Genomic DNA, 72,089 nt, shown 5'->3' with positions numbered 1-72,089 from the left:
ATTGGACACTTTGTAAGTAATGGTAAACTTATATTGAACGTAGAGTGGATTGTGTAGAAAAATTAAATTCATGTGTTTCATACTCGCTCAATGTTAAAAGAAAAAGTTTTAAAGGTTTTTGACACCTCATAAAACTAGAATATTTTTGTTTTCGTAAGTATTGGATATGAAAGTGGAGATACAATTTTAAAAACCGGTTCCTAGGTGAATGTCACCATTGAGCAAAGCAATATGCTCTGTCAACGATAAGGCCATGGACAGCGGAGGCAAGGGGGCAATGGCTTTACCTGCATTTTCGAAAGTTGTTTGGTTGTTTCGAAACGTTTTTATCCAGAAACACACGTAAAGGCATATTATATTTGGTTACACCCATTAGAATATTTAATATAGGCCTATTTAATGTAGTCCACAAAGTTATGCAATTATCCTCAATAATAATTGTTTTGCATTAAGCGTTATGCGTATCAATGCATGTCTGGCTTTTGCCCCTTCCTCTCCCTTGGAAAAATCCTGCAGATGTTTCTGGATATAAGTGTTCTTATTTGGTACTGTTATAATCTTCAGGTATACATAGTATGAAGTATGAACCAGTACTGAAAGGTAGTGTGAAACTGTTTTGAATATATGTCACTATAAACAAGAATTAAAGAATTCATAGTTGAGCTTGTTATTGTCGAAGATAATGTGATATATGATGTACAGCAATCAAGGTGCAAAAGCAAGTACTTGCAAAACATTTGGAGAAATGAAGTAGTTAAATATACTAGTAGATTTTAATAAAATGAGCTCTAAATAGCTCGGTAGGTAGATCACCTCTGGCGCACGAGATCGCTGGTTCGATCCCACTTCTCGCCAGGAGGACTTTATGTAGGACCCATATTGTGCGTGGATTTTTTCGGTGTTTTCCCACATCCTTCAGTTCACCATTTCGATAATCATCATCACTGCACCTTTTAGATTCGGACTATAATCGTGGAATATTAAACTAGAAAATTTCAGATAGCGTCTTCGGCACCCTAATACCCGTGCTAATCGCGTAGCTTTACTCACTGCGAGTACTTATTCAGAGTCATTTTGACGCGTAATTACTAAAGATTTCGACTAACGTAAGTTTCCTGCAGTAGTCAGGCCTTTAGTATGATGCTAATTATACGTCAAAACGACTCTGCAAAAGGACCTATCTCAGATTCCGCATTCCACCTGGATTGTGGAACGAATCTCTGTGTAAGTAAGCAACCTAGTGAAAGTTGTTATAGTTTTCATTTAACGCAGCCGTGTTTGGTCCAAAAAACGCTGGAATTTTAGCCATAATGATTACGCCATCTAAAGTAAAGTTGCACTAAGACATTCAGCTTACAAAATACATGCACTGGGGGAACATAACTTACAAAATATCTGCAAGGGAATACAACTTACTCAATACCACGCTTGAAGAAACTAAGTCTGTCTTGTTGAAAAAATCTGATTTGTGTAATAGTTTTGTATTTGTATACTTATTCTTAATTTGCACCTTTGAGATATCTAGCTATAGATAAACGTATAAAATCTCTGTCATTTGCTGAGAAAATTTTACAATAAAAGTACTTTTAGTTACTCCTAAATGCAGTTTGAGTTGAATTTTGTCCAGAAAACGCTGGAATGTTAGCCATGATATTTCAGCCCTTAAAGTAAAGCTGCTCCGAGGATTGTAACTTCGCTTATAAAATAACATTTTTGAACGTAATAAGGATCTGTTTTGTCTTATCTACCTAGGTAATAATTTTGTATTTGTACACGTACTCTTAATCTGCACTGTAGAGGCGTCTAATTATAAATAAATGTATAACATTTCACTGCCGTTTTCTGAGAAACTATTACCATAAAAATGATATAATTTTTCCCTAAACGCAAATTGAGTTGCACTTTGACCAGAAAACGCTGGAATGTTAGCCATGATAATCAAGCCTCTAAAGTAGAACTACACCAAGGATTGCAACTACGCTTATAAAATACCGTTTTTGAGCGTACTTAGAGTCTGCTTTGTCCAAAAGATGAAATTTATGTAATGATTTTGTATTAGTATACGTATTCTTAATCTGCACCGTGAAGACATCTAGCTTGAGAGAAATATACGCATAATGTTTCGTGAGTTGAAAAATCACTTATGATGAGAGAATATAATTAATACATATTTTAAAGCAGGTAGTATCGAGTAAAATGGAAATAAAAACTCACTTCACTTCGTAGTAAATCATGTATAAAATGTGATCGTCTCTAAGCACTTTTCTATTCGTAACTCATGAGGCAACATCGCATGTGTCGCAATGTACTCTGCCATCTAGTGAGAAAGTTTTACCCTAAATGTGACTAGCGATCCAGCTTAATTGCAATTGACAATTGAAACTTGTAATTGTTAATTGCAATTGAAATCAGCAATTAAAACTGAAGATAAGAAGATATGTGTATATTGTGTTGTCCTCTTGTTACTGTTTTACATATTTCAAAAAAGGTACTTATAAGAAATGCTGGATAACTACCATCCCTTCGCCCCCCTGGGAAGAAAGCCGTGAAACTAAGCATTTTTAAAATATATTATGTTTATGATTCTATCCCCCTCGAAAGTACTCTATATGCCCGTCATGCATACAATAGGGATGGGCACGAGCGAGTTCGAGTGAGTTTTCTTTAAAACTCGACTCGACTCGAAGCAGACATCTTTGAGCTCGACTCGAGAACTCGACTCGAAAAATTTCCCCCAACTCGACTCAATTCGGATCGAGTTTCCAGTCGAGTCGAGCCAAAACGAGCCAATTCGAGCTAAATCCTTTGTGTAGTTCCAAGTATCCTACATAGACAATATAAATATCCATGATAGCCTACTACTACTACTACTACTACTATAACTAATTATTATTATAACACTGTGTATAAACATTGAATATAGGCGGTTTGTATCTGAATACTAAAAAGTAGTTGACTGTCGATCTCGGTCGTTAAGAAATCTTCAGGAGGCAAGGACATTGGTCACGAGGTTCTAGGTTTGAGTTGAGAAGGAGCAAGTATTCGGGCTCGAGCCAGAAATTGTTAAAAGTTATAGGACTCCAGCCAAACATGTTCAAAACTGCTCGACCCGGGTTTAGGGTTGTTAACGACTCGAACGGCTCTCTCACAGCTCATTAACTTATCGAGCCGAACAGAGAAGTGAGCCGAGCCAACAGCTCATCCAACCGAGCCAGCTCGAACCGGTGGCTCATACAAGCTGAACCGAACCGGGCTGATTGCTTACCCCAACCGAGCCGGTCTAAGCCACCGGCTCAGTTGAGCTGACTCAAACCCAGCATGGACTCGTTTCAACGGAGCTGGTTCGAGACATTGGCTCCAATCGAGGCGAGTCGATGGGTCATCCCAACCAAGCCAGCTCAAGCTGTTCGCTCAGTTGAACCGAGCCGAGCCGTTTGACATCACTATCCCGGTTGGGCTTCTACTTTGGCTTAAAAAAAAAAGACCGTGCAGTTCTCAGCCTTGAAGGTAGGAACTACTGTATACACTTATATTGGTGCTCACGGGGTCATTAACTTGTTCCGCCACTAACGAATTTCGAGGTACTTTGTTTTGCATTTTTTGTGCGTGTTTTGTGTCGCTTTGTGAGTCTATTCCCACATTTTGTGCGTCACCGGAAGTGGGTCAAAATAGGCCTACCAATATGGCGGAACAAGTTATTGCTGTTCCGCCACCAATGAATTACGAGGTCGTTGCCTTCACATCGTTTTGTGCCGTTTTGTGCGTCATGGGAAGTGGGTTAAAATGAGTCCCCAAGGTGGGACGAAAATGAATCACTGTTCCGTCACCAACGAATTTCGAGGTCGCTTCTTTCGCATCGTTTAGTGCCACTTTCTTGCCTTTTTGAGCACGCATTTTCTTGTTTTGTGCGTCACCGGAAGTGGGTCAAAATGGGCTTCCAAGATGGGACAAAAATGACCCATTGTTCCGCCACTATCGAATTTCTAGGTCGTTTCTTTCGCATCGTTTAGTGACTACATTTTAAAAAGTTTTCTGTGATTATTTCCTCGTCTTGTGAGTCACCGGAAGTGAGTTAAACGGGCCTTCAAAGTAGGAGTTAAATAACTCACTGCTCCACCACTATCGAATTTCGTCCTCGTTCATTGTCCATATTGTCCTCGTTCATAAGTGTTAATGTGGGTTGTGATTTTGTTTCCACAATCGATTAGAACTAAATTGCAAGATTAATATATGAAAATCCAGGGGAGAGAAAAAGGCAGCAGGATTGTACCCAAAGCCTTAGCAATATAATTGGTTACTTGTTTCCTTACAGGTTTAATGTTCCTAAAATTGAATGTTCCGGTTTATTATTCTTATTTTTAAATAAGGTCAATTCCGAGATAAATATTTCGGGCGTGTGATGAAATTAATTTTTCTAAAAAGTAAAAAAGTTAGAGTTGTTTGAAATGTTTGGCTTTGTTTGCGCTGTTTAAGTTTGATAAGTTTGCTCTATAAAGATATTTTTTTTACTCTTGGATAAATGATTACTTAACGAATTTAAATTTTTTCGTAAATTTTTTGCTTCTGCTATTTCTTTATTTGCTAATTTATCCGAAGTTTTTTTTGGGAGGTAAGACCTCTTATTTGTCGGAAAGCAAAGGAATTTTTCAAATTTTACTAGAAGAGTTCATGTGTAAATCGCATTTGATGCTTGACTTAAAATATAATTTTTTTTGCAAAAAGATATAATATTAGTGGTGTAGTGGTAAGGTCCTTGATTGGCCATTGAAATTTAAACTACGATTGCCTATTTGGAATAAAGCTTTGAACTATTTTTTTTATGTTCGCCTGAGGATTGACCAAATCTTTAACTAACTTCAATCTGGGAGTTGTTATGATCGACTGATGGGATCTAGTCCTGAAATTTGCAGAGCAGAGAACTTCATAATTTGTAATATTATTGTAATAAAGTTTTTGAATTGAAAGTGTTGTTTGTTAGTTATTTGAAATATTTAACTGATTTGTGTGTAAATTTATCTCTGGATTTTCGAAAAACTGAAACAAAACAGCAGCGCATATTTGATGTGTCTGGTGTAAAGCTCCTTCTGCGGCCTTTATTGGATTTTTTTTAATGTTTCGCTTTCTCCAATACGCTGCAGATGGGGGCGTTACAAGGTCCTTCTTTCGCATTGACTAATGCCTGTTTTGTGCCGTTTTGTGCCCCATTTCCACGTTTTGTGCGTCACCAGAAGTGTGTCAAGATTAGCCTCCAAGGTGTGACGAAAATGACCTACTGTTCCTTCCGACACTATCGAATTTCTAAATAGTTTCTTTCGCATCGCTTAGTGCCTTAAAAAAAAAGTTTTCTGCATCTATTTCTCGTCTTCTGCATCACTCGAGGTGAGTTAAACGGGCCTTTAAAGTGGGAGTTAAATGGCACACTGTTCCACCACTATCGAATTTCCGGGTCGTTCCTTGCGCATCGTTTAGTGCCTGTTTTGTACGTGTTGTGCGTCAGCGGAAGTGGGTCAAAATGGACCTATGAATATAACGAAACAAGTTAATGCTGTTCCGCCACCAACGAATTTGGAGGACGATTCCTTCACATCATTTAGTGTGTATTTTGTACCGTTCTGTTCACCTACTTCCACGTTTTGAGCATCACCAGAAATGCGTCAAAATGGTCCATCAAAGTGTGAGGAAAAAGAGCCATTGTTCCGCCACTATCAAATTTGGAGGTCGTTTCTTTCGCATTTTTTATGCATGATTTGTGTCCTTTGTTCATCAGTGGAAGTGGGACAAAATGGTCCTTGAATGTGGGATGAATATGTCTTTTTCTGTCATATTTCTAGGTCCTCTTTGACCCACTTTCGGTGGCGCACAAAACGTGAAAATATGCGCAGAAACGGTACAAAACATGCACTAAACAATGCGAAAAAAGCGACCTCGAAATTCGATACTGGTGGGAGAGTGCGTCATTTTTCTTCCCACATTGAATGTCCATTTTGACCCACTACCATTGATTCACAAAACATGGAAATGGGCTTAGAAAACGGTAGAAAACACGACAAGACGATGTAAAGGAAACGACCTCGAAATCGTTCCTGACGGAACAGCATTAACTTGTTCCGCCATATTTTGAAATGAAATGAAATTTTTGAGTTTTATGTCCCACGCTTATGCCGGTTAGGCTAAAGGAGACGGTGATGATGAGTAATGAATGAAATGGTGGAATGAAGAAAGTGGGAGGAAACGGGAGAACCCCGAGAAAACCCACGAACACGGTGTTTGTCCACCACATAAGCAAAAAAGTAGGATAGCATTGACCCATTTCCGGTGACGCACAAAACGTGGAAATAAGCTCACAAAACGACACAAAAATGGAAATTTAGCTTAATTGCATGTATATTTTAAGTTTGTACAGTTAGCTGAATTTTGCATCACCCTGTATATTTTTTTCCAAACTTCAACCACATATGCTACCTAAACGTTCTACACATCATCAGGGGAAAATAAATGCACAAAGTACTACAAACATCATTAAAAATTGTACTTAGTACCTTTTGTTTTAGAAAAATAGTTAACCCTCTCATGGCTGATGGGACCACGTCACACTTCTCGTAACTGGAAAATGTGTGGCTTCTAACAAAAATTTCTTCATTTTTTTTGAAAACTATTCGATTTGGTATAAATGTGTTGTTAGGCAACTATTCAACAATATATCATATGCCATTCAACATATATATTATAATGTTATCCAAAGTTTCTAAATACTACATACTATACGCTTTATCTCCGAAACTTATTTTTCATATTTTGACGAAATAAAGCTCAAATTGAAGAGCAAAACCCTCTTTCTGGTCCGGATGCCAAGAAGGTCTCTTACCCTTAAAGAAAAGTTAACCTTTCTATTAAAATTTTTGGTTCTTTCTTTATAGCAACAGCCTTTCATGGTCTTCACGTTATTATTGGTTCCACATTCCTAGCCACTTGTTTATTTTATTTGTTTTTACAAAATATAACAGATTCGAGTCCATTATAGGCTCTGACACATCATACTATTGTTAGCGAATAATACCAGAGGAATATGTAGCAGAGTTGGCGTGGGTCAATGAAAACTTGACCCACGACCCAGTGACCCACCACCCATCATGACCAACTCTGACCCACGACCCACTCTGACCCTCACCCACCATGACCCACGACGCACGGTGACCCACCATCCACGATGACTCACTCTGACCACCACCCACCATGAACCACTCTCATCCACTTTGACCTACTCTGATCACCAAAATCCATCGTCATCAACTCTGAACACAATCCACGGCCTCTTCTGAACTGACTAAAAAGTTTACACTTGTAATAAAACAAGACTGTGAAATTGTCACTAATCGGAGTTTGAATTTCTAGTCAATCGCTCAAGCACCACTCTGTTACAATAACGGTGGATCTGAGCTTTACGATATAAAATCGTAAAGTGTTTGTCAGTAAGGAAATTGAAACAGTTCGAGGTGGGGGGAAATTAGTGTGTGCCTAAAATATACTTGTACTAAGAGAGCATTCTTGCAAGTGTTAATTTCTGAACGAATTCCACAAGAAACTTCTATTCGCAGGAAAATACCCCTGTACAATATGGAAAAGGTTATGGTTTCTCAGTTCACAGTATTTTTCTCACAAAAGACTTGAAAAATCAGTTGTTCATAGGGTGTAAAGGTGCTCGGGTACCCTATGTGAGAGCATCTTCATAAATTATGCTCATAATTGTAATTTGTGTAATCACTAAAACACCACGTTAAATTTAAGTTACCAATATGCATAATTGCAATTATTATGAATATTTATTCAAAAGTAGTTTACCTAAAGCAAAGAAGAGAGTTAATAAAAAGTAGGTACAAAGTTGAATAACACAAATAAGCCATTAGTAATACAAGTATACATTTTCCGTAACTCGTAATTTTCCACCTTAAAACAAATCTGAAATCGGATTTATTTCCTGTTGGTAACTTTTTGGCGGTAAATCATCCGCAGTGGAATGATGTCCATCCTTCACCCAAGAAATAACTAGCTCGTCTACTTTGAGCTTGTCTAGCGGTGGGTCATTAACATTGATGAGCAACAAGTTAGACAATTTTTGAGCACTTAATCTATTTCTAACATCAGTCATCTGTAAATTCATAAGGGGAAATCCCCATTCGCACTCTGTCGTGGAAATTGATAATACTTCTACCCGATTTCTACAACTTCTCATCGACAATCTACTTGTTAGACTTAAGTCTGATAACGATTTTTCTCGGTCAGTTTTGAAATACTCAGCAAGAAGTATCATCTCTCTACCACCATACAACATCTTTTCCATATCGACCATGTCAGTTGGCAATGTCGACCCGTGTAGAACAGAAACTTCATCTACCACGCCTTTGATAGGGAATCTTGTGAATAAATTATCAATTAAAGCCTGATAAACTGATGATTTCTTATTTGTTTATAAATTTAATTTTTGAAATTACACATGAAGGTTTGATACCATTACCAAGTTCCCTCCCCGTCTAGAAAGCGAAAGGGAACGAGGTTTCTGGAAAGTATTCAGAGGTGAATGGGAATTTCCCTCCTTCTTCAACTTCAATTACCACACTTCTTTTGCCATGTGCCAAATTACGATGAATTTCAATTAAATTATCATAGTCAGGGCCGGCGGAAGGGGAAAATATCACCCGGGCAAAGAATCCATATGGCGCCCCCTACAACCCATTGGTATTACTGAGTTTAAATTTGCTATGCTACCTTACAGATAGCTGCTTTTAAAGGATAACTCCTTGAACTCTATAACTATAACTATAAGAATCAATTATCAAACTGAGTAAGATCTTAACTTTTGTCAGTTAAATACACAGAGTAAGTTTTGGTAAACGATATACGAAACAATTATTTACACAAGAGCATGCAAAATATTCTACGTCACTGATTAGAAATTTACAGAACGATTCAAGAAACAACGATTTATATAAAATTAAGATTGATGATGCGATACAGCATTTATTTACACATATATACATAAACAACATTGTTAACTGCCAAAGAGAAGGCCAAGTGACCGTCATATCTGTATTTATGTGACTCTCCAGTTTTCCTGCCGTTGAAAAGCGGCAAGTCCGGGGATTGAACCCAGGAGCACGTAGACATCAGTCCAACGCTTTAACCTCTAGACTATTGAGGCCCTCTACTTAATTAATAGATGAATGCTGGAAATACAGCTAAAGCTGGTTAATACACATCTAACGAGTAAAAGTCTTATCGCTTTGGTACATGTATCAAGCATCAGTGTTGGTATAGAATGTAATTATTGCTACTTATATCAATGGGGAAAGAACTTTCTTTGAGCCTGAAGTTCGCTGCCTATCTGAGAGGCCGCCACCCTACCCACCCCAGCCTGCTAAGACGCTACGTGTGTAAACACCTCTTCTCTATTAAACATAATAAAACGAAAATACGTTACGTAATGTAGGCCTACTTACCTGTACTGTGTTGTTATCTTCTGGAATATTTGTCGATTTCTTGCTGGTTTCCTCATTCTCTGGTTCTACGTTTTCACTTCCATTATTGTCTGTTTCGGGAGTACGAAACAATTTCTTTAATGCTGCTGCCTGTTTCTCATTTTCAGCCGCTAATTGTGCTCTTCTTTTTCTGTATACATTTCCAGAAGGCTTTTTTTTTCGACATGTTGATAAAGAACACATTAACGCCATGATTCTTCTACTAAGAGTCGAAATTCAGGAGACAAAAGAAGAACACGCACAGCATGAAGCCTGCACTACATGTACATGACTTCTGATTTATAATTTTCTTTCACGAGATATTTGACAGTACAAACAGGACTAATTTCTTTTTGGTTGCCGATAACTCAATATTGTTTGTGTGTATTGTTAGAGCGGCCGACATAGCTTTGTCGCAAGGAGTGCAATTGTCGGCACCGCGGCGGTTGTAAGTGTCAGAGTGTGTTATTGTTGCTCAAAACTTCCAACTCTCAACAATAGCCTTTAGCTTTGTCAGCGGAGATTTTTTTTTTTTTATAGACAAATAAGGTGAAGGGATGAAGGTATTTCCTTTATAGGAGATTCAAGAAGAAACCGGGGCTGTTATAAAGAGTGAGGCCTATGGCATGAGGTAGTAACCAATGTTGCTACGAAATTTATGAAAAAGTTAATTTTTAGTTCACCGTTTACAATAATATAAATTTAGCAATGATTTTGGCGCCCCCCAAACTCTCCTAAAATTTGGCGCCCCGGGCGGTTGCCCGGCTCGCCCGGCCCTTCCGCCGGTACTGATCATAGTATAATTATTTCCTTGTTGAATTATCAATACTTTTCAGTGGAAAAAAGGATGAAATTTCAAAGTTCCAAATCAAAGTAAGTAGACCAACGTAAAAGGAAAAAAGTAAAATTTTCCATACAATTATGCGTACAATCCAAACTTCAAATTTCAGTGTAATTAAGCTTACAGTACAAATTTTATGCCTATTTTTATCACAACTTTATGGATTGATTGCCCTGTGCTGTGAGCGCTCCATATAATAAACATAAGCTTCAGCAATTATTATAACAGAAAGCAATGGATATATGAAGCCAAGCACTATATTTTTTGTTTCTGATTTTTTTTTTCTGAAATAACATCGATCGTTTTCGATCATTTTTACAAACCAATTCACTACCAATTTTCCATATATAGAAAGTGCCAATCCCCCACACATAAAGGAGAATTTTAAAAAATGCTAGGACACGTTCTGTTTATTTTCAATAAAGAGTTAATACACTGAATTCAGCTCCGTAAGTTTAACGGCTTGCGAGATACTCATTATTTTTTTTGCAAAAATTCGGATCCTCACTACCTCCTTAGGATATTATGCATTATAATAAAAGCAATGTAACATCCCAGTTTGGATTGAGGCCTAACTATATACCAAAAGTAATTTCATTTGACTGCAATTTGACCGTGATGATCAGGCACACATAGTTACATTCAATTTTTTATAAATAATTTATATATTACAGTGATTCAAAAATGTATTTTTTCCAGTAGTTAGCTCTAAAAACTCACAGGTCTCGAAAGCCAAATTGTAGTGTAAGTCCTATTGCTATTATTACTATTAAAAATATCAATATCCAAAAGTGCCCGGAGTTCTTTTTTCACTTGGTTAGATATACTCACCTCAGGTAAGTTCACAGAAACAAGTGGAAAAGAAAGGGAGGTAAGGTGATTGTAGTTTAGCGTCCCTTTCAGCAGCGAGGCTATATGAGACGTGGACCTACTGATTAACGTGGAATCCGAACCACATGAGGAAAAGAAAAAAAATGAAGGTCTTAAAAGTAAAACGGAGACAAATTTACCAGTCTTCAGAAGATACTGTCTACAATGCAGTGAGCAGAGAGGGTCGGTAGATCATACTGAGTCGGTGGATCGCAGTGGGTCACGGTGGGTGGTGGGTCGCAGTGGGTCACGGTGGGTGGTGGGTCGCAGTGGATCACTGTGGGTGGTGGGTCACAGTGGGTCATGGTGGGTGGTGGGTCGCAGTAGGTCATGGCGGGTGGAGGGTCACACTGGGTCACATGCTGTTGACCCACGACCCACTGACCCACTCAGAAAACTTGACCCACTTGACCCACCGACCCACTCCATCTCTGATATGTAGCTGTGCCAATCAGAAATACATACAGGGCATTCGTTAATATATGCACTTTCTTCACATTTAAAAAAAAATATATACTTTCTGAACTACAAAGCTGACTTTTGCATCACCCTGTATATTTCTTCCAAACCTGAACCAACTATCCTACCTAAATGTTCTACACATCATCAGGGGAAAACAAATGCACAAATGACTACAAGAAACATTAATAAATGTACTTAGTACCTGTTTCTTTAGAAGAAATATTTAACTCTCTCATGGCTGATGTGACCACGTGACGCTCATCGTAACTGAAAAATGTATGGCTTCAACCACTAATTTCTTCAATTTTTTAAAAAAAACTCTTCGATTTTGTATAAATGTGTTGTTAGGCAACTATTCAACAATATATCATATGTCATTCTACATATATATTATATTGTTATCCATTGTTTCTAAGTACTACATACCAAACGCAATATCTCCGAAACTTATTTACATGATTTAACGAAATAATGCTCAAATTGAAGTGCAAAACCCTCCTTGTATTCGGGATGAAATGGTCTCTTACAGTTGGTGAAACGATAACCTTTCTATTATAATGTTTAGTTGTATTTTTTTGTCTTTACAAAATATAAAAGATTCGAGTCCATTATATGTGGCTCTGACACATCATCCTATGGTTAGCAAACGAAACCAGAGGAATATGTAGCTGTGGCATTCAGAAGTACATACAGGGCATTCGTTAATATATGCACTTTCTTCACATTTTGAAAACCAAATTATACTTTCTGTACTTCAAAGCTAAATTTTGCATCACCCTGTATATTTTTTGAATAACTCAACCAAATATCCTACCTAAATATTCTACACATCATTAGGGGAAAATAAATGCACAAATGACTACAAGAAACATTAATAAATGTACTTTGTACCTGTTGTTTTAGAAGAAATAGTTAACCTTCTCAGGGCTGATGACACCACGTGACACTCTTCGTAAGTGGAAGATGTATGGCTTCAACTACAAATTTCTTCAGTTTTTTTGAAAACTCTATGACTTAGAATAAATGTGTCGTTAGGCAACTATTCAACAATATATCATATGTCATTCTACATATATATTATATTGTTATCCATTGTTTCTAAGTACTACATACCATACGCTATATCTCCGAAACTTATTTACATGATTTGACGAAATAATGCTCAAATTGAGGAGCAAAACTCTCCTTGTAGTCGGGATGCAATGAAGGTCTCTTATCGTTGATGAAACAATAACCTTTCTATTGTAATGTTTTGTTGTATTTTTTTGTTTTTACAAAATATAACGGATTCGAGTCCATTATATGTGGCTTTGAAACATCATCCTATGGTTAGCAAATGAAACCAGAGGAATATGTAGCTGTGCCATTCAGAAGTACATACAGGGCATTCGTTAATATAAGCGCTTTCTTCACATTTTGGGAACCAAGTTACACTTTCTGTACTACAAAGCTAAATTTTGCACCACCCTGTATTTTTTTCCAACACTAAACTACAAATACTACCTAAATGTTCTACACATCATCAGGGGAAAATAAGTGCACAAACTACTACAAACAACATCTAAAAATGTACTTAGTACCTGTTGTTTTAGAAGAAATAGTTAACACTCTCACGGCTGATAAGACCACGTGACACACTTCGTAAGTGGAAAATTTATGGCTTTAACCGCAAATTTCTTCAATTTTTTTTCTTTTTTTTTGAAAACTATACGATTTAGAATAAATGTGTCGTTAGGCAACTATTCAACAATATATCATATGTCATCTACATATATATTATATTGTTATCCAATGTTTCTAAATACTACATACTATACGTTATATCTGTGAAACTTATTTACATATTTTGACGAAGTAAAGCTCAAACTGAAGACCAAAACCCTCCTTGTGGTCCGGATGCAATGAAGGTCCCTTACCGTTGAAGAAACGATAAACATTCTGTTATAAGGTTTGGTTCTTTTTTTTTTTTTTTTGCTTGTTTTTTTTTTTTAAATATAACAGATTCGAGTCCATTATATGTGGCTCTGACACATCATACTATGGTTAACGAATGATACTAGAGGAATATGTAGCTGTGACATTCAGAAGTACATACAGGGCATTCGTTAATATATGCACTTTCTTCATATTTTGAAAAAAAAAAGTTATACTTTCTGTACTACAAAGCTGAATTTTGCATCACCCTGTATATTTTTTCCAAACCTCTACCAAATATACTACGTAAATGTTCTACACATTATCAGGAGTAAATAAATGCACAAATGACTAGAAGCAACATTAATAAATGTACTTAGTACCTGTTGTTTTAAAAGAAATAGTTAACCCTCTCATGGCTGATGTGACCACGTGACGCTCATCGTAAGTGGAAATGTATGACTTCAAGCACTAATTTCTTCAATTTTTTTAAAAAACACTCTTCGATTTGGTCTAAATGTGTTGTTAGGCAACTATTCAACAATATATCATATGTCATTCTACTTATCCCGTTAACGCTTAATGTCATCTGCAGGTGGCACTACTTTAAAGGCATCTTCTTCCTTGTACAATACGTCGACTTCCAAACGTTTTTTGTGTGGTGATGTAACATACATAGATAAGTTGCTTGTGCTACTGTGGTTCACTAGAACCCTCTGGTGGACAATTCGTTAACAAGAAGACGCCTTTAAAGTAGTGTCCGCTGTAGGGGACGCTCGGTTCTGACGGGATATATATTATATTGTTATCCATTGTTTCAATATAATACTAACTATACGCTATATCTCCGAAACTTATTTACATATTTTGACGAAATCAAGCTCAAATTGAAGAGCAAAACCCTCCTTGTGGTTCGGATGCAACGAAGGTCCCTTACTGTTGAAGAAAAGTTAACCTTTCTATTATAATATTTGGTTCTATTTTTTTTTTTTTTTTAATGTATAACAGATTCGAGTCCATTATATGTGGCTCTGACACATCATATTATGCCTAACGAAGAATACCAGAGGAATATGTAGAGGTGCTATTCAGAAGTACATACAGGGCATTCGTTAATATATGCACTTTCTTCACATTTAGCAAAGCAAATTATACTTTCTGTACTACAAAGCTGAATTTTGCATCACTCTGTATATTTTTTCCAAACCTCAAGCAAATATGCTAGCTAAATGTTCTACACATCATCAGAAGAAAACAAATGCACAAATTACTACACACAACATTAAAAATTGTACTCAGTACCTGTTGTTTTAGAAGAAATAATTAACCCTCTCATGGCTGATGAGACCACGTGACGCTCTTCGTAAGTGGAAAATGTATGGGTTCTACCACTAATTTCTTCAATTTTTTTTGAAAACTACGATTTAGAATAAATGTGTCGTTAGGCAATTATTCAACAATATATCATATGCCATCTACATATACATTATATTGTTATCCATTGTTTTTAAATACTACATACTATACGCTATATCTCCGAAACTTATTTACATATTTTGACGAAATACAGCTCAAATTGAAGAGCAAAACCCTCCTTGTGGTCCGGACGCAAAGAAGGTCCCTTAACGTTGAAGAAACGATAACCTTTCAATTATAATATTTGGTTCAATTTTTCTCTCTTTTTTTTTTTTTTAATATAAGAGATTCGAGTCCATTATACGTGGCTGTGACACATCATACAAAAAAAATAAAATACAAAATAAAATAAAATAATAATAATAATTAAAAATATACGGTTGAATGATTGAGTGAGATAGAGAGGTAGTATAGATCTAGAAACTTATTTTCATAAACATGATATAAAGAAAACTAATTTATTATAGTTATGTATAACAAAATGAATATAAACTTAACCATCACCAAAGTGCCTATAAAATGAATACTAGTAACATGAAATCTTGAGAGGTTCACATTCTCGTTTACACGTTAGGACTGTCTTACGTGGTTTTCACTAAAGTCACTAACAGTGTTCTTGAGAGCGTACTTACAATGTTTTAACGTCCATTGCAATCAGAAGCTGCACAACACTTTTCCAAACTCACTGATCCTGTCTCGAGAAAGCAAGAGTGGTTACAAGGAGGCTTGTGGTTGATAGATCTTTGCACACTTTGACTAAATTGTCTAAGGTTTTTATATTACTTTCATTACACTTTCTTTTCTACCTTTCACGGAACTGAAAGTTGGAACTAGGATTGTTTTCGTTTTCACTTTACTAAATCCGTCCGTGTTACAAACAAAACATGTTATCAGTTCTATTTTAAAACGTTTTCACTCTCCTATATTGTTTTTGAAACTTGGAGATGATCCGTTAACTGTATACTTCTATTTATTTATTATTATTTTTAAATCTCAAAATGAGGAATGTCTTAATACTGTGGTTAGGGAATGATACCAGACGAATATGTAGCTGTGCTATTAAGAAGTACATACAATGCATTCGTTAATATATGCACTTTCTTCACATTTTGAAAATCAATTTATACTATCTGTACTACAAAGCTGAATTTTGCATCACCCTGTATATTTTTTCCAAACCTCAACCAAATATCCTACCTAAATGTTCTACACATCATCAGGGGAAAATAAATGCACAAATGGCTACAAGAAACATTAATAAATGTACTTAGTACCTGTTGTTTTAGAAGAAATAGTTAACCCTCTCAGGACTGATTTGACCACGTGACGCTCATCGTAACTGAAAAATGTATGGCTTCAACCACTAATTTCATCAATTTTTTTTAAAAAAACTCCATTGTTTCCAAGTACTACATACCATACGTTATATATCCGAAACTTATTTACATGATTTGACAAAATAATGCTCAAATTGAAGAGCAAAACCCTCCTTGTAGTCGGGATGCAATGAAAGTCTCTTATTGTTGATGAAACGATAACCTTTTTATTATAACCTTTGGTTGTATTTTTTTGTTTTTACAAAATATAACAGATTCGAGTCCATTATATGTGGCTCTGACACATCATACTATGGTTAGCGAATGAAACCAGAGGAATATGTAGCTGTGCTATTCAGAAGTACATACAGGGCATTCCTTAATATATGCACTTCCTTCACATTTTGGGAACCAAGTTACACTTTCTGCACTACAAAGCTGAATTTTGCACAACCCTGTATTTTTTCCAACCTTAAACCACATATACTACCTAAATGTTCTACACATCATCAGGGGAAATAAATGCACAAAAAGCTATAAGCAACATTAATAAATGTACTTAGTACCTGTTGTTTTAGAAGAAATAGTTAACCCTCTCACGGCTGATGAGACCACGTGACACACTTCGTAAGTGGAAAATGTATGGCTTGAACCACAAATTTCTTCAATTTTTTTTCAGAACTCTATGATTTAGAATAAATGTGTCGTTAGGCAACTATTCATCAATATATCATATGTCATCTACATATATATTATATTGTTATCCAATGTTTCTAAATACTAAATACCATACGCTATATCTGCGAACCTTATTTATATGATTTGACGAAATAATGCTCAATTTGATGAGAGAAAGTCTCTTTGTGGTCCGGATGCAATAAAACTTCTCTTACCGTTGATGAAACGATAACATTTCTATTATAATGTTTGGTTGTATTTTTTTGTTTTTACAAAATATAAAAGATTGTTGCTCTGACACATCATACTATGGTTAACGAATGATACAAGAGGAATATGTAGCTGTGCTATTCAGAAGTACATACAGGGCATTCGTTAATATATGCACTTTCTTCACATTTTGAAAACCAAATTATACTTTCTGTACTTCAAAGCTAAATTTTGCATCACCCTGTATATTTTTTGAATAACTCAACCAAATATCCTACCTAAATATTCTACACATCATTAGGGGAAAATAAATGCACAAATGACTACAAGAAACATTAATAAATGTACTTTGTACCTGTTGTTTTAGAAGAAATAGTTAACCTTCTCAGGGCTGATGACACCACGTGACACTCTTCGTAAGTGGAAGATGTATGGCTTCAACTACAAATTTCTTCAGTTTTTTTGAAAACTCTATGACTTAGAATAAATGTGTCGTTAGGCAACTATTCAACAATATATCATATGTCATTCTACATATATATTATATTGTTATCCATTGTTTCTAAGTACTACATACCATACGCTATATCTCCGAAACTTATTTACATGATTTGACGAAATAATGCTCAAATTGAGGAGCAAAACTCTCCTTGTAGTCGGGATGCAATGAAGGTCTCTTATCGTTGATGAAACAATAACCTTTCTATTGTAATGTTTTGTTGTATTTTTTTGTTTTTACAAAATATAACGGATTCGAGTCCATTATATGTGGCTTTGAAACATCATCCTATGGTTAGCAAATGAAACCAGAGGAATATGTAGCTGTGCCATTCAGAAGTACATACAGGGCATTCGTTAATATAAGCGCTTTCTTCACATTTTGGGAACCAAGTTACACTTTCTGTACTACAAAGCTAAATTTTGCACCACCCTGTATTTTTTTCCAACACTAAACTACAAATACTACCTAAATGTTCTACACATCATCAGGGGAAAATAAGTGCACAAACTACTACAAACAACATCTAAAAATGTACTTAGTACCTGTTGTTTTAGAAGAAATAGTTAACACTCTCACGGCTGATAAGACCACGTGACACACTTCGTAAGTGGAAAATTTATGGCTTTAACCGCAAATTTCTTCAATTTTTTTTCTTTTTTTTTTGAAAACTATACGATTTAGAATAAATGTGTCGTTAGGCAACTATTCAACAATATATCATATGTCATCTACATATATATTATATTGTTATCCAATGTTTCTAAATACTACATACTATACGTTATATCTGTGAAACTTATTTACATATTTTGACGAAGTAAAGCTCAAACTGAAGACCAAAACCCTCCTTGTGGTCCGGATGCAATGAAGGTCCCTTACCGTTGAAGAAACGATAAACATTCTGTTATAAGGTTTGGTTCTTTTTTTTTTTTTTTTGCTTGTTTTTTTTTTAAAAAATATAACAGATTCGAGTTCATTATATGTGGCTCTGACACATCATACTATGGTTAACGAATGATACTAGAGGAATATGTAGCTGTGACATTCAGAAGTACATACAGGGCATTCGTTAATATATGCACTTTCTTCATATTTTGAAAAAAAAAGTTATACTTTCTGTACTACAAAGCTGAATTTTGCATCATCCTGTATATTTTTTCCAAACCTCTACCAAATATACTACCTAAATGTTCTACACATTATCAGGAGTAAATAAATGCACAAATGACTAGAAGCAACATTAATAAATGTACTTAGTACCTGTTGTTTTAAAAGAAATAGTTAACCCTCTCATGGCTGATGTGACCACGTGACGCTCATCGTAAGTGGAAATGTATGACTTCAAGCACTAATTTCTTCAATTTTTTTAAAAAACACTCTTCGATTTGGTCTAAATGTGTTGTTAGGCAACTATTCAACAATATATCATATGTCATTCTACTTATCCCGTTAACGCTTAATGTCATCTGCAGGTGGCACTACTTTAAAGGCATCTTCTTCCTTGTACAATACGTCGACTTCCAAACGTTTTTTGTGTGGTGATGTAACATACATAGATAAGTTGCTTGTGCTACTGTGGTTCACTAGAACCCTCTGGTGGACAATTCGTTAACAAGAAGACGCCTTTAAAGTAGTGTCCGCTGTAGGGGACGCTCGGTTTTGACGGGATATATATTATATTGTTATCCATTGTTTCAATATAATACTAACTATACGCTATATCTCCGAAACTTATTTACATATTTTGACGAAATCAAGCTCAAATTGAAGAGCAAAACCCTCCTTGTGGTTCGGATGCAACGAAGGTCCCTTACTGTTGAAGAAAAGTTAACCTATCTATTATAATATTTGGTTCTATTTTTTTTTTTTTTTTAATGTATAACAGATTCGAGTCCATTATATGTGGCTCTGACACATCATATTATGCCTAACGAAGAATACCAGAGGAATATGTAGAGGTGCTATTCAGAAGTACATACAGGGCATTCGTTAATATATGCACTTTCTTCACATTTAGCAAAGCAAATTATACTTTCTGTACTACAAAGCTGAATTTTGCATCACTCTGTATATTTTTTTCCAAACCTCAAGCAAATATGCTAGCTAAATGTTCTACACATCATCAGAAGAAAACAAATGCACAAATTACTACACACAACATTAAAAATTGTACTCAGTACCTGTTGTTTTAGAAGAAATAATTAACCCTCTCATGGCTGATGAGACCACGTGACGCTCTTCGTAAGTGGAAAATGTATGGGTTCTACCACTAATTTCTTCAATTTTTTTTGAAAACTACGATTTAGAATAAATGTGTCGTTAGGCAATTATTCAACAATATATCATATGCCATCTACATATACATTATATTGTTATCCATTGTTTTTAAATACTACATACTATACGCTATATCTCCGAAACTTATTTACATATTTTGACGAAATACAGCTCAAATTGAAGAGCAAAACCCTCCTTGTGGTCCGGACGCAAAGAAGGTCCCTTAACGTTGAAGAAACGATAACCTTTCAATTATAATATTTGGTTCAATTTTTCTCTCTTTTTTTTTTTAATATAAGAGATTCGAGTCCATTATACGTGGCTGTGACACATCATACAAAAAAAATAAAATACAAAATAAAATAAAATAATAATAATAATTAAAATATACGGTTGAATGATTGAGTGAGATAGAGAGGTAGTATAGATCTAGAAACTTATTTTCATAAACATGATATAAAGAAAACTAATTTATTATAGTTATGTATAACAAAATGAATATAAACTTAACCATCACCAAAGTGCCTATAAAATGAATACTAGTAACATGAAATCTTGAGAGGTTCACATTCTCGTTTACACGTTAGGACTGTCTTACGTGGTTTTCACTAAAGTCACTAACAGTGTTCTTGAGAGCGTACTTACAATGTTTTAACGTCCATTGCAATCAGAAGCTGCACAACACTTTTCCAAACTCACTGATCCTGTCTCGAGAAAGCAAGAGTGGTTACAAGGAGGCTTGTGGTTGATAGATCTTTGCACACTTTGACTAAATTGTCTAAGGTTTTTATATTACTTTCATTACACTTTCTTTTCTACCTTTCACGGAACTGAAAGTTGGAACTAGGATTGTTTTCGTTTTCACTTTACTAAATCCGTCCGTGTTACAAACAAAACATGTTATCAGTTCTATTTTAAAACGTTTTCACTCTCCTATATTGTTTTTGAAACTTGGAGATGATCCGTTAACTGTATACTTCTATTTATTTATTATTATTTTTAAATCTCAAAATGAGGAATGTCTTAATACTGTGGTTAGGGAATGATACCAGACGAATATGTAGCTGTGCTATTAAGAAGTACATACAATGCATTCGTTAATATATGCACTTTCTTCACATTTTGAAAATCAATTTATACTATCTGTACTACAAAGCTGAATTTTGCATCACCCTGTATATTTTTTCCAAACCTCAACCAAATATCCTACCTAAATGTTCTACACATCATCAGGGGAAAATAAATGCACAAATGGCTACAAGAAACATTAATAAATGTACTTAGTACCTGTTGTTTTAGAAGAAATAGTTAACCCTCTCAGGACTGATTTGACCACGTGACGCTCATCGTAACTGAAAAATGTATGGCTTCAACCACTAATTTCATCAATTTTTTTTAAAAAAAACTCCATTGTTTCCAAGTACTACATACCATACGTTATATATCCGAAACTTATTTACATGATTTGACAAAATAATGCTCAAATTGAAGAGCAAAACCCTCCTTGTAGTCGGGATGCAATGAAAGTCTCTTATTGTTGATGAAACGATAACCTTTTTATTATAACCTTTGGTTGTATTTTTTTGTTTTTACAAAATATAACAGATTCGAGTCCATTATATGTGGCTCTGACACATCATACTATGGTTAGCGAATGAAACCAGAGGAATATGTAGCTGTGCTATTCAGAAGTACATACAGGGCATTCCTTAATATATGCACTTCCTTCACATTTTGGGAACCAAGTTACACTTTCTGCACTACAAAGCTGAATTTTGCACAACCCTGTATTTTTTCCAACCTTAAACCACATATACTACCTAAATGTTCTACACATCATCAGGGAAAATAAATGCACAAAAAGCTATAAGCAACATTAATAAATGTACTTAGTACCTGTTGTTTTAGAAGAAATAGTTAACCCTCTCACGGCTGATGAGACCACGTGACACACTTCGTAAGTGGAAAATGTATGGCTTGAACCACAAATTTCTTCAATTTTTTTTCAGAACTCTATGATTTAGAATAAATGTGTCGTTAGGCAACTATTCATCAATATATCATATGTCATCTACATATATATTATATTGTTATCCAATGTTTCTAAATACTAAATACCATACGCTATATCTGCGAACCTTATTTATATGATTTGACGAAATAATGCTCAATTTGATGAGAGAAAGTCTCTTTGTGGTCCGGATGCAATAAAACTTCTCTTACCGTTGATGAAACGATAACATTTCTATTATAATGTTTGGTTGTATTTTTTTGTTTTTACAAAATATAAAAGATTGTTGCTCTGACACATCATACTATGGTTAACGAATGATACAAGAGGAATATGTAGCTGTGCTATTCAGAAGTACATACAGGGCATTCGTTAATATATGCACTTTCTTCAAATTTTGGAAACAAAATTATACTTTCTGCATTACAAACCTGAATTTTGCATCACCCTGTATATTTTTTCCAAACCTCAAGCAAATATACTACTTAAGTGTTCTACACATCATCAGAAGAAAACAAGTGCACAAATTACTACAAACAACACTAAAAATTGTACTTAGTATCTGTTGTTTTAGAAGAAATAATTAACCCTCTTATGGCTGATGAGACCACGTGACACTCATCGTAACTCGAAAATGTATGGGTTCTACCACTAATTTCTTCAATTTTTTTTGAGAACTCTATAAGTTAGAATAAATGTGTCGTTAGGCAACTATTCAACAATATATCATATGTCATTCTACATATATATTATATTGTAATCAATTGTTTCTAAGTACTACATACCATACGCTATATCTCCGAAACTTATTTACATAATTTGACGAAATAATACTCAAATTGAAGAGCAAAATCCTCCTTGTGGTTCGGATGCAACGAAGGTCCCTTACTGTTCAAGAAAAGTTAACCTTTCCATTAAAATATTTGGTTTTATTTTTTCCTTTTACAATATATAACAGATTCGAGTCCTTTATATGTGGCTCTGACCCATCATACTATGGCTAACGAATGATACCAGAGGAATATGTAGCTGTGCTATTCAGAAGTACATACAGGGCATTCGTTAATATATGCACTTTCTTCACATTTTGAAAACCAAGTTATACTTTCTGTACTACAAAGCTGAATTTTGCATCACCCTGTATATTTTTTCCAACCCTACGCCACACATGCTTTCTAAATGTTCTACACATCATCAGGGGAAAATAAATGCACAAACTACTACAAACAACATTTAAAACTGTACTTAGTACCTGTTGTTTTAGAAGAAATGTTTAACCCTCTCACGGGTGATAAGATCACGTGACAGTCTTCGTAAGTGGAAGATGTATTGCTTCAACTACAAATTTCTTCAGTTTTTTTTGAAAACTCTATGACTTAGAATAAATGTGTCGTTAGGCAACTATTCAACAATATATCATATGTCATTCTACATATATATTATATTGTTATCCATTGTTTCTAAGTACTACATACCATACGCTATATCTCCGAAACTTAGTTACGTGATTTGACGAAATAATGCTCAAATTGAAAAGTAAAACCCTCCTTGTAGTCCGGATGCAATAAAGGTCTCTTACCGTTGATGAAACGATAACCTTTCTATTAGAATGTTTGGTTGTATTTTTTTTGTTTTTACAAGATATAACAGATTCGAGTCCATTATATGTGGCTCTGACACATTATAGTATGGTTAACGAATGATACCAGAGGAATATGTAGCTTTGCCATTCAGAAATACATACAGGGCATTCGTTAATATACACTTTCTTCACATTTTGAAAACAAAGTTATACTTTCTGTAGTACAAAGCTGAATTATGCAACACCCTGTATATTTTTTCCAAACCTCAACCAAATATACTACCTAAATGTTCTACACAACATCAGGGGAAATAAATGCCAAAACGCTATAAGCAACATTAATAAATGTACTTAGTACCTGTTGGTTTAGAAGAAATAGTTAACCCTCTCACGGCTGATGAGACCACGTGACACACTTCGTAAGAGGAAAATGTATGGCTTCAACCACAAATTTCTTCAATTTTTTTTTTTTGAAAATTCTATGATTTAGAATAAATGTGTCGTTAGGCAACTATTCAACAATATATCATATGTCATCTACATATATATTATAGTGTTATGCAATGTTTCTAAATACTAAATACCATACGCTATATCTCCGAAACTTATTTATATGATTTGACGAAATAATGCTTAATTTGATGAGAGAAAGTCTCTTTGTAGTCCGGATGCAATAAAACTTCTCTTACCGTTGATGAAACGATAACATTTCTATTATAATGTTTGGTTGTATTTTTTTGTTTTTACAAAATATAAAAGATTAGAATCCATTATATGTTGCTCTGACACATCATACTATGGTTAACGAATGATACCAGAGGAAAATGTAGCTGTGCTATTCAGAAATACATACACGGCATTCGTTAATATATGCACTTTCTTCATATTTTGAAAACAAAATTATGCTTTCTGTACTACAAAGCTGAATTTTGCATCACCCTGTATTTTTTTCCCCAAACCACAAGCAAGTATACTATCTAAATATTCTACACATCATCAGGGGAAAATAAATGCAAAAATGACAACAAGAAACATTAATAAATGTACTGAGTACCGGTTTCTTTAGAAGAAATTTTTTAACTCTTTCATGGCTGATGTGACCACGTGACGCTCATCGTAGCTGAAAAATGTATGGCTTCAATAACTAATTTCTTCAATTTTTTAAAAAACACTCTTCGATTTGTCTAAATGTGTTGTGAGGCAACTATTCAACAATATATCATATGTCATTCTACTTATCTCGTTAACGCTTAATGTCATCTGCAGGTGGCACTACTTTAAAGGCATCTTCGTCCTTGTACAATACGTCGACTTCCAAACGTTTTTTGTGTGGTGATGTAACATACATGGATAAGTTGCTGGTGCTACTGTGGTTCACTAGAACCCTCTGGTGGACAATTCGTTAACAAGAAGACGCCTTCAAAGTTGTGTCCCCTGTAGGGGACGCTCGGACCTGACGGGATATATATTGTATTGTTATCCATTGTTTCAAAATAATACTAACTATACGCTGTATCTCCGAAACTTATTTACATATTTTGACGAAATCAAGCTCAAATTGAATAGAAAAACCCTCCTTGTGGTTCGGATGCAACGAAGGTCCCTTACTGTTGAAGAAAAGTTAACCTTTCGATTATAATATTTGGTTCTATTTTTTTTTTTTTTTCAATATATAACAGATTCGAGTCCATTATATGTGGCTCTAACACACATACTATGCCTAACGAACAATACCAGAGGAATATGTAGAGGTGCTATTCAGAAGTACATACAGGGCATTTGTTAATATATGCACTTTCTTCACATTTAGCAAACCAAATTATACTTTCTGTACTACAAAGCGGAATTTTGCATCGCCCTGTATATTTTTTTCCAAACCTCAAGCAAATATGCTAGCTAAATGTTCTACACATCATCAGAAGAAAACAAATGCACAAATTACTACACATAACAATAAAAATTATACTTAGTACCTGTTGTTTTAGAAGAAATAATTAACCCTCTCATGGCTGATGAGACCACGTGACGCTCTTCGTAAGTGGAAAATGTATGGGTTCTACCACTAATTTCTTCAATTTTTTTTGAAAACTACGATTTAGAATAAATGTGTCGTTAGGCAATTATTCAACAATATATCATATGTCATCTACATATTATAAAGGGTGTGTGGGGGAGGAAAAATGAAAGGAAACTCCGCCTACACACAAGCCGTCAGAAGAACTAAAGTTTGGAATTTAGCTCAGTTCACAGGCACAGGATTCGGTCGGCTGTCCTTTGAAGTAAAAGATCAGTGGGATATTAGAGATAATAACGAAGATATTCTATGAAAGAAGAGAGACAGGGTTAGGGTTAGGTTTATCGGTTAGGGAAGGTGTACCTTCATGACGTCCGGGCGTCCGTTGGTCCCTCTCTGGTCTCCTGGTATCTTGCTATGGATCTGGGCCTGGACTATTGGCGGGATATCGCGGGCATCCGCCAGTTCGTAGGAGAAGTCCGAGATTAGCTTCCACTCCGAACCGTTACTCCCGGCTTCAAATCTATATCGCTACTCCCCGAGACGGAAGTAACCGGGGCTATTTAAGGAGGGCCCCCAGGCTCGGCGACTATTCTCGTTGATATCGAAAGCGAGTCCCAGACGTCGTAGGAGGTGTGGTTTTAGGTGTTGGGAGGAGTCGGGAAGGTGTCTCTCGTAACTTTATTACAATAAATACATAACATTCATAAATTGCTGATGTAGCAAAACAACAACCAGTTGGCTGTTGACAGTTCAGGACGCAAGCACTCTACACAGAAACTCCACAAAACACAAATAAAATTAATAGAAACCTGTCACCAACATCATTGTCTGTATAACTCAATGCATTATTAATAACAGTCTTTGTGAATCGAAGCAAAGACACATTCATTCCTGTACAATATATATTATATTGTTATCCATTGTTTTTAAATTCTACATACTATACGCTATATCTCCGAAACTTATTTACATATTTTGACGAAATACAGCTCAAATTGAAGAGCAAAACCCTCCTTGTGGTCCGGACACAAAGAAGGTCCCTTACCGTTGAAGAAACGATAACCTTTCAATTATAATATTTGGTTCTATTTTTCTCTTTTTTTTAATATAAGAGATTCGAGTCCATTATACGTGGCTATGACACATCATACAAAATAATAATAATAATAATAATAATAATAATAATAATCATAATAATAATAATAATAATAATAAAAATAATAATAATAATAATAATTAAAAATATACGGTTGAATGATTGAGTGAGATAGAGAGGTAGTATAGATCTAGAAACTTATTTTCATAAACATGATATAAAGAAAACTAATTTATTATAGTTATGTATAACAAAATGAATATAAACTTAACCATCACCAAAGTGCCTATAAAATGAATACTAGTAACATGAAATCTTGAGAGGTTCACATTCTCGTTTACACGTTAGGACTGTCTTACGTGGTTTTCACTAAAGTCACTAATAGTGTTCTTGAGAGCGTACTTACAATGTTTTAACGTCCATTGCAATCAGAAGCTGCACAACACTTTTCCAAACTCACTGATCCTGTCTCGAGAAAGCAAGAGTGGTTACAAGGAGGCTTGTGGTCAGGGGCGGACTGGCAACCATAGGGCCCACCCTGCTAAACTGAAATGAGGGCCCACTGTATAAAAATGTAAAAAAAAATGTACTTGGCATTCTTCATATGTATTACATATAAAAGTCCATCTTCGAACCCATAAATAGTATCCCATATATTCATACAAAAGCAAAACATTAATTACAAAAAATCTGAAGTAGGAACATTTTAATAGTAACTCATACAGTGTTTAATTGGCGTTATCATTTTTTATTGTAAACACACACAATACCGGAATTGGTGCTTTCAGTTATTTAAATAGTGCTATTGTCTTTTTTTGTAATGAATTTAAACCATTTATTTAAACAAATGAGTGTCATGTTTTAGAAAACCCAAAATATATACATGTGCAATAAGTAAAAACTAATCTCAAGTCAACTTTGAAACACTAAATAATTAAAGCACTGACAGAAATAATGTAAGTTTCTTTCCTCATAAATCAGTTCTAATATCAAATTGGATATAGACATTTGGAAAACATTAATTAATTTTGAGGCAATTTTTATTGCGTTTTCATGTAAAATAACATATCTGAAACTTTTTTTTTTTAAGTAACCAAACCTGCAACCACCCTACTTAACGAAGATCCGTATTTTGTCATAGCTGATCTGGAGCTCCCCTTCCCTTTGATACGTAAAAAATACCACTTACTTCAGTCAGGAGTCTGCTCGCGAATGTGCTGCAATCTCTCTCTGTACCTGTCTTTTTGGCGAGAAGAAAATGTTGTAACCCACTTACACAAATTCGTTTAAATATTGCTGTATAATCTCGAGGAAGTACGCCCCGCTCTTAGCAGACAACTCCCCCCCCCCGCAAGCGTGTCAGGTAAGACAACAGACATGGCGTCAGTGTTGGAAACTTGAAAAAGCTGTAACTTTGTGGTCTCAATGCAACACAAAGAATGCGATTGGAGGTAAATTTGCGATAGATTTTGAAACGCAAGATTTTCCTTGACATAAGTAAGTCATAATATCATATCTTCATGTCGCAGAAAGATTAGATATCGTCTATCGTCTAGTGTAGTCCGCCCATTCCTCGGCTGGCCTCAACTTCTCTTTTCATATGAATACCTACTTTGCACATCACAAATAATTTTTACATTTTACTACACTTTTATTTTAAGTTAACTTTAAATAACTTAAGGGAAGTTAACATTTACACGAGATACACACTGATTTGACTGACAGCATAAGTGTACAGCACTTTTAGAAGTTACACCAACACTTACTGAGCCCAGTGCCGGCAGCTAGTGCTCTCAAACGGCTCAGGTCAGGCTTCATCGGGTCAAACCTCCTTGGGTCACGGGTTGGGTCAGGGCTGCTCTAGCCTAGGGTCAACTTTCTTATGCGTCGTTTCGCCTAAAACCTATTCGGGTCATGAGTCGGGTCGGGTCAACGTTCAACTCGACCGGACCCTCTCGACCCGAGAAGAATTTAGCCGAAATGGCGCATAAGAAAGTTGACCCGAGCCTACCCGTGGCTAGAGTAGGCCTGATCCTAGCGTAGGTAACCTGACCCGACCCGTGTCTGAAGCAGGCTTGACTCGACCCCTGATCCATGAAAACCTGATCTGACCCGTTTGAAAGCACTACGCGGCAGCAAACAGTTCAGTTAATTTCGTGTTCGCCTGTTAAAGTTGTGTAATTTCAAGTAAAAATAGCCATAAAAGATAAGCTAAAATTGACTGAAATCATCCAAAGACGTGGTGTATGCATTGTAATTTATAAACGCCTTAGACAAAAAAACAAAAAAATACCTGGCAACTGTCCTGCAGTACTCGAATGAGTCACATCACGCTCATTTGTTTCTTGGGGCTTCACAGATTCAAATAGCCTACGTTGTTTTGGGTCAGATGCAGCTTTTCGTAAATCACATCTTCATTTGTGTTCTCGCTTTTTAGCACCACTTTTATATTTTTTTTTCTTTACAGTAATCTTACAATCTCTCCTACCATCCATACTGACACAACCACATCTGTCTTCCACGACAAACGACACGTAACTGGTGTTACAATAATTGATTTGCTGCTATCGGATCTGCTCTTCGATGTAATATACAAATAAAACACGAGCCGAGGGCAGCAACTTCATAGTAATTGTTTGAGGTTTGTATAAAACAATCGTTGGTAGTGGCGACTAATTTATTTTCGCTTTACCGCACTGGAAAAAAAAAAAAGCAACGGAGCCTGATCTGATCTCTTGGTCTGAGGACAATGCAGTTCAAAAGCGTTCCGGCTCCACCTCCACTTTCCATAATAACAATATCTACGAAACTATTGTTTCTTTAAAACATCGCCACTCGCCGGATTGTAAAAGGACCGGAGTAGGCAATGGTATCCAAATCCAATAACAGCCTGAAATCTACTGAAATTTCTTATATTTAAAAAAGTAGTAGTTAACGTGCTCGTTTTTAACAGCTGCTGTATCACAAACCCCGCAAGGTTTTAGGGCCTGATTGTCTCATAGACGGAACCTTTTCAAGTCGATAAACGTGAAGAAGAATAAGGTCTGGACATGAAGGTATAACTTTACGTCTTTTTTATGCAAAACACAAGTTTGCGGGAGTTACCCTGCCATATTTTTGATGCTGGTAGATTTAATTGAGCACATCTTTTTAAAATTGGTGGAGGGGGCCCACCTGTTTGGGGGGCCCACCCTGCATTTGCAGGGTAGCAGGGTGGGCCAGTCCGCCCCTGCTTGTGGTTGATAGATCTTTGCACACTTTGACTAAATTGTCTAAGGTTTTTATATTACTTTCATTACACTTTCTTTTCTACCTTTCACGGAACTGAAAGTTGGAACTAGGATTGTTTTCGTTTTCACTTTACTAAATCCGTCCGTGTTACAAACAAAACATGTTATCAGTTCTATTTTAAAACGTTTTCACTCTCCTATATTGTTTTTGAAACTTGGAGATGATCCGTTAACTGTATACTTCTATTTATTTATTATTATTTTTAAATCTCAAAATGAGGAATGTCTTAATACTGTGGTTAGGGAATGATACCAGACGAATATGTAGCTGTGCTATTAAGAAGTACATACAATGCATTCGTTAATATATGCACTTTCTTCACATTTTGAAAATCAATGTATACTATCTGTACTACAAAGCTGAATTTTGCATCACCCTGTATATTTTTTCCAAACCTCAACCAAATATCCTACCTAAATGTTCTACACATCATCAGGGGAAAATAAATGCACAAATGGCTACAAGAAACATTAATAAATGTACTTAGTACCTGTTGTTTTAGAAGAAATAGTTAACCCTCTCAGGACTGATTTGACCACGTGACGCTCATCGTAACTGAAAAATGTATGGCTTCAACCACTAATTTCATCAATTTTTTTAAAAAAAAAACTCCATTGTTTCTAAGTACTACATACCATACGTTATATATCCGAAACTTATTTACATGATTTGACGAAATAATGCTCAAATTGAAAAGCAAAACCCTCCTTGTAGTCGGGATGCAATGAAAGTCTCTTATCGCTGATGAAACTATAACCTTTTTATTATAACCTTTGGTTGTATTTTTTTGTTTTTACAAAATATAACAGATTCGAGTCCATTATATGTGGCTCTGACACATCATACTATGGTTAGCGAATGAAACCAGAGGAATATGTAGCTGTGCTATTCAGAAGTACATACAGGGCATTCCTTAATATATGCACTTCCTTCACATTTTGGGAACCAAGTTACACTTTCTGTACTACAAAGCTGAATTTTGCACAACCCTGTATTTTTCCCAACCTTAAACCACATATACTACCTAAATGTTCTACACATCATCAGGGGAAAATAAATACACAAATGGCTATAAGCAACGTTAATAAATGTACTTAGTACCTGTTGTTTTAGAAGAAATAGTTAACCCTCTCACGGCTGATGAGACCACGTGACACACTTCGTAAGTGGAAAATGTATGGCTTCAACCACAAATTTCTTCAATTTTTTTTTCAGAACTCTATGATTTAGAATAAATGTGTCGTTAGGCAACTATTCATCAATATATCATATGTCATCTACATATATATTATAGTGTTATGCAATGTTTCTAAATACTAAATACCGTACGCTATATCTTCGAACTTTATTTATATGATTTGACGAAATAGTGCTCAATTTGATGAGAGAAAGTCTCTTTGTGGTCCGGATGCAATAAAACTTCTCTTACCGTTGATGAAACGATAACATTTCTATTATAATGTTTGGTTGTATTTTTTTGTTTTTACAAAATATAAAAGATTGGAATCCATTATATGTTGCTCTGACACATCATACTATGGTTAGCGAATGATACCAGAGGAATATGTAGCTGTGCTATTCAGAAGTACATACACGGCATTCGTTAATATATGCACTTTCTTCATATTTTGAAAACAAAATTATTCTTTCTCTACTACAAAGCTGAATTTTGCATCACCCTGTATTTTTTCCCCTAAACCACAAGCAAGTATACTATCTAAATATTCTACACATCATCAGGGGAAAATAAATGCAAAAATGACAACAAGAAGCGTTAATAAATGTACTTAGTACCTGTTTCTTTAGAAGAAATTTTTTAACTCTTTCATGGCTGATGTGACCACGTGACGCTCATCGTAGCTGAATAATGTATGGCTTCAATAACTAATTTCTTCAATTTTTTAAAAAACACTCTTCGATTTGGTCTAAATGTGTTGTGAGGCAACTATTCAACAATATATCATATGTCATTCTACTTATCCCGTTAACGCTTAATGTCATCTGCAGGTGGCACTACTTTAAAGGCATCTTCGTCCTTGTACAATACGTCGACTTATAAAATTTTTTTGTGTGGTGATGCAACATACATAGATAGGTAGCTGGTGCTAGTGTCGTTCACTAGAACCCTCTGGTGGACAATTCGTGAACAAGAAGACGCCTTCAAAGTTGTGTCCCCTGTAGGGGATGCTCGGCCCTGACGGGATATATATTACATAGTTATCCATTGTTTTGAAAATAATACTAACTGTACACTATATATCCGAAACGTATTTACATAATTTGACGAAATAATGCTCAAATTGAAGAGCAAAACCCTCCTTGTAGTCGGGATGCTATGTAGGTCTCTTACCGTTGATGAAACGATAACCTTTTTATTATAATGTTTGGTCGTGTTTTTTTGTTTTTACAAAATATAACAGATTCGAGACCATTATATGTGTCTCTGACACATCATACTATGGTTAGTGAATGAAACCAGAAGAATATGTAGGGTGAATGTGCCAGTACTCAGCCTCCTAACTCAAATTTTAAGTTCGAATGTCATTTTTGATTTTAATTTTGAACAGAATGAGACTTCTTCATGATATACCGGTATGTATTCATTATTTAGTCTAGTTTACAATGAAAGGAGTGTTTTTAATGTCATTATTAGGATTTTAACAATATTTATAAATTTCCTAAAAATGCCGAAAAATACCAGTACTCAGCCACTACATTCTAGAACTCAGCCATTAACGAACCTAAATTCAGCCAACAAAATTTGAAACTAATGATAAAAACAGATGCAATATCATGGAGCGTTTTTTATTTTGCTACATGACACTACAAATATAACAGATTACATTATAATTGTCTAACAAAAAAACACATTATTTATTTCTCGGAAAAACAGGAACAAAATTGTATTGAGTGGACCCTTCGTAAAAATATAGGCAACCATGAAGCTAAAACATTTCAAATAGAACTAAAGTTGTTAGATCATAGCTAAATTTCATGACCAGTATATCGCAATATCATTTGATCACTCCAGTTAAAAGTTAGAAAACGCCAAAAGAAAAAAAACTCATAAAAATATGAAAATAAAATCGAATTATGTCTTCATAAAAATTCTACGAAGTTAGGAATATTTCTCATAGAACTAGAGTAGAAATACGTCACAACCATCAGTTTATCACCATGTTTGAACACCTTTATTGTTAGAAAACGCAAATAAAGCATTTACTTCTCACAAATAATAATAATAATAATAATAATAATAATAATAATAATAATAATAATAATAATAATAATAATAATAATAATAATAATAATTGTAGTAGTTGTCGTTTCACAAAAATTCCAGGAAGTTGGAATTTTCTTTTGCTCTTTCTTTTTTCTTTCTTTTCTTTTCTTTCTTTTCTTTTTTGTTTGGCTTTAATTTCTTTCTTCCGTTCTAAGATCTTGGCTATCATTATATTTCTCCATTCATCTGACGATATGGCACTTGATAATTTATTTTGCTTCGTTGCCTCTTTGAAGTCTTCGCAATTGGTTCTGGCCAAAATAAATTATTTTCAAAATTTGGTGAGACTTGTCTACTGTTATTTGAACTTATTTCGGGAGCTTTATCTATGACTGTCTATGACTTCTCAATATTATCGTTGCCGCTTTGAACTTGAAGTAATGTACCATCTTTCAAAACACCGTACCATCTTCCATTACATTATGGACCAATATTTCAGTACGATCTGCTTGACAAGGAAATAGAGAAGGAATATGCGAGGAAATCAGTCAGCCGATACACTGCAATCTTTTTCCAAACGTCTTTTCACTAAGCTATTTTTAATGTATTTAGAGGAGTCTACAGTATTTGCATTGAAGGGACACAAGCCACATTTCCTGAAACCATTTCTAATTGAATCGGAGAGAAAAGAACGGTTTACTGCTGTTGACAAGAGTGAAGAGAATGAGATTTTGCTACATATTTATGTTTTCGGGTTTGCTTTGCCAGTCATGAACTGTTTTCTTCCAGTCTATCTTGAGGGGTTTGAAGACACTAACATGTGCTCGCTGAAGAATGTGTATTGTATTAGGTGGTAAGGCATATAGAATTATTCAGTTTTCGATGCAAAACACATTAAGTTCCATAGTTGGAAGTGTGCGATGCCCTTCAGCAAATAAAATTATTGATCTTTTAACGTTATTTCTTCCATCCATTTGTTTATACCATTTACAATATACTCATAAAAAGTATCAATCCTCATCCAGGCCTGTTTCTGATCTTCCCCAAAACCAGACCTTTGGCATACTTTCTATGATGTCAGGCGATGGTTTAACATACGGGAAAATAACCATTGGAAATACAGTTTCGCCGTTTGCCAGAGGAAACTAGAAGAACATTGATTGTTTGTCAATTGCACGTCGGACTTCATAAACATTTTTCAAACCTTTCGATACGATAACTTCACCTGTTTCGAGACAAAGGCTAAAACTAGTTTCATCACCATTAAAGATTCGGGTGGGATCTTGCAGAATATCGGATGCGTTAATGCTTTGGAGGTACCTCGAGTTCTTTAAACCACTTCCGAATAAATTCTTCGGTGACTGTTGCTCTTGCCTTCGGGAACTCTGCAAACTAATTCTGGGTTTCCTCGTAAGAACAGTTTATACCATTTCTCTCCTAGATAGCTCTCTTTGAAAAGTTTCTTTCTATTGTCACTTTTTACAATATTGTATACTCTATTAAATATATCCATTTTATTTTGCCCAAATCCAACTTTGGCTATTTTAGTGTGTTGCGAGAAACATTGAATGTTCTGCTAGCTTCACGTATAGTCATTCCATTTTCTACAGCCCTCAGTGCATTGTAGAGAGACTCTTCTAAGTACTGGTGAATTGACCACGTTTTAATTTCTTAACTTCCATTTTTATTCCTTTTTCATTCATTTATATTTACTTCCATGAAATGAGTAAGTGGGAACCTGGCTTTTTGCAAATTTGGATATTGATATTTAAAATTGCAGTAAAATTACCAACAGGGCTGACTTTTGGCTTTCGAGGCACCAGTACTCGGCCTTTGCATTTTTACCGGGGCTGACTACTGGAAAAACAAAGATTTGTGAGTCATGCTGTATGTTATTAACAGAAGGGAAGTGAATACTTGGTCTGGGCATGTGATGGACAAAATTGCACACATATGCTATAATTCCAGTACTCAGCCCCGGGGGCTGACTATTAGAAAATCACTCATTTTTCAATTCCAGTACTCGGCCCCCCCTATACAAACGAAATGCTCAAAATCTACCAAATTTTTTTTTTCTGTTTTCATTTCCTTAATATATACAAATTAAAAAAATAAAAAGAATATTTATTATTTTTACAATAGATAACAAATACACACTTGTAACAAAAAGTCTCGTCTGTTATTTTTTACTTAGTAGATTCACGCATTACAACATAGTGTCTTCTTTGTCCACCTATTGCTGCCACACTAGGTGACATTTCGGTGTGACATGTGATCGGCTGTGTAGAGGATGAATGTCTAAAAGCTAAGCTTCATATTGATAAGGGTCAAAACGTAACGTTTTCTTATTTTTGTTTCGAAAATGCGTAAATGGCTGACTACTGGTGAGGGGCTGACTAGTGGCACATTCACCCTAGCTGTGCCATTCAGAAGTACATACAGGGATTTCGTTAATATATGCACTTTCTTCACATTTTGAAAACAAAGTTATACTTTCTGTACTACAAAGCTGAATTTTGCACCACCCTGTATATTTTTTTCAACCCTACGCCACACATGCTTTCTAAATATTCTACACATCATCAGGGGAAAATAAATGCAGAAACTACTACAAACAACATCTAAAAATGTACTTAGTACCTGTTGTTTTGGAAGAAATAGTTAACCCTCTCACGGCTGATGAGAACACTTGAAACTCTTCGTAAGTGGGAAATGTATGGCTTCAACTACAAATTTCTTCAATTTCTCTTGAAAACTCTTCGATTTGGTATAAATGTGTTGTTAGGCAACTATTCAACAATATATCATATGTCATTCTACATATATATTATATTGTTATACATTGTTTCTAAGTACTACATACCATACGGTATATCTCCGAAACTTATTTACATGATTTGACGAAATAATGCTCAAATTGAAGAGCAAAACCCTCCTTGTAGTCGGCATGCAATAAAGGTCTCTTACCGTTGATGAAACGATAACCTTTCTATTATAATGTATGGTTCTATTTCTTTTTTGTTTTTAAAAAATATAACAGATTCGAGTCCATTATATGTTGCTCTGACACATCATACTATGGTTAACGAATGATACCAGAGGAAAATGTAGCTGTGCTATTCAGAAATACATACACGGCATTCGTTAATATATGCACTTTCTTCATATTTTGAAAACAAAATTATGCTTTCTGTACTACAAAGCTGAATTTTGCATCACCCTGTATTTTTTTCCCCAAACCACAAGCAAGTATACTATCTAAATATTCTACACATCATCAGGGGAAAATAAATGCAAAAATGACAACAAGAAACATTAATAAATGTACTGAGTACCGGTTTCTTTAGAAGAAATTTTTTAACTCTTTCATGGCTGATGTGACCACGTGACGCTCATCGTAGCTGAAAAATGTATGGCTTCAATAACTAATTTCTTCAATTTTTTAAAAAACACTCTTCGATTTGTCTAAATGTGTTGTGAGGCAACTATTCAACAATATATCATATGTCATTCTACTTATCTCGTTAACGCTTAATGTCATCTGCAGGTGGCACTACTTTAAAGGCATCTTCGTCCTTGTACAATACGTCGACTTCCAAACGTTTTTTGTGTGGTGATGTAACATACATGGATAAGTTGCTGGTGCTACTGTGGTTCACTAGAACCCCCTGGTGGACAATTCGTTAACAAGAAGACGCCTTCAAAGTTGTGTCCCCTGTAGGGGACGCTCGGACCTGACGGGATATATATTGTATTGTTATCCATTGTTTCAAAATAATACTAACTATACGCTGTATCTCCGAAACTTATTTACATATTTTGACGAAATCAAGCTCAAATTGAATAGAAAAACCCTCCTTGTGGTTCGGATGCAACGAAGGTCCCTTACTGTTGAAGAAAAGTTAACCTTTCGATTATAATATTTGGTTCTATTTTTTTTTTTTTTTTTTCAATATATAACAGATTCGAGTCCATTATATGTGGCTCTAACACACATACTATGCCTAACGAACAATACCAGAGGAATATGTAGAGGTGCTATTCAGAAGTACATACAGGGCATTTGTTAATATATGCACTTTCTTCACATTTAGCAAACCAAATTATACTTTCTGTACTACAAAGCGGAATTTTGCATCGCCCTGTATATTTTTTTCCAAACCTCAAGCAAATATGCTAGCTAAATGTTCTACACATCATCAGAAGAAAACAAATGCACAAATTACTACACATAACAATAAAAATTATACTTAGTACCTGTTGTTTTAGAAGAAATAATTAACCCTCTCATGGCTGATGAGACCACGTGACGCTCTTCGTAAGTGGAAAATGTATGGGTTCTACCACTAATTTCTTCAATTTTTTTTGAAAACTACGATTTAGAATAAATGTGTCGTTAGGCAATTATTCAACAATATATCATATGTCATCTACATATTATAAAGGGTGTGTGGGGGAGGAAAAATGAAAGGAAACTCCGCCTACACACAAGCCGTCAGAAGAACTAAAGTTTGGAATTTAGCTCAGTTCACAGGCACAGGATTCGGTCGGCTGTCCTTTGAAGTAAAAGATCAGTGGGATATTAGAGATAATAACGAAGATATTCTATGAAAGAAGAGAGACAGGGTTAGGGTTAGGTTTATCGGTTAGGGAAGGTGTACCTTCATGACGTCCGGGCGTCCGTTGGTCCCTCTCTGGTCTCCTGGTATCTTGCTATGGATCTGGGCCTGGACTATTGGCGGGATATCGCGGGCATCCGCCAGTTCGTAGGAGAAGTCCGAGATTAGCTTCCACTCCGAACCGTTACTCCCGGCTTCAAATCTATATCGCTACTCCCCGAGACGGAAGTAACCGGGGCTATTTAAGGAGGGCCCCCAGGCTCGGCGACTATTCTCGTTGATATCGAAAGCGAGTCCCAGACGTCGTAGGAGGTGTGGTTTTAGGTGTTGGGAGGAGTCGGGAAGGTGTCTCTCGTAACTTTATTACAATAAATACATAACATTCATAAATTGCTGATGTAGCAAAACAACAACCAGTTGGCTGTTGACAGTTCAGGACGCAAGCACTCTACACAGAAACTCCACAAAACACAAATAAAATTAATAGAAACCTGTCACCAACATCATTGTCTGTATAACTCAATGCATTATTAATAACAGTCTTTGTGAATCGAAGCAAAGACACATTCATTCCTGTACAATATATATTATATTGTTATCCATTGTTTTTAAATTCTACATACTATACGCTATATCTCCGAAACTTATTTACATATTTTGACGAAATACAGCTCAAATTGAAGAGCAAAACCCTCCTTGTGGTCCGGACACAAAGAAGGTCCCTTACCGTTGAAGAAACGATAACCTTTCAATTATAATATTTGGTTCTATTTTTCTCTTTTTTTTAATATAAGAGATTCGAGTCCATTATACGTGGCTATGACACATCATACAAAATAATAATAATAATAATAATAATAATAATAATAATCATAATAATAATAATAATAATAATAATAAAAATAATAATAATAATAATAATTAAAAATATACGGTTGAATGATTGAGTGAGATAGAGAGGTAGTATAGATCTAGAAACTTATTTTCATAAACATGATATAAAGAAAACTAATTTATTATAGTTATGTATAACAAAATGAATATAAACTTAACCATCACCAAAGTGCCTATAAAATGAATACTAGTAACATGAAATCTTGAGAGGTTCACATTCTCGTTTACACGTTAGGACTGTCTTACGTGGTTTTCACTAAAGTCACTAATAGTGTTCTTGAGAGCGTACTTACAATGTTTTAACGTCCATTGCAATCAGAAGCTGCACAACACTTTTCCAAACTCACTGATCCTGTCTCGAGAAAGCAAGAGTGGTTACAAGGAGGCTTGTGGTCAGGGGCGGACTGGCAACCATAGGGCCCACCCTGCTAAACTGAAATGAGGGCCCACTGTATAAAAATGTAAAAAAAAATGTACTTGGCATTCTTCATATGTATTACATATAAAAGTCCATCTTCGAACCCATAAATAGTATCCCATATATTCATACAAAAGCAAAACATTAATTACAAAAAATCTGAAGTAGGAACATTTTAATAGTAACTCATACAGTGTTTAATTGGCGTTATCATTTTTTATTGTAAACACACACAATACCGGAATTGGTGCTTTCAGTTATTTAAATAGTGCTATTGTCTTTTTTTGTAATGAATTTAAACCATTTATTTAAACAAATGAGTGTCATGTTTTAGAAAACCCAAAATATATACATGTGCAATAAGTAAAAACTAATCTCAAGTCAACTTTGAAACACTAAATAATTAAAGCACTGACAGAAATAATGTAAGTTTCTTTCCTCATAAATCAGTTCTAATATCAAATTGGATATAGACATTTGGAAAACATTAATTAATTTTGAGGCAATTTTTATTGCGTTTTCATGTAAAATAACATATCTGAAACTTTTTTTTTTTAAGTAACCAAACCTGCAACCACCCTACTTAACGAAGATCCGTATTTTGTCATAGCTGATCTGGAGCTCCCCTTCCCTTTGATACGTAAAAAATACCACTTACTTCAGTCAGGAGTCTGCTCGCGAATGTGCTGCAATCTCTCTCTGTACCTGTCTTTTTGGCGAGAAGAAAATGTTGTAACCCACTTACACAAATTCGTTTAAATATTGCTGTATAATCTCGAGGAAGTACGCCCCGCTCTTAGCAGACAACTCCCCCCCCCCGCAAGCGTGTCAGGTAAGACAACAGACATGGCGTCAGTGTTGGAAACTTGAAAAAGCTGTAACTTTGTGGTCTCAATGCAACACAAAGAATGCGATTGGAGGTAAATTTGCGATAGATTTTGAAACGCAAGATTTTCCTTGACATAAGTAAGTCATAATATCATATCTTCATGTCGCAGAAAGATTAGATATCGTCTATCGTCTAGTGTAGTCCGCCCATTCCTCGGCTGGCCTCAACTTCTCTTTTCATATGAATACCTACTTTGCACATCACAAATAATTTTTACATTTTACTACACTTTTATTTTAAGTTAACTTTAAATAACTTAAGGGAAGTTAACATTTACACGAGATACACACTGATTTGACTGACAGCATAAGTGTACAGCACTTTTAGAAGTTACACCAACACTTACTGAGCCCAGTGCCGGCAGCTAGTGCTCTCAAACGGCTCAGGTCAGGCTTCATCGGGTCAAACCTCCTTGGGTCACGGGTTGGGTCAGGGCTGCTCTAGCCTAGGGTCAACTTTCTTATGCGTCGTTTCGCCTAAAACCTATTCGGGTCATGAGTCGGGTCGGGTCAACGTTCAACTCGACCGGACCCTCTCGACCCGAGAAGAATTTAGCCGAAATGGCGCATAAGAAAGTTGACCCGAGCCTACCCGTGGCTAGAGTAGGCCTGATCCTAGCGTAGGTAACCTGACCCGACCCGTGTCTGAAGCAGGCTTGACTCGACCCCTGATCCATGAAAACCTGATCTGACCCGTTTGAAAGCACTACGCGGCAGCAAACAGTTCAGTTAATTTCGTGTTCGCCTGTTAAAGTTGTGTAATTTCAAGTAAAAATAGCCATAAAAGATAAGCTAAAATTGACTGAAATCATCCAAAGACGTGGTGTATGCATTGTAATTTATAAACGCCTTAGACAAAAAAACAAAAAAATACCTGGCAACTGTCCTGCAGTACTCGAATGAGTCACATCACGCTCATTTGTTTCTTGGGGCTTCACAGATTCAAATAGCCTACGTTGTTTTGGGTCAGATGCAGCTTTTCGTAAATCACATCTTCATTTGTGTTCTCGCTTTTTAGCACCACTTTTATATTTTTTTTTCTTTACAGTAATCTTACAATCTCTCCTACCATCCATACTGACACAACCACATCTGTCTTCCACGACAAACGACACGTAACTGGTGTTACAATAATTGATTTGCTGCTATCGGATCTGCTCTTCGATGTAATATACAAATAAAACACGAGCCGAGGGCAGCAACTTCATAGTAATTGTTTGAGGTTTGTATAAAACAATCGTTGGTAGTGGCGACTAATTTATTTTCGCTTTACCGCACTGGAAAAAAAAAAAAGCAACGGAGCCTGATCTGATCTCTTGGTCTGAGGACAATGCAGTTCAAAAGCGTTCCGGCTCCACCTCCACTTTCCATAATAACAATATCTACGAAACTATTGTTTCTTTAAAACATCGCCACTCGCCGGATTGTAAAAGGACCGGAGTAGGCAATGGTATCCAAATCCAATAACAGCCTGAAATCTACTGAAATTTCTTATATTTAAAAAAGTAGTAGTTAACGTGCTCGTTTTTAACAGCTGCTGTATCACAAACCCCGCAAGGTTTTAGGGCCTGATTGTCTCATAGACGGAACCTTTTCAAGTCGATAAACGTGAAGAAGAATAAGGTCTGGACATGAAGGTATAACTTTACGTCTTTTTTATGCAAAACACAAGTTTGCGGGAGTTACCCTGCCATATTTTTGATGCTGGTAGATTTAATTGAGCACATCTTTTTAAAATTGGTGGAGGGGGCCCACCTGTTTGGGGGGCCCACCCTGCATTTGCAGGGTAGCAGGGTGGGCCAGTCCGCCCCTGCTTGTGGTTGATAGATCTTTGCACACTTTGACTAAATTGTCTAAGGTTTTTATATTACTTTCATTACACTTTCTTTTCTACCTTTCACGGAACTGAAAGTTGGAACTAGGATTGTTTTCGTTTTCACTTTACTAAATCCGTCCGTGTTACAAACAAAACATGTTATCAGTTCTATTTTAAAACGTTTTCACTCTCCTATATTGTTTTTGAAACTTGGAGATGATCCGTTAACTGTATACTTCTATTTATTTATTATTATTTTTAAATCTCAAAATGAGGAATGTCTTAATACTGTGGTTAGGGAATGATACCAGACGAATATGTAGCTGTGCTATTAAGAAGTACATACAATGCATTCGTTAATATATGCACTTTCTTCACATTTTGAAAATCAATGTATACTATCTGTACTACAAAGCTGAATTTTGCATCACCCTGTATATTTTTTCCAAACCTCAACCAAATATCCTACCTAAATGTTCTACACATCATCAGGGGAAAATAAATGCACAAATGGCTACAAGAAACATTAATAAATGTACTTAGTACCTGTTGTTTTAGAAGAAATAGTTAACCCTCTCAGGACTGATTTGACCACGTGACGCTCATCGTAACTGAAAAATGTATGGCTTCAACCACTAATTTCATCAATTTTTTTAAAAAAAAAACTCCATTGTTTCTAAGTACTACATACCATACGTTATATATCCGAAACTTATTTACATGATTTGACGAAATAATGCTCAAATTGAAAAGCAAAACCCTCCTTGTAGTCGGGATGCAATGAAAGTCTCTTATCGCTGATGAAACTATAACCTTTTTATTATAACCTTTGGTTGTATTTTTTTGTTTTTACAAAATATAACAGATTCGAGTCCATTATATGTGGCTCTGACACATCATACTATGGTTAGCGAATGAAACCAGAGGAATATGTAGCTGTGCTATTCAGAAGTACATACAGGGCATTCCTTAATATATGCACTTCCTTCACATTTTGGGAACCAAGTTACACTTTCTGTACTACAAAGCTGAATTTTGCACAACCCTGTATTTTTCCCAACCTTAAACCACATATACTACCTAAATGTTCTACACATCATCAGGGGAAAATAAATACACAAATGGCTATAAGCAACGTTAATAAATGTACTTAGTACCTGTTGTTTTAGAAGAAATAGTTAACCCTCTCACGGCTGATGAGACCACGTGACACACTTCGTAAGTGGAAAATGTATGGCTTCAACCACAAATTTCTTCAATTTTTTTTTCAGAACTCTATGATTTAGAATAAATGTGTCGTTAGGCAACTATTCATCAATATATCATATGTCATCTACATATATATTATAGTGTTATGCAATGTTTCTAAATACTAAATACCGTACGCTATATCTTCGAACTTTATTTATATGATTTGACGAAATAGTGCTCAATTTGATGAGAGAAAGTCTCTTTGTGGTCCGGATGCAATAAAACTTCTCTTACCGTTGATGAAACGATAACATTTCTATTATAATGTTTGGTTGTATTTTTTTGTTTTTACAAAATATAAAAGATTGGAATCCATTATATGTTGCTCTGACACATCATACTATGGTTAGCGAATGATACCAGAGGAATATGTAGCTGTGCTATTCAGAAGTACATACACGGCATTCGTTAATATATGCACTTTCTTCATATTTTGAAAACAAAATTATTCTTTCTCTACTACAAAGCTGAATTTTGCATCACCCTGTATTTTTTCCCCTAAACCACAAGCAAGTATACTATCTAAATATTCTACACATCATCAGGGGAAAATAAATGCAAAAATGACAACAAGAAGCGTTAATAAATGTACTTAGTACCTGTTTCTTTAGAAGAAATTTTTTAACTCTTTCATGGCTGATGTGACCACGTGACGCTCATCGTAGCTGAATAATGTATGGCTTCAATAACTAATTTCTTCAATTTTTTAAAAAACACTCTTCGATTTGGTCTAAATGTGTTGTGAGGCAACTATTCAACAATATATCATATGTCATTCTACTTATCCCGTTAACGCTTAATGTCATCTGCAGGTGGCACTACTTTAAAGGCATCTTCGTCCTTGTACAATACGTCGACTTATAAAATTTTTTTGTGTGGTGATGCAACATACATAGATAGGTAGCTGGTGCTAGTGTCGTTCACTAGAACCCTCTGGTGGACAATTCGTGAACAAGAAGACGCCTTCAAAGTTGTGTCCCCTGTAGGGGATGCTCGGCCCTGACGGGATATATATTACATAGTTATCCATTGTTTTGAAAATAATACTAACTGTACACTATATATCCGAAACGTATTTACATAATTTGACGAAATAATGCTCAAATTGAAGAGCAAAACCCTCCTTGTAGTCGGGATGCTATGTAGGTCTCTTACCGTTGATGAAACGATAACCTTTTTATTATAATGTTTGGTCGTGTTTTTTTGTTTTTACAAAATATAACAGATTCGAGACCATTATATGTGTCTCTGACACATCATACTATGGTTAGTGAATGAAACCAGAAGAATATGTAGGGTGAATGTGCCAGTACTCAGCCTCCTAACTCAAATTTTAAGTTCGAATGTCATTTTTGATTTTAATTTTGAACAGAATGAGACTTCTTCATGATATACCGGTATGTATTCATTATTTAGTCTAGTTTACAATGAAAGGAGTGTTTTTAATGTCATTATTAGGATTTTAACAATATTTATAAATTTCCTAAAAATGCCGAAAAATACCAGTACTCAGCCACTACATTCTAGAACTCAGCCATTAACGAACCTAAATTCAGCCAACAAAATTTGAAACTAATGATAAAAACAGATGCAATATCATGGAGCGTTTTTTATTTTGCTACATGACACTACAAATATAACAGATTACATTATAATTGTCTAACAAAAAAACACATTATTTATTTCTCGGAAAAACAGGAACAAAATTGTATTGAGTGGACCCTTCGTAAAAATATAGGCAACCATGAAGCTAAAACATTTCAAATAGAACTAAAGTTGTTAGATCATAGCTAAATTTCATGACCAGTATATCGCAATATCATTTGATCACTCCAGTTAAAAGTTAGAAAACGCCAAAAGAAAAAAAACTCATAAAAATATGAAAATAAAATCGAATTATGTCTTCATAAAAATTCTACGAAGTTAGGAATATTTCTCATAGAACTAGAGTAGAAATACGTCACAACCATCAGTTTATCACCATGTTTGAACACCTTTATTGTTAGAAAACGCAAATAAAGCATTTACTTCTCACAAATAATAATAATAATAATAATAATAATAATAATAATAATAATAATAATAATAATAATAATAATAATAATAATAATAAAATTGTAGTAGTTGTCGTTTCACAAAAATTCCAGGAAGTTGGAATTTTCTTTTGCTCTTTCTTTTTTCTTTCTTTTCTTTTCTTTCTTTTCTTTTTTGTTTGGCTTTAATTTCTTTCTTCCGTTCTAAGATCTTGGCTATCATTATATTTCTCCATTCATCTGACGATATGGCACTTGATAATTTATTTTGCTTCGTTGCCTCTTTGAAGTCTTCGCAATTGGTTCTGGCCAAAATAAATTATTTTCAAAATTTGGTGAGACTTGTCTACTGTTATTTGAACTTATTTCGGGAGCTTTATCTATGACTGTCTATGACTTCTCAATATTATCGTTGCCGCTTTGAACTTGAAGTAATGTACCATCTTTCAAAACACCGTACCATCTTCCATTACATTATGGACCAATATTTCAGTACGATCTGCTTGACAAGGAAATAGAGAAGGAATATGCGAGGAAATCAGTCAGCCGATACACTGCAATCTTTTTCCAAACGTCTTTTCACTAAGCTATTTTTAATGTATTTAGAGGAGTCTACAGTATTTGCATTGAAGGGACACAAGCCACATTTCCTGAAACCATTTCTAATTGAATCGGAGAGAAAAGAACGGTTTACTGCTGTTGACAAGAGTGAAGAGAATGAGATTTTGCTACATATTTATGTTTTCGGGTTTGCTTTGCCAGTCATGAACTGTTTTCTTCCAGTCTATCTTGAGGGGTTTGAAGACACTAACATGTGCTCGCTGAAGAATGTGTATTGTATTAGGTGGTAAGGCATATAGAATTATTCAGTTTTCGATGCAAAACACATTAAGTTCCATAGTTGGAAGTGTGCGATGCCCTTCAGCAAATAAAATTATTGATCTTTTAACGTTATTTCTTCCATCCATTTGTTTATACCATTTACAATATACTCATAAAAAGTATCAATCCTCATCCAGGCCTGTTTCTGATCTTCCCCAAAACCAGACCTTTGGCATACTTTCTATGATGTCAGGCGATGGTTTAACATACGGGAAAATAACCATTGGAAATACAGTTTCGCCGTTTGCCAGAGGAAACTAGAAGAACATTGATTGTTTGTCAATTGCACGTCGGACTTCATAAACATTTTTCAAACCTTTCGATACGATAACTTCACCTGTTTCGAGACAAAGGCTAAAACTAGTTTCATCACCATTAAAGATTCGGGTGGGATCTTGCAGAATATCGGATGCGTTAATGCTTTGGAGGTACCTCGAGTTCTTTAAACCACTTCCGAATAAATTCTTCGGTGACTGTTGCTCTTGCCTTCGGGAACTCTGCAAACTAATTCTGGGTTTCCTCGTAAGAACAGTTTATACCATTTCTCTCCTAGATAGCTCTCTTTGAAAAGTTTCTTTCTATTGTCACTTTTTACAATATTGTATACTCTATTAAATATATCCATTTTATTTTGCCCAAATCCAACTTTGGCTATTTTAGTGTGTTGCGAGAAACATTGAATGTTCTGCTAGCTTCACGTATAGTCATTCCATTTTCTACAGCCCTCAGTGCATTGTAGAGAGACTCTTCTAAGTACTGGTGAATTGACCACGTTTTAATTTCTTAACTTCCATTTTTATTCCTTTTTCATTCATTTATATTTACTTCCATGAAATGAGTAAGTGGGAACCTGGCTTTTTGCAAATTTGGATATTGATATTTAAAATTGCAGTAAAATTACCAACAGGGCTGACTTTTGGCTTTCGAGGCACCAGTACTCGGCCTTTGCATTTTTACCGGGGCTGACTACTGGAAAAACAAAGATTTGTGAGTCATGCTGTATGTTATTAACAGAAGGGAAGTGAATACTTGGTCTGGGCATGTGATGGACAAAATTGCACACATATGCTATAATTCCAGTACTCAGCCCCGGGGGCTGACTATTAGAAAATCACTCATTTTTCAATTCCAGTACTCGGCCCCCCCTATACAAACGAAATGCTCAAAATCTACCAAATTTTTTTTTTCTGTTTTCATTTCCTTAATATATACAAATTAAAAAAATAAAAAGAATATTTATTATTTTTACAATAGATAACAAATACACACTTGTAACAAAAAGTCTCGTCTGTTATTTTTTACTTAGTAGATTCACGCATTACAACATAGTGTCTTCTTTGTCCACCTATTGCTGCCACACTAGGTGACATTTCGGTGTGACATGTGATCGGCTGTGTAGAGGATGAATGTCTAAAAGCTAAGCTTCATATTGATAAGGGTCAAAACGTAACGTTTTCTTATTTTTGTTTCGAAAATGCGTAAATGGCTGACTACTGGTGAGGGGCTGACTAGTGGCACATTCACCCTAGCTGTGCCATTCAGAAGTACATACAGGGATTTCGTTAATATATGCACTTTCTTCACATTTTGAAAACAAAGTTATACTTTCTGTACTACAAAGCTGAATTTTGCACCACCCTGTATATTTTTTTCAACCCTACGCCACACATGCTTTCTAAATATTCTACACATCATCAGGGGAAAATAAATGCAGAAACTACTACAAACAACATCTAAAAATGTACTTAGTACCTGTTGTTTTGGAAGAAATAGTTAACCCTCTCACGGCTGATGAGAACACTTGAAACTCTTCGTAAGTGGGAAATGTATGGCTTCAACTACAAATTTCTTCAATTTCTCTTGAAAACTCTTCGATTTGGTATAAATGTGTTGTTAGGCAACTATTCAACAATATATCATATGTCATTCTACATATATATTATATTGTTATACATTGTTTCTAAGTACTACATACCATACGGTATATCTCCGAAACTTATTTACATGATTTGACGAAATAATGCTCAAATTGAAGAGCAAAACCCTCCTTGTAGTCGGCATGCAATAAAGGTCTCTTACCGTTGATGAAACGATAACCTTTCTATTATAATGTATGGTTCTATTTCTTTTTTGTTTTTAAAAAATATAACAGATTCGAGTCCATTATATGTGGCTCTGACACATTATAGTATGGTTAACGAATGATACCAGAGGAATATGTAGCTGTGCCATTCAGAAATACATACAGGGCATTCGTTAATATATGCATTTTCTTCACGTTTTGAAAACAAAGTTATACTTTCTGTAGTACAAAGCTGAGTTATGCATCACCCTGTATATTTTTTCCAAACCTCAACCAAATATACTACCTAAATGTTCTACACATCATCAGGGGAAATAAATGCCAAAACGCTATAAGCAACATTAATAAATGTACTTAGTACCTGTTGTTTTAGAAGAAATAGTTAACCCTCTCACGGCTGATGAGACCACGTGACACACTTCGTAAGTGGAAAATGTATGGCTTCAACCACAAATTTCTTCAATTTTTTTTCAGAACTCTATGATTTAGAATAAATGTATCGTTAGGCAACTATTCATCAATATATCATATGTCATCTACATATATATTATAGTGTTATGCAATGTTTCTAAATACTAAATACCATACGCTATATCTGCGAACCTTATTTATATGATTTGACGAAATAATGCTCAATTTGATGAGAGAAAGTCTCTTTGTGGTCCGGATGCAATAAAACTTCTCTTACCGTTGATGAAACGATAACATTTCTATTATAATATTTGGTTGTATTTTTCTGTTTTTACAAAATATAAAAGATTGGAATCCATTATATGTTGCTCTGACACATCATACTATGGTTAACGAATGATACCAGAGGAATATGTAGCTGTGCTATTCAGAAGTACATACACAGCATTCGTTAATATATGCACTTTCTTCATATTTTGGAAACAAAATTATGCTTTCTGTACTACAAAGCTGATTTTTGCATCACCCTGTATTTTTTCCCCTAAACCACAAGCAAGTATACTATCTAAATATTCTACACATCATCAGGGGAAAATAAATGCAAAAATGACAACAAGAAGCATTAATAAATGTACTTAGCACCTGTTTCTTTAGAAGAATTTTTTTAACTCTTTCATGGCTGATGTGACCACGTGACGCTCATCGTAGCTGAAAAATGTATGGCTTCAATAACTAATTTCTTCAATTTTTTAAAAAAACACTCTTCGATTTGGTCTAAATGTGTTGTGAGGCAATTATTCAACAATATATCATATGTCATTCTACTTATCCCATTAACGCTTAATGTCATCTGCAGGTGGCACTACTTTAAAGGCATCTTCGTCCTTGTATCCTCGTCGCCATAAGTGCCTTTACATCGCAGTGACGGGTATGTGACCGCGCAGTACTCCAAGGAAGGGATGGTTGTATAAGAATTTGTGATTAATTTTGAAGAGTTTTTATTTTGACTAGGGAATTAACATAGGTGAAGGAAGTAAAGACACAGATTTGAAGCATCAATGCACTGTTATTGAAGCATCAGTGCACGAAAAGATTCGTATTCTCAGTTTTTCTATTTATTGTTTTATATGTTAAGTTAAACACCACAATATGTATCACTGATATCGCAGATCGTATTATTTTTTAAAATCGTGTTTGTAACCTATTGTCAAAACATTCATCTCCAGACATGATGTAGAGAGAAGAGAAAGAGATACGTCATCTGTAATATATGTATATGTGATTCACTAAGTAACTGTAGAAATTAGTTAAAGGACACATAAGAGAGCGAAAAGGAGGTCTAGAAGTCTGAACTTTTTAGAGACGTCCTAGATAGGTGAAAATATAGTTAAAAATTGCAAAGGGTATCATGTAATTTACCTTCCTTTTCTTATATTCTAGTATACTTTTTCTTTCACATCCAAACATCTCTATTCAGAATTATGAGATAAAGGTGAAGAGAGAAACATTTCCATTTCAAGAATTATATCAGGAAAAAAATCTTTTGACTTAGACTAGACTCGACTCGAACTCGCAACCCTTGAATCCATGGCTCAGCGCTCTACCGATTGAGCTAACAACTTCTCTTGGAAAGGCCTGATTTCTACAACTACCGGTTGTAGAATGGTGTGTATTAACCAAGTTTGCCGAGATAATTGCTTCATATAGCTATTGCAATAATAATAATAATAATAATAATAATAATAATAATAATAATAATAATAATAATAATAATAATAATAATAATAATAAAGCAGAAGAAGAAGAAGAAGAAGAACAGAATTTAAAATGTCGCATATGTTAAAAGTTTGACGTGCAGAGTAAGTCCTAATGTGAGATTTTATTATTTATATATAATAAATGTAAGCGTGGTTTATTCGTGCGTGCTACTCAAACTGCGCAACTCACTACCTAGTCCCATAAGAAGAGGTACAGTAGCCTTGCGTCCTCCAACCGTGAAGAATATTTCGGTTTGAACCTATGCGTGTCCTAAGAGGAAGGAAGAGATTGAAAGAAAGAAAAGTGGTTTAGAAATTATGCAAACGTAGAATATCTCACGAGGTGAGGTGATATAGAGTTCAGCGTGTCTTTCAGCTACTACTCTATACAAGACGTGCATCTACGACTTAACGTGGAACCAGAACCACACGACTGCTGACGGGAATCGAAACCCGTATCACCTCTAGTTCTATCACGGGGGACACAGGAACATGTAAAAATAATCGAAAATGAACGATATTAATGTTAAATCCAAAGCTGTCGACGTCCTTAAAATTCCTAAGTGAATGATATGAGTGTCTATTCAATAGTTTTCGGGGTCGCTGAAGTGAATAATGACACTTCCGATACCATAAAAGCCCAAGGCTTTATTCTTCGTTAGCGGCAAGTTTATTCAGTTGCTCCTGCTGGAAATGGATTCGTACTATTTCATTCCGATTCAAATACGTATTCTACTGGGAAAACTAATCTCAAATATATCTTTGAAATATAAACCTATTCTTTCCGTGCAACACCGGGTTTTTCAATTAGTAAATAAATAATTTAAGAATCAATGAGTATATTTAATGTAAATAGACATATGCATTTTTGAATGTTGTATATGAATTGCTAATTCATACTTTATCTAGTAGAAAATGGTGCATCCAGGATATATTCTGAAGTAATAGGGAGAACTATTGGAGGTATATTTTATTTATCTACTGTCGAATTTAGTGTGGAATAATTTCACATAATTTATTTCGGAACTATCGAGACGAGACTGAGACCGCTATTTGTCGATTGAAAGGAGACTAATACTGTAAGTAGTCTCGTATTGTCTCGTTTTGATACCAGTCCTACTTCGGGGCTTGTTCTCTAGTAACTGGTTGCGTAGTGCACCTACATAAGACGTCGTATATTTAAATGTTTGAGAACTTACCCCACCTCCAGTTGACGGATCGTTCTATCTAAAACTACCAGACCGTTTATGTAATTTTGCGTTTAAGTACAGGTCCTATCCTTATGTCAATTATTTTCTTGCAACAGAGAATGAAAAATGTAACAGTTATAATGTTGATCGCGCATAATCCTGTATAGATAAAAGGCACTTTATAGGGTGTCAGACTCCGTGGCGTAAATACAGTAGTTACTGCCTTGGTAAGCTCATCACTGAACGCGTTTCTGTCCTACTCGTGCAATGACGTCACCTTTGACACACGCCCGGGACAGAACCACAGGAGAAGTAACGCTGTTGTCTGCTTACTCGCTTGCTGCTGTGTATTCTCTTTGGAACCTGATGTGAAATTACTGTTTTCTCCTTACTTTCAGCTGACTTTGCTATTTCTAATTTAGATGTCTATTATATTAGTGGAATTTTATTTCGTCATGGAAATATATTTTATTTCTTTTTAAATGTAAATAAAAAGAAAAGTCTATTTGGACAAGTTTCCCCACAACTCTAGAGGTATTGTCTGTGGTGCGCTTTTCTTTCCTTTTCCTTAAGGGCCGCGGTGGCTCAGTGGTAGAGCGTTCACATCTGCTGCTTGGGGTCCCGGGTTCGATCCCAGCCCCCATCAAGTGAACTTTGTGGTCCAGAAACACCGTGTGCGTGGGTTTTCTCGGGGTTCTCCCGTTTCCTCCCACTTTCTTCATTCCACCATTTCATTCATTACTCATCATCACCGTCTCCTTTAGCCTAACCGGCATAAACGCGGGACGTAAAACTCACAGATTTCATTTCATTTCATTCTCAAGTTGACGAACCTTGACTTATCTGCATACAGTGGTTGGTTAGTGTGTCCTCGATGGCTATTTTTACTTTTTCCATGATCATCCCATACCATACAGTATTTTTTATGTTTTGAAAAAGCTTGATTCTATCAATTCGTTAAACAACAATGTTTCTTTTTTTTCTAATCATGTTTCTTAGTATTATCCTCTTCACTCTAACTAATTTAAATATTTTCAATAATTCAGAATTTAGACTAAAAAATGTTACAATGATCAAGAATTTTATAAGAAGAGGAGCCTTCATTTCTAATCATTGTCATAACCGGAAGGGAAAACTTAAAAAAAATTGAAATAACTTAGTAGGCGTAGAAAATCGACGGAAATAATGAACATCAACTATTAGTTTATTCTTAGAAGTATAGTATATAGTTCTCAACCTAAGTAGAAGATGCACTCTTTGCTTCATGAAAATAATAAACATTTTCCAAAAATAATTACAGAAAAGTAATTTCATGACATTTACTGAGCGAACGTAGGTTACTGGTTAGCGTTGACGCTTTGTAATTGGGAGTCTCCAGGTTCAAATTTCGATACGAGGCATCCTGACTAGTGATTTTGCAGTACCACTGGGCGAATACCGGGATACTTTTAATACATAAGCTTTGGCAAATTTTCTTGAATACTTTGTTCTTATGTTGTTAATGTTTCGCTGTGAAATGGCATTTTGCTGCATGGAAAATATTTTTAGTAAACAAAATATAGTAGATGAATGGTTAGTATAAGGGACTTCTATTTGTATGACTTAGGTTCATATCCCGACTGTTCTTATTGATTTTTTCTTTGAGCTACGCTCATATGTTGCGCTCCAGAAGTTCAATTTTGAATTAAATGTAGTCGCAGCTAGTTTAAACAGAAATTATTTTCAAAACTTTTTGCTATTATATGTTTTTGTTTTACTTGCGATGTTTCAACTTTGATATTAGATCTTAGACCTTAATGTAACTCATTTTCCTACGTCATATCATGATGAATATTTTCACAATAACGATAGTCGGGCGGTAGTATAGAATTCCATTGTTACTGCAGGGCCGGATCTTGAATCCTGCGAACTACGCGTTCGCAGGAGGCGCCAGGGGAACAGGGCGCCAAATTAGAAAAATGAATTTTGTTTTAAATGTAAATATTTATTTAAAAAATGTTATGATGAAAAATTTTCCTCATATAGCTTCAAATAAATATTGTACAGACTGAGATACAGATAAAATACATCAAAAGGACAATAAAGTCGAATCTTCGTTTGGTTGGCTGTAAAACACCCCTTTACAAATGATGCCAATGCCACACTCACAAGAGATGCTAGTTTGAGGAAAATTTCCATGGCACAGGATAGATCTTTTAAAGAGGGAAAGGGATATTTTACGAATATGAGATAAAATGAATGTAAATTTAGCTTTCCAATAGATGTTGTATTAAGCACTATGACCGTAGAGCTAAAGACAGTGGTATACTTTCCACAATCCCACCATATGCACAAAATACAAATATAACAGACTCCTCATTCCTTTCTCAACAGTTAAGGGTTGAGAAAGATCACCGTAAATGAAATGCACATTATCAAAGTTGAAGCAAGCATGGGCACCCAAAAGGGCCAGGCCCGACCTGGCTTACGACAAGTATAATGTATATGTATAATTTCTTATGATTTTCTTAATACAAATAAAAATACCAAAAGTAGTATAGCAACGAGGGAGATGACCACCCTAAAAACATTTTTCGGACCCCCATGCAAGCAAGTAGGCTTTCTTGTCCATTCGTCCAGGGAGTAGAGCGAATACTAAGAAAAGACGGACGGTACAAATGGATTTTTTAAAAATCATTTCTGAGGGAAAGTTTAATTTAAGTTCCTAATGACTCACAATCGCTGTCCAGTGCTTAATGCTCACTTTGTTAATATCTATTAGTCCATTTGTCATTCGTCAACATTTTCATTTCTATCCTAACTCGTTTCGTTTTTGTTTATATTTTTAATTTATAATGATGTGGGCTTTCACTTTTTAATAGTACTTTGTTTTTCATGTAATAATAATGACCAACGATATAAAACCAAGTGAGCATTTTATCGGAAAAGAAATCTACAAAAAGTGAAAGAAGATAAGAGGCAACCGAAGGCTCTAAAAAGGTTCTTTCGAGTGCTGGACAAAATCATACAAATGTTGAGGTGGGGAGTTGTCAATATCAGTCACTGTTAACGAAGCATTTGCAGGTCGACATTCTTTTGAAGCTGTAAATTTATTTTACCTGATTGCAGTAATTCAATTGTTGAATTAAAATGGAACGATGCGGTCATTTCGGTTACGGGTCTGAATTAAATTTCATGTATTTCAAAATTTGTTTCAATACAATTAGTTTTCACGCGGCATATAAGTATATAACTTGAAAGGATATAGTCGAAAGCGACGAAAGCTCATTTGGATGGCAAATATTTTTTTCTGTATTCTCAGTTTCAATCACAGCAGCGTATACAGATGCTCGTTTTATTATGACAGATAAAATAATTATTAATCCATTCTCTGCTAATAAATTTAGATGGAGCGATATTTTAAATTAGTAATAATTCTAATGCAAAGTAGAGTTTTGATTATTAGTTACTTGTGTTCAGGGATGTACCGACATAGGTGCTACGGATGCGCACGAGACGAGTCGATACAGGATTTTCCAGACAAAATTCGAGTCGAGACACGGCTCTTTCAATAGAGAAATATACATTTTTCGAGTCGAGCCATCACTTTTGCAGCACATTTTCGAGGCGAGACAGCCACAAATCTTGTATCGTGGGCATCCCTAATAGGTGCAGTTTTCCATTCAGAAAAATCTTCCAGGGGGGCACACTTAGTATTCAGAGGGCCACTGCTGGTACTCTTTTATTTATTATTATATTATAGACGTATTATTTTGATCTCCTCCCGGGAGGGAGTGGCCCCCTAAAATATGTGTGGACGAAACACTGAACAGGTAGTCTGAGAGTCTGGACCCCCCAATTAGCACAATTTCAGGTGGCAAATACACAAAATTATTTGCATTTTGTAGGCTATTTCGAAAAAAATCTTCGGACCCCAAAGAAAAATCTTGGGTGCATCATTGCTTGTGTTTACATTTTGTTACTGCCTGATTTCGAACGTCTATGTTGGAAAGAAACATGAAAGAATTGAATTGTTCTCTAGGCATAAGGGGCCCTGAAAAGAATTTTTGAATTGAAAACCTGATTTTAAAGTTCTGCCACTGATCGGGGACAAATTACATATAAATTAAGACACACTTTTGTCATCTGTTGTGTATTGAACTAGTTTAACTAAAATTAATAAAGAATTATTTGAAATCAAGTAGATCTCAATAACGATTAAATGGACTAGCTTTGATGGCCATTGAAAATGACATTCTGAATGAAATTGATATGGATGCAATAATAAGAGATTTTGCCAAATTGAAAGCCAGAAAAGTGTCTTTATAACATGAACTTTACAGTAACGAAGAAAACGAGAAATTAAGCTAATTACCATATTTGTATCACTAGAAAACAATATTTAAATATGCTTTTAATGAAGTGTAAGAGCATATCTCTTTGTCAAAATCAAACCTGTGATAATGTTAGACTTGAAGCTCATTAGTTTTATTCTATTTCGACTTTTATGTTTCAACTGTATTTGTCAAAATACATCTTAGATATACATTTTAGTTGTTTCCTGTGCTTATTTAATAAAAAAATATATAAATTATTAAAACTGGAACTTTGGTCATGATTCATCCACAGTTAATTAGGTTTAATTTTGCCATTTTCCTTTAATACTCACAGGAAGGCTGAATTATTATATATTGAAGAAATTTGTAATTGTAACAATTATCTGAAGAAATTTTGTTACAGTTACGAAATGTCTACAACCGACCCTGTTACTGTTATATATATATTCTATTATATATATATTCTATATATTCTATATATATATATTCTCAAATTACTGTATTATAAAAGTGAAATTTAAAATGTATTCAAATGTAGGCACTTTTGCATTGGTATAAGCCACGGGTTTTCAAACTTTTTGCAGTTGAGGTTCCACTCAACCATCAAAATCTGAACGAGCCTCCTCTGTCAAAAATGAAATGTGTCAACAACATAAATACATATATCCCTAAAAGAAAGACCATCACTATGATGAACTGTTTCATTTATTAATCACTAATGGAAATATCTCATTAACACAGGTGATCTACAGTGTACACACTGACTAAGCCTTTTAATGTTATTAGCCAGTGTTAATAATTATTAATTGTGATGAGTCAGATATTTATGTGAAAATTGAAAAATACGAGCTGAGAGGAATTTAAATAATAAAAACTGGCATATTTAAATAATCAGCAAAGTCAATGGGATAATCCACTATGTATTATTAAAGAAGAAAGGTGCAGACTTTAGTATGCGTGTTGCATTATAAATATGTTCTTTTGTATGGTCTTTTTTGAGTCCTCGCGCCTCCCCTGACAAGCTTTGGCGCCTCCCCAGGGAGGCGCGCCGCACAGTTTGAAAACCCCTGGTATAAGAGGTACTTCGAAGTTCCCAAATTTGAAGTCATTTTTCTCTTCATTTCTTAGACAAATGTATTTAGAAATAATTTCATTGGACTAAGCATCCTGGAAGTAATACAAAAAGTGCAATTAGTAATTTATCCAAGCGTGAGGACTTTTTACTAGTAGAATGAACGGGGACGCGGCAGAAGTCCTAAACGGCATTAGACCTAAAATCCACAAGTCCTAAAAATTATTTCGCGGCACAAGTCCTAAATGGCAGAAGTCCTAAAAGGCACAAGTCCTAGAAATCATATCGCGGCAGAAGTCCTAAACGGCAGAAGTCCTAAAAATCATACCGAGGCAGAAGTCCTAAAAGGCAGAAGTCCTAAAGTGCAGAAGTCCTAAACTGCAGAAGTCCTAAAGTGCAGAAGTCCTAAAAAAAATCTCTCGTGGCGCTACCATCGCGTACGTAAGAAGAATACTGTCAATCTGTTAGTCAAAGTTTTAGATATACTGTTTCATATTACAGAGCCTTAGTTCTTGCAAGTTATTTGTATAAATACATATTCTATCGTTCTGAAATAATAAATAAATAAATGAAGCCTATTGTCCTTTCTTACTATTTCCATGATATATTTCTATGTTGACAAAATTTTAACTTTCTACCAAATGTGATTCCCAGATCTTTCATAATGTCTGTTTTTCTCTATTTCCACACCATTGACTTCATATTAGTAACATAATATTGTGTTTTAGTTATGTACACCTTGTCTCAAAAAGGTTGAGCGCATTCTTTATTGTTGTTTGGAGGCAAAAATTTTCTAAGTCCAACTTCGGGTATCTTCGGGAAAAAGTAAACCAGGTTCGAACCTCGAAGCCAACCTTTGCAATCGGGAAAAATCTTGCAGATGTGTTTTTCTTCTTTAAAATATAATAAGACTTGTTACCAATTATATATAAAAAAGCAACATTGATTGAATTACTTAATGATACAATATTTCGAAACTGTATTAATGCCAGCACATGCTTGTTTGTCATTTTGCTCTCCATACTTAATGGAATATTTAGATACGTAAACGAATCTTTCCATTTGTAAAAGAATGGTGAAAGTTAAGACATAAAACATTATTCTCTCCTGAGTACTAAAATAAGAGTCAAAGTAGAACAAAAACAGCGTTTGCAGTGGATATGAATGTAATTATTATCTTAAATACCGTTATATATCGCTAGAAGTATTGTTTGTGGAGCGCTTGTGTTAGTTCAGTGGTACGCCGTTGGATTTCAAATCGTAAGGTTGAGGGTTCGCTTCCCATCTGAGTCAATGTTTCTTTTATGAAATTCTATTTTCCGCAATGCCTGAAAAATTATATAAAATAATTACATTAAAATACGTCAGTTGTATATATATAACATACAATCATTGCAGAACAAAGTGATTATTATGTTTAAAATATAACAGGTGATCACAGTACGTTGGTATTGTATGATATATGTGAATGTTAAATACAAATTAAGAAAATAATATCATTGCAATGAATAAATTATGTAGTGTATTTATTTGGAGCTATTTGTCATCGGAAGTTACTTCTGAATTTTCTCATTACAGCAAGTGATTTATGCTTTCTGAAAGGTAAAGAGACTATTCAGGTATAAACATAAATTATTATACAAACTCCAATCTTCGTTACAGACACAAAACTCCCGATCCCCAAAACTATGTAAACAGGAAATTTACGAACACGAAGTCATGTCTAAGAGACTTATTTATACTCGAGAAAGAAAGCAGAATAGGATTTCTTTCCAAAGGATTTCAGTTCAATAATCTGCAAGGCTTTTGTATATGGATGTGGTCCCTTTCTCTCCGCCAATATATATAAAGTAAAAGCGATCGATATTAGTGTCGAATCCATAGTTCTCGTTGTTGCAGAAATTAATAATTACAACTCCGAAAGCGTTAAAGTCCAAATTTAACCTTCATCGTAAAGCTCCTTTGTGGTTAAGCGTATAGCGTACACGCTTTCGGTGTGGGAAACCCAGATTCGGCCCCCAGCGAGAGCTCATGTAGTTCGCGTTAATTAGTAGGTCTACGTCTCATATAGCCTCACTGCTGACGGGACGTTAAACTCAAAATCAATTCAATTGGTTCAAAACCCATTATTATGGCGGGCGATAAAGGATGAAAAATAAAATGTCTCAAGTGATTGAGATTAGTGTGAAATCCATAGTTTGAGTTCGTGACACTGTTACAAACACAATGTCATTTAATGCCACGTTTTGGTATGAGCGACTATGCCTCCTGGATTTTGAATTTACAGGAGCAACATCAAAAGCATTGCTCACACAGCTCTAAATGTTTTGATGTATGTATACGTGTATATTCCAGCGAAACTCCAGAATGTCTAGAGCAAATTTTACCTAACATGGGAGACATATTACTTTCAATCTAAGGAAAAAAATATTGTGGAATTCAGATACCTCAAGGGATTGAAGTTGGGAAGAGTGGCATGTAAAAATAGTGTAAAATGACTCATTGTAGAGTGTTATCCATTGTTTTCTCGGTCGTTGAGATGAGTAGTGAGGCACTCAATGGCATTATATCCAAATTCATCCCCATCTTTACAGGATGAGGGGCTTGGAGATATGATTAATAAAATGAAAACACATGAAAATTTTCATTCACAACATGAAAATTTTAGATGTCATGTTAGCAGTTATTACAGCAACATACTTCACACTACAACTTTTCTCTCACTCCTGTTGTTCGGCCATGTTGTTTTCAGGCGTTTACGTTTTTCTGAATATCTCAGCATTATTTGTTCTATCAAAATGAAAATTGCGGAATAAATCTCTATTTCAAATTTCCTTTAGAAATAAGAAGCTACTGAGTCATAATGTTATATGAATCACTTTTACTCTTCTAATAGAAACAAACCCTTGACCGCCAAGCGTTACCGGACCAAATGTTCTTTGGACGAAATGTGCTTTGAACTAAACATCCCTGGACGAAATGTCCTTTGGACCAATTCTCCTTTGGACCAATTGTATTTTGGACGAAATGTCATTTGGACGAATTGTCCTTTGGACCAAATGTCTTTGGATTAAATGTCTCTGGACGAAATGTTCTTTGGACGAAATATCTTTGGACTAAAAGGGTGGCCACCGGGTGGGCCAGTGTGAGTCACGGTGAGTGGTGTTTCGCAGTAGGTCACGTCCTTTTGACCCTCGATCCACTGATTCACTCACAAATCTTGACCCATTTCACCCACTGACCCACTCCATCTTTGATTTTAACATGTCTTGTTTCATTTAAAAGACGAAACATACATCCACATAATTTTTTCATCGATTGCGAAGGTTGGCTTAATATCATAATTGTAATGGTAATTTGTTCTTAAGGTGAGAAATTGATATGATTAAAAAGCCCATCTAGACGTGGGTACAAATTACCTTCCAAAGTTATTAGAAACGCTTTCTCACCCCGAAAACTATGAATTCGACAAATATTTAAGTAATTTTTGAGATTTTATTTTTAGCTCTCCCAGGCCATCATCCTGTGAAGATGGGGATGAATTTGGATGTAACCTCCATTTGGAGCATCACTATCCATCTCAACGACCGAGAAAATTATGGATAAAACACTAAGATCAGTCGTTTTACATTATGTTTACATGTCACACCTCCCAACTTCCATAACTTCATACTACTACAATATTTTCTTCTTTGATTGAAAGTAATATGTCCCCCAAGTTTGGTAAAGGTTGTCCCAGACATTCCAGAACTACGCTCTCCTTATTAGATGTGTTGGGGGATCTTACTCTTACTGGAAGTTGAACTTAAACTTAAAGGTCATCAGAACTGCTCCCAATGAACTTGGCGACCACGAAAGATATGGGTTGTATACTAACATTGGTTATTTTCAATTATTTCTACATGTCAAATTTCACACACTCCTTCATTGTGTTAATGAGGGCTTAACTTACATGGCATCTGAAGTTCCAATCTTTACCTAAGAGACCCCCAAAATTATAGATTCGACACTAATGTAGGTCTTTTTTTATAATTTTGATGTCAGTCCCTTTCATTCCTCCTAGGACAGCAAACGGATACTGCCACTGCTAGGACTAAATTTGGTCTTAAATGGCATTAAAATTTCTACCAATTAATTCAGCGAACAGTGCTGCATTTAGAAGCTCGGCGTCCCTACGCACTTTTGCTCTCGGCGCCCCCAATAACTACACATTTCTCCGTCCCTTGATCCCTAACTTGCAAATAAAACTTAATTCGAATATGCTTAATTAGTGAATTTATTGCCGTTAAATACCACTCACTAGATGCTACAGCTACAATTACGTAACAAAAAATAAATGGGAAACATGTTCTGAATTATTTTCAGATTTCTTACGCTATCATTAAATATATTACAATAGTAAAAGAGGACTGCTCATGAAATAGTATATTTGCTCTCGATTTTTTTAACTTTTTCATACGAAAAAAATTAAAATTTTAAACTTTGCGCTCTTCAAATATGTTGCCCTTTAGGCACGGGCCTAGTTGGACTAATGGGAAATGCGGCACTGAAAACTTACGCTTCGACTCTAATATTGGTTGATTTCGATATTTTTTTGTCGCTATGTAACCACCCTGGGTGCTAATGGGAGCTTAATTGGACTTGAATTGAAAGTAGAACTGTTTACCTAAGCGACCACGAAACTATGGATTCGATACTAATATCGATCCTTTTCTAGCATTTTTGGTATATATCCCGACAGTACTCTTTTCCAGATTGTAAGAAATATGGTTAAAATTGCTCTAGACATATCAGAATTATGTCGAAACACACACATACATCCACTTTCATATATATAAATACAGAGTGAGCGAGCGAGAAAGTGAGAGAGAGCGACCAAAGGCATCACCACTTCCACATTGCAAAAGCATATATCAGGTATTGAATTGAAAATCTCTGTAAAGACCTTCTGCTGTGGCATGCTTCATAAGGACAATTCCAGTCTGCTCACGTGACCTTTGGGGTTCATGAATTTCTTGCGAGCGTTCCGACTTTGGATTCTCTGTTTATACCCTCTTTTTATGCCTCGGATAATTTTTCAAGAATATCAATGACATGCTGTAATACGAATGTTCAGAAGTAACCCCTATATGACAAATAGCTGCAAATAAATACACTACATAATTTATTTATTGAGATGATATTATTTTCTTAATTTGTATTTAACATTCACATTTATCATAGAATACCAACGTACTGTGAACACCTGTTATATTTTAAACATAATAATCACTCTGTTCTGCAATGATTATATGTTATATATATACAACTGACGTATTTTAATGTAATTATTTTATATAATTTTTCAGGCATTGCGGAAAATAGAATTTCATAAAATACATTGACTCAGATGGGAAGCGAACCCTCGACCTTACGATTTGAAATCCAACGGCGTACCACTGAGCTAACACAAGCGCTCCACGAATAGTACTTCTAGCGATATATAACGGTATTTAAGATAATAATTACATTCATATCCACTGCAAACGCTGTTTTTGTTCTACTTTGACTCTTATTTTAGTACTCAGGAGAGAATAATGTTCTATGTGTTAACTTTCACCATTCTTTTACATATGGAAAGATTCGTTTACGTATCTAAATATTCCATTAAGTATGGAGAGCAAAATGACAAACAAGCATGTGCTGGCATTAATACAGTTTCGAAATATTGTATCATTAAGTATTTCAATCAATGTTGCTTTTCTATATATAATTGGTAACAAGTCTTATTATATTTAAAAGAAGAAAAACACATCTGCAAGATTTTTCCTGATTGCAAAGGTTGGCTTCGAGGTTCGAACCTGGTTTACTTTTTCCCGAAGATACCCGAGAATGCGCTCAACCTTTTTGAGACAAGGTGTACATAAGCAACATCGACAGCGTCACTATTCATCTGCGACCACGAAAACTATGATTTCGATACTAATATTGTTCATATTTGACTACTTTTACATGTCCCTTCCCCCCTTATTACGAATGACTTCAGTGTCTCGCCCCACTGGAGCAATTTCAACAAACTTAAGTATAGCTATAAACCCCCACCTGTAAAATAAATGTGCGGGTGAGATTTTTCGGAGAGAAATTCATTAGCTACTTTTCCAAAGTGGTGGCTTTATTCGCTTCCCATGCTAAAGATTGCCAAAGAGCTCAACTTTATTTGCACCACTGTGCTATGAATATAGATTTTAATGGCATTTACTTTACTGAATGCTCGCTTAGGTGTTGCTCCCGTCACAGGAAAAATGAGATACCGTACTGTTATAAATGAGTAGGGATATAAACAAATACGGAAAACTATTAGCAATGACACTACTCGAAATGACTTTTCGCAGTATAATGGAACAGTATTTTATTCGAATGTGAAGGAAATCATTGCGTAAATTGTCCCTTCCCCTCCTTAGAAGTCTTAGCTACAATACGTATCTAATAATTTTGAATTAGAAATATATGCATCGAGTTTCATATCCTTAAATTTAAGGTGTCCTGAGTTAAGTAAATGAATAAACTTCCTGCTAACGAAAGAGTAAAGCTTTGGGCTTTAATAGTATCGGGAGTGTAATTATTCATTTCAGCGACCCCGAAAGCTATTGAATAGACACTCATATCTTTCAATTAGGAATTTTTAATTTTCACCCCTCCCATTAAACCTCCATGCCGATAATGCTAAACTTTGATGTGAACGATATAGAGGGTATCATACATAATTCATGTACTCAAAAGCATTAATATCGTTCATTTTCGATTATTTTTACATGTTCCTGTGTCTCCCATAATAGCACTAGAGGTGATACGGGTTTCGATTCCCTCAGGAGTCGTGTGGTTCTGGTTCCACGTTAAGTCGTAGATGCACGTCTTGTATAGAGTAGTAGCTGAAAGACACGCTGAACTCTATATCACCTCACCTCGTGAGATATTCTACGTTTGCATAATTTCTAAACCACTTTTCTTTCTTTCAATCTCTTCCTTCCTCTTAGGACACGCATAGGTTCAAACCGAAATATTCTTCACGGTTGGAGGACGCAAGGCTACTGTACCTCTTCTTATGGGACTAGGTAGTGAGTTGCGCAGTTTGAGTAGCACGCACGAACAAACCACGCTTACATTTATTATGTATAAATAATAAAATCTCACATTAGGACTTACTCTGCACGTCAAACTTTTAACATATGCGACTTTTTAAATTCTGTTCTTCTTCTTCTTCTTCTGCTTTATTATTATTATTATTATTATTATTATTATTATTATTATTATTATTATTATTATTATTATTATTATTATTATTATTATTATTATTGCAATAGCTATATGAAGCAATTACCTCGGCAAACTTGGTTAATACACACCATTCTACAACCGGTAGTTGTAGAAATCAGGCCTTTCCAAGAGAAGTTGTTAGCTCAATCGGTAGAGCGCTGAGCCATGGATTCAAGGGTTGCGAGTTCGAGTCGAGTCTAGTCTAAGTCAAAAGATTTTTTTCCTGATATAATTCTTGAAATGGAAATGTTTCTCTCTTCACCTTTATCTCATAATTCTGAATAGAGATGTTTGGATGTGAAAGAAAAAGTATACTAGAATATAAGAAAAGGAAGGTAAATTACATGATACCCTTTGCAATTTTTAACTATATTTTCACCTATCTAGGACGTCTCTAAAAAGTTCAGACTTCTAGACCTCCTTTTCGCTCTCTTATGTGTCCTTTAACTAATTTCTACAGTTACTTAGTGAATCACATATACATATATTACAGATGACGTATCTCTTTCTCTTCTCTCTACATCATGTCTGGAGATGAATGTTTTGACAATAGGTTACAAACACGATTTTAAAAAATAATACGATCTGCGATATCAGTGATACATATTGTGGTGTTTAACTTAACATATAAAACAATAAATAGAAAAACTGAGAATACGAATCTTTTCGTGCACTGATGCTTCAATAACAGTGCATTGATGCTTCAAATCTGTGTCTTTACTTCCTTCACCTATGTTAATTCCCTAGTCAAAATAAAAACTCTTCAAAATTAATCACAAATTCTTATACAACCATCCCTTCCTTGGAGTACTGCGCGGTCACATACCCGTCACTGCGATGTAAAGGCACTTATGGCGACGAGGATACAATACGTCGACTTATAAAATTTTTTTGTGTGGTGATGCAACATACATAGATAAGTAGCTGGTGCTAGTGTCGTTCACTAGAACCCTCTGGTGGACAATTCGTGAACAAGAAGACGCCTTCAAAGTTGTGTCCCCTGTAGGGGATGCTCGGCCCTGACGGGATATATATTACATAGTTATCCATTGTTTAAAAATAATACTAACTGTACGCTATATCTCCGAAACTTATTTACATATTTTGACGAAATAAAGCTGAAATTGAAGAGCAAAACCCTCCTTGTGGTTCGGATACAATGTCGTTCTCTTATCGTTGAGGTAGATTTAACCTTTGTATTATAATGTATGGTTCTATTATTTTGTTTTTACAAAATAAAACAGATTCGAGTCCATTATATGTGGCTCTGACACATCATACTATGCCTAACGAACAATACCAGAGGAATATGTAGAGGTGTTATTCAGAAGTACATACAGGGTATTCGTTAATATATTCACTTTCTTCAAATTTTGGAAACCAAATTATACTTTCTGCACTACAAACCTGAATTTTGCATCACCCTGTATTTTTTTTCCAAACCTTAAGCAAATATACTACCTAAATGGTCTACACATCATCAGAAGAAAACAAATGCACAAATTACTACAACCAACATTAAAAATTGCACTTAGTACCTGTTGTTTTAGAAGACATAATTATCCCTCTCATGGCTGATGAGACCACGTGACACTCATGGTAACTTGAAAATGTATGGGTTCTACCACTAATTTCTTCAATTTATTATTATTTTTTTTTTGAGAACTCCCCGATTTGGTATAAATGTGTTGTTGGACAACTATTCAACAATATACCATATGTCATTCTACATATATATTATATTCTTATCCATTGTCTCTAAGTACTACATACCCTACGCTATATTTCCGAAACTTACTTACATGATTTGACGAAATAATGCTCAACTTGAAGAGCAAGACCCTCCTTGTAGTGCGTATGCAGTAAAGTTATCTTACCGTTGATGAAACGATAACCTTTATATTATAATGTTTGTTATAGTTTTTTTTTCTTTTTACAAAATATATCAGATTCGAGTCCATTATATGTGGCTCTGACACATCATACTATGCTTAATGAATGAAACCAGAGGAATATGTAGCTGTGCCATTCAGAAGTACATACAGGGCATTCGTTAATATATGCACTTTCTTCACATTTAGAAAAAAAAATATACTTTCAGTACTGCAAAGCTGAATTTTGAATCACCCTGTATATTTTTTCCAAACCTCAACCAAATATATTACCTAAATGTTCCACACATCATCAGGGGAAAATAAATGCACAAGTTACTACAAACAACATCTAAAAATGTACTTATTTACATATTTTGAAACATTAATAAATGTACTTAGTACCTGTTTCATTAGAAGAAATATTTAACCCTCTCATGGCTGATGTGACCACGAAACGCTCATCGTAACTGAAAAATGTATGGCTTCAAACACTAATTTCTTCAATTTTTCAAAGAAAATACTTCGATTTGTTATAAATGTGTTTTTAGGCAGCTATTCAAGAATATATCACATGTCCCTCTACTTATCCCGTTAACGCCCAATGTCATCTGCAGGTGGCAGTACTTCCTTGTACTATACGTCGACTTCCAAACTTTTTTTGTGTGGTGATGCAACATACATAGATAAGTAGTTGGTGCTACTGTGGTTCACGAGAACCCTCTGGTGGACAATTCGTGAACAAGAAAACGCCTTTAATGTAGTGTCCCTGTAGTGGACGCTCGGCCCTGATGGGGTATGTATTATATAGTTATGTATCGTTTCAAAATAATACTAACTATACGCTATATTTCCGAAACATATTTATATATTTTGACGAACTAAAGCTCAAATTGAAGAGCAAAACCCTCCTTGTGGTTCGGATGCAATGAAAGTCCCTTACTGTTGAAGAAAAGTTAACCTTTCTATTATAATGTTTGGTTCTATTTTTTTTTTTAATATATAACAAATTCGAGTCCATTATATGAGGCTCTGACCCATCATACTATGGTTAGCAAATGATACCAGAGGAATATGTAGCTCTGCTATTCAGAAGTACATACAGGGCATTCGTTAATATATGCACTTTCTTCACATTTAGAAAAAAAATTATACTTTCAGTACTGCAAAGCTGAATTTTGTATCACCCTGTACATTTTTTCCAAACCTCAACCAAATATATTACCTAAATGTTCCACACATCATCAGGGGAAAATAAATGCACAAGTTACTGCAAACAACATCTAAAAATGTACTTATTTACATATTTTGAAACATTAATAAATGTACTTAGTACCTGTTTCATTAGAAGAAATATTTAACCCTCTCATGGCTGATGTGACCACGAAACGCTCATCGTAACTGAAAAATGTATGGCTTCAAACACTAATTTCTTCAATTTTTCAAAGAAAACACTTCGATTTGTTATAAATGTGTTGTTAGGCAGCTATTCAAGAATATATCACATGTCCCTCTACTTATCCCGTTAAAGCCCAATGTCATCTGCAGGTGGCAGTACTTCCTTGTACTATACGTCGACTTCCAAACTTTTTTTGTGTGGTGATCAACATACATAGATAAGTAGTTGGTGCTACTGTGGTTCACCAGAACCCTCTGGTGGACAATTCGTGAACAAGAAAACGCCTTTAATGTAGTGTCCCTGTAGTGGACGCTCGGCCTTGATGGGATATGTATGCTATAGTTATCTATCGTTTCAAAATAATACTAACTATACGCTATATTTCCGAAACATATTTATATATTTTGACGAACTAAAGCTCAAATTGAAGAGCAAAAACCTCCTTGTGGTTCGAATGCAATGAAAATCCCTTACTGTTGAAGAAAAGTTAACCTTTCTATTATAATATTTGGTTCTATTTTTTTTTCAATATAAAACAAATTCGCGTCCATTATATGAGGCTCTGACCCATCATACTATGGTTAGCGAATGATACCAGAAAAATATGTAGCTGTGCTATTCAGAAGTACATACAGGGCATTCGTTAATATATACACCTTCTTCACATTTTGAAAACCAAGTTATACTTTCAGTATTGCAAAGCTGAATTTTGCATCACCCTGTATATTTTTTCCAAACCTCAACCAAATATACTACCTATATGTTCTACACATCATCAGGGGAAAATAAATGCACAAATGACTACAAGCAACATTAATAAATGTACTTAGTACCAGTTGTTTTAGAAGAAATAGTTAACCCTCTCATGGCTGGTGTGACCACGTGACGCTCATCATAACTGAAAAAATATAGCTTAAACCGCTAATTTCTTCAATTTTTTTTTAAAAAATTCTTCGATTTGGTATAAATGTGTGGTCAGGCAACTATTCAACAATATATCATATGTCATTCTACATATATATTATATTGTTATCCATTGTTTCTAAGTACTACATACTACACGCTATATCTCCGAAACTTATTTACATGATTTGACGAAATAATGCTCAAATTGAAGAGCAAGACCCTCCTTGTAGTCCGGATGCAATAAAGGTCTCTTACCGTTGACGAAATGATAACTTTTCTATTGTAATGTTTTGTTGTATTTTTTTTTTTTTTTTTTGTTTTTACAAGATATAACAGGTTCGAGGCCATTATATGTGGCTCTGACACATCATACTATGGTTAGCGAATGATACCAGAGGAATATGTAGATGTGCCATTCAGAAGTACATAGAGGGCATTCGTTAATATAAACGCACTTTCTTCACATTTTGAGAAAAAAGTTATACTTTGAGTACTGCAAAGCTGAATTTTGCATCACTTTGTATATTTTTTCCAAACCTCAACCAAATATACTACCTAAATGTTCTACACATCATCAGGGGAAATAAATGCACAAAAAGCTATAAGCAACATTAATAAATGTACTTAGTACCTGTTGTTTTAGAAGAGATAGTTAACTCTCTCACGGCTGATGAGACCACGTGACACTCTTCGTAAATTGAAAATGTATGGCTTCAACTACAAATTTCTTCAATTTTTCTTGAAAACTTTTCGATTTGATATAAATGTGTTGTTAGGCAACTATTCAACAATATATCATATGTCATTCTACATATATATTATATTGTTATCCATTGTTTCTAAGTACTACATATCACACGCTATATCTCCGAAACTTATTTACATGATTTGACGAAATAATGCTCAAATTGAAGAGCAAAACCCTCCTTGTAGTCGGTATACAATGAAGGTCTGTTACCGTTGATGAAACGATAACCTTTCTATTATAATATTTGCTCGTATTTTTTTGTTTTTACAAAATATAACAGATTCGAGACCATTATATGTGACTCTGACACATCATACTAAGGTTAACGAATGATACCAGAGGAATATGTAGCTGTGCCATTCAGAAATACATACAGGGCATTCGTTAATATATGCATTTTCTTCACATTTTGAAAACGAAGTTATACTTTGTGCAGTGTTGGGTAAGTTACTTGTAAAAATGTAACGCGTAATAAGTTACTTTACTTTCTCTTAAAATGTACCGCGTTAGTAACGCGTTACTTGCCCCCAAAAAGTAACTCTTACTTTACTTCGAAAGTAACACGTTACTAACGCGTTACTTTTAGGTCCGAAATTTTAAAAATGTGAAAAAAAATATGACTTCAATTTTCCGTACTACTATTACTACCGCTATTATTATTATTATTATTATTATTATTATTATTATTATTATTATTATTATTATTATTATTATTATTATTATTATTATTATTATTATTATTATTATTATTATTATTACTGCACGTTCTGAAGCGCTTTATGTAAATGCAAGGACAAATTTTTACTTGATATATGAACATTTTCATACAATGTAACATTGATAAAATGCCATACTGCGTTACTCGTAGGGATGGACACGATTGAGTTCGAGCGAGTTTTCTTTGACACTCGATTCGAGTAGAAACAGACATCTTTGAGCTCGACCCGAGAACTCGACTCGAAAAATTTCCTCCAACTCAACTGGAATTAGGGTTAAGTTTCGAGTCGACTCGATCCAAATCCGGTGTGTAGTTTCGAGTACATTCTTCAAATATATTACATAGACAGTATAAATATTATCAATGACACTACTACTACTACAACTTATTATTATTATTATTATTATTATTATTATTATTATTATTATTATTATTATTATTATTATTATTATTATTATTATTAATTATAACAACACTGTATATAAAAATGAAAGATAGGCAGTTTGTATTTGAATACTAAAAAACTATTTAATTACCATTCTCAGTAGTCGTGAAGTCTTGGAGTCAAGGACATTGTTCACGAGCTTCTGAATTTGGGTTGTGGGTCTAGGTTGGGTATTCGGGCTCGAGCCAAACAATGTTAAAATTATAGGTCACTGGCCAAATATCTTCAAAACTGCTCGGCCCGGGTTTAGAATTGTCAAAGGTCGAGCAGCTCGGCTCACAGCTCATTCACTGTCGACCCGAACCGAGAAGTGAGCCGAGCCAACAGCTCACCCAACCGACTCGGCTACAGACCTCGGCTCAGTTGAGCCGAACCGAGCAAATGGCTCATCCCTACCAAGCCAATTCGAGCCGATGGTTCACCCCAAGTGAGCCGGCTCGAGCCATCTTCTCAGTTGAGCCGAGCCGAGCTGAGCTTGTAAAAAATCTCTTGTGGTCTCGCTATCGAGACGAGACGAGATGTGAGCAGTGTTCCCTCTCGTGAGCAACAATAAAAGTATTCCATATTACTGTTTAGCTTACATTTCTCATGGCTTTCGTTTTCCAGTGTAATCAGGCCATGATTTCAAGACGACTTAAAACGAACGAGCCATGTATCAAACTCGACTGGACTCGAAACTCGACGTGAAAAACTGAATCGGCTCGGAACTCGACTCGAGAATATTACCCTTGACTTGACTCGAAACTCGACTTGAATTCGAGTCGAGTCGAGTTTTAGCTTGACTCGGTCTCATCCCTATGCGTTAGAAAAAATGGTTGCTTTTTAATATTTCTGCTAAACTAATTATATAATAATAACAATGTTATGTAAAATTAAAAATAAAGAATATAGAGAAACATTACACTACTCAATAATCAACTGGACTGTAGGATAAGCAAACTGATCAGAAAGAACTCCAATATTATATACCATGAGCAAACTATTTTCTAGTAATGAAGTAGGCCTGCTCATCAGAACACAGTTTATTCATATTAACCCCTTATTGTAAATCGTTAATTATGGCACCCTAGTTGTTGATAAATATTTTCCAGCTAGGCAGTTCAGACACATTACGTTTAAATTCTGTCCACCATCATCCTCAGCTCTTAAGAAAAAAGTATTCTTTCAAATGTTCGAACAGTAAAATATTTTCGTTCTCTATCTTTATAAAGACAATACCAATCGAAGTAAAGTAGAGTACCGGCATCATTTCACTCCTAGTTCACTCACTCAATGTATTGATTTGCATCTGTCAAAATCTACGACAAAATCTTATAGGTGCTTGCAATCAGTACACGTGATTTCCCTAAGGCTGTCCTCATCTTCAAAAAACAGCAAGTTGCACTACGAATTTATCTGTTTCTTTGTGTGTGTGTGTGACTGTCGGTCACTGACATACGTAGTTCATGCTCGATTGTTTCATTCAGAGAAATTCACTTAAGAAACATTTGTTTCCGAAAAAAAAATACATATATTGTAGTTACTCATCCGAAATGTAACGCGAAAAAAGTAACGCAAACCAGGTACGTTACTTAAAAATATGTAACGCGTTACCGTTACAGTTACTTTGGAAAAAATGTAACGCGTTACTAGGAAACGTTACTTAAAAAGTAACGCGTTACTTGCGTTACGTTACTTCCCAACACAGACTTTCTGTACTACAAAAGCTGAATTTAGCACTACGCTGTATATTTTTTCCAACCCTAAACCACACATGCTTTCTAAATGTTCCACACATCATCAGGGGAAAATAAATGCACAAACTACTACAAACAACATCTAAAAATGTACTTCGTACCTGTTGTCTTAGAAGAAATTGTTA

This window comes from Thermobia domestica, chromosome 2 (genome assembly GCF_964235325.1).
Source record: "Thermobia domestica chromosome 2, izTheDome1.hap1.1, whole genome shotgun sequence".
NCBI lineage: Eukaryota > Metazoa > Arthropoda > Insecta > Zygentoma > Lepismatidae > Thermobia > Thermobia domestica.
This window is presented reverse-complemented; position numbering follows the sequence as displayed.